The following is a 72,089-nucleotide window of genomic DNA, read 5'->3' as shown; positions in this document are numbered from 1 at the left end:
ATCAGAAACCTGCGGAATGAACAGTTGCGTCTGAGGGGGTGTAATGATCCGGTCTCATTGGCTGAGTTCCAACGTTTGGAGGAGTGCCTATGTCGTATTGAGGCCCAGGAGGACACATACTAGAGGCAGAGAGCCAAGCAGCATTGGCTAAAGAACGCGGATGCTAACACGAAATACTACCACAGGTATGCATCTCATCGCAAGAAAAAGAATACTATTTTAAAAATTATGAATGGTAGTGGGGATTGGGTGGAGGGTGAAGCCATGAGGAACGTTATCTACGACTATTATAAGACTATCTTTACCTCCGACTCCCCAAGAGATAGTGGGGAATTCTTTGGAAATATAGCCTCTCGGGTATCACAAGTACAGAATGAGTTGCTCTTGCGGCCTTTTGATGCTAGTGAGGTAAAGAGTGCTTTATTTTCAATGTCTCCTGACAAAGCACCAGGACCGGATGGAATGAATCCGGGCTTCTACCAGCATTTTTGGGATATAGTGGGTGGTGATGTATCGGCCTATATTATGAATTGTCTTAATACTCGCTCGTTTCCAACTTGCCTGAATGATACAAATATAATATTGATCCCAAAGAAAAAAACCCCTGAGATGGTCTCGGATTATAGACCGATAGCTCTGAGTAACGTGGTGTACAGGATTATGGCTAAGGTTATAACTGCCAGGATGAAACCGCTTATGGGGGATATTATATCTGACACCCAAAGTGCTTTTATTTCTGACAGGCTAATAACGGATAATATTTTGATTGCTGCTGAGGTAGGACATTTTTTGAATAGAAAACAATGTGGAGTCACAGGGTGGGGGGCTTTGAAACTGGATATGGCTAAAGCCTATGACCAAGTGGAGTGGCCCTTCCTGCGTGGTATGATGTTAGCGTTGGGCTTTGATGAAAGGTGGGTGGATTTGATAATGCTGTGTGTGACCTCAATTTCATATAGTATACTGGTTAGTGGAACACGAAGTGACCAGATCGTCCCGACTCGTGGATTAAGGCAGGGTGACCCACTGTCACCTTATCTCTTTATTATTTGTGCTGAGGGACTTTCATTGTTACTACAGCAGGCACAATTGAGAGGAGATCTACACGGGTGCAGAGTAGCTAGGGGAGCCCCCCCTATATCTCACTTATTTTTTGCAGATGATAGCTTGCTCTTTTTTAGAGCAACTGCGCAGGAAGCCAATGTGGTGAAACAGTGTTTATCGGTGTATGAGGAAATGTCTGGGCAAGCAGTGAATTACTATAAGTCAAGTATTTGCTATAGTAAGAATACGCGGGATGAGCATAGAGAGGAGGTTGCCAGTATATTGGGAGTGGTTCAGGCTCCGAATTTTGGGAGGTAATTAGGACTCCCATCGTTTGTGGGCAGGAATAAGAGAGCAGTGTTCTCATATATTGATGATAAGGTAAGACAGCGGATTGGGTCCTGGAATAAGAAATTGCTTTCACAGGCGGGTAAGGAAGTATTGTTGAAAAGTGTGGCACAGTCTATGCCCACCTTTTCTATGAGTGTCTTTTTACTACCTATGAATACTTGCACAGCCATTGAGAGAGCTATGAATCGTTACTGGTGGAGATCTAAGGATGATCAGGGCATCCATTGGAAGGCATGGGATAAATTATGCATCCCTAAGAAGTATGGGGGATTGGGCTTTAAAGAATTGCATGCCTTTAATTTAGCTATGCTGGGGAAACAGGCCTGGCGTTTACTCACCAAACCTGAATCACTGGTTTCCAGAATATATAAAGCCAGGTACTATCCTAAAGGGACATTCTTTGATGCTTGTATAGGAAATAACCCAAGTTACTGCTGGCGTAGTATTATGGCTGCACAGGAATTAATTTGTGGGGGAGTCAGGCGCAGGATTGGGAATGGGAAAGGAACTCTTATCTGGGATCATCCATGGCTTCAGTATGAGAATAATGCGAAAATAATCACTGACAAACCACCATATTTGGCACAGGCAACTGTAATGGGATTAATAAATCAAGAAACGACGGCTTGGGACCAGGATATTTTGACTGATATTTTCATTCCGAAGGATGTGACACGGATATTGAAAATACCAGTGGCACCAGATTATGAGGATATGTGGTATTGGCATGGTGATATAACAGGTGAATATTCAGTTAAAAGCGGTTACAGGCAAATAGTGGGAAATTATGTACAGACGACAGGGATGTTTGATAAATGGCCCAAATTATGGAAGCTCAGAGTACCCCCGAGATGGAAAACATTTTTATGGAGAGCATTGAATAATATATTGCCCACAACAACGAACCTCATTATAAAGAGAGTGGAGATTAGCCCAGCATGTGCTATGTGTGGGATTATGCATGAGAATGTTATGCACTCTTTGGTTGAATGTGATTATACAAGGAACATTTGGGCACAATCTCGCCTTCCAATCCCCAGTACTATCACAGATATTTTCCATGTTTGGTTTAATGACATATTAAATATTCTAGATGATGATGGAATTATTTATGCAGTAGGCCTACTATACTATATATGGCGAGCGAGGAATGGAGCTGTGTGGGATGCATACTTGCCCAGACCACAAAAGATAATTGCAACTGTAACCGCAGCGATCCGGGCATGGCAAATAGCACACCCGGACCGCCCGATGCAGCAACGTGCTCCGCGTGGACTGGCCACGGCAATCCCCGAGCAGCACCAAAGTGCGGCATTGCAGCCTGGTACCGTTCTGCCCACACTCCTTGCGGCTGCCTCCATACGGAAGAGATGTTACTTTGACGCGGCCTTTTTCCAGGCCACAAGTAAGGCCGCTGTTGGGGCAATTTTCCTAGACGAACAGGGATCGTATATCACAGCTCTACAGGCGCCATTGATAGACTGTTTTTCCCCGCTTATGGCAGAAGCAATTGCATGTAAAGAAGTATTATCCTGGCTATGGGATCGTGGAGAGAGATCGGTAGACATACTAACGGACTGTTTGTCACTACAACAGTATTTATCGCAACCGAAGGAAACACCACGTTCGTACCTCGGCTATGCCATTGACACCTGCAGAAACCGGATGGTTTCCTTTGATTATGTTTCAGTTAATTATGTTCCTAGATCAGATAATTGTTTAGCACATATTTTAGCCACTTCGGCCTTTAATTATTCAGCACCTATGTACTCGGACAGTGGTCCGTCACACTCTATTTCAGCATATTTCCAATGAATGCCGCCCAGGCTCTTTTCAAAAAAAAAAAAAAGGAAGTATGAATTTAACATTATTATAATGAATATCTAATAATTTTTCTTAAAGTTTAGAGTTCAAATTTATAGATAAAGATAGATTAGGATAACTCCTATCTACACTAGATCTCAAGATTTTAAGATCTACTAATTTTGTCCTTCTTCACTTGCTAGCAGCAAAATGAAACTTTAATGAAAATGGCAAAAACTTGTGTGATCCTTGAGACAGGTCGCATTATATATAGATAATTGGGTGTGTAAGTATCATAATTTCAATTATAAGTATTGTAATATTTATTATTAGTAACAATCAAGTTGACCTTAAATAGTATCACAATCGCACATATAAGTATTACAATATTTATCATATCATAAGTATTAATTTATTTTTAAATCAAATTGCTATTAAATTTTCTACAACAAGTATTACAATTTCTTTCATAACTAACATTTCACATATAAGTATTACAATATTTATATAAGAATTACACTTTGTAAGTATCACAATTTTAATTATAAGTATTATAATATTTATCATTAGTAACAATCATTTTACCCTAAATAGTATTACAATTTCACATATAAATATTACAATATCTATTACAAGTAACATTTTATTTATTTCAATTTAGTATTAAATTTTTTTGTAATAATAAGTGTTAATGATTCCCATAAGTAACAAACAATTATCCTAGTTTCGACTCATTTCACGAATCACAATCCGTGAGACAGTCTCACACAAGTGTGACTCAATGAAAACAGTAGCACCTCACCATTTTTGTCATAGAAATTGGTGGAAGAGATAAATCACAAGATGTGTCAATTATTAGTGCCACACTCAATTAATTATATTATATTTAACAAAATAAAGTTATGTATGTTATAATACAATATTATAAATATATTATAAGAGTTAATTTCATTTTTTGTCTTAGATTTATAAATGTCAGTCTATTTTAGTCCGTTTTTTCAAAATATTTCTCTTTGGTTCTAGTTATTGTTGCATGACTATTTTTGGTTAACTTTCAACAAAATCTTTTAAATGACGTTAAATACAATGACATTTCAATCTATTTAGTTTTAAGTATTAATTCTTTTTCATTTTTTAGCCTCCTAAATTTATGTGTCATTTCACTTTTAGTTGTCCTTTTTTCAGAACATTCCCGTTTGTCTTAACATTTTTATCGCATGATGATTTTTTGTCCTACATCAATGCATATGTTTAATTGACATTAAATGGTGTTATTAACCACTCAAAGTCCTCTCTTTTTTCTTTTCTTCCTGGTAATAAAACTTTGCAAAGGTTCTACCTCTTCAAAAAATAACATGCATGCATTGTTCACACTTTCATTGATAGCATTAAATAATTCATTATTCATGCATATCATAATTGATCAAAAACTGTTACCTATTCATAAATCTATTGCAAAACTCAAAAAAAAAAAAAAAGTGTAATTAAAAAATCACAAGTCTACTTTATGACCAACTTTAAATCCAGTGTATAAGTCTATTTCATAAAAATCTACAAGATTACTTTACAATAATCCACAACTATATTTCAAAAAAAACATTTTAAATCAATCTATTGTTAGGGGGCTTCAGAGGTGTATGTTACTGGATTTTTATGAAGTAGACTTCAAGTTTGTCATGAAGTAGACTTGTCTTTTTTCAATTGTACTTTTTTGAGTTTTGCGGTAGACTTATGTATTGGTAACAACTTTTGCTTCATTATACTATGAATAAATTATGGATTATTTATGCTACCAATGAATGTATGATCAATGTATATGATTTTTGAAGATGTAGAACCTTTGTATTGTTCTATTACCAAGAAGAAGAAGAAAAAAAAAAAAGATTTTGAGTGGTTAATAACGTCATTTTTTTTCGGTTACAAGTATTATGTATCAAACGTGAAGGGGTATAATCTTTCTAGATATGAGAAGTCCTCTGATTCTCTACTGGAAGTATGCCTATTGGAAGTGTGTTGAACGGGAAGTATGCTAAATTATCTTAGTTCCTTGCTGAAGGGCATCCAGAGTTAAGTAGCTTAGCTTGTTCTTCAAATAAAATAAAATAAAATGTCATTTTTAATGTCATTTAAACATATTTGTTGACTTAAGACAAAAAATAACTACGCCACAATAATGTTAGGACCAACATGGATGTTCTGAAAAAAAAAAAAAAAAAAAGTAAAAGTGAAATGACACGTATAAATTTAGGATTAAAAAAAAATTAACACTTTGAACTGAATAGATCGAAAGGTCATTGCATTTGACGCTATTTAAACAGTTTTTTTGAGGTAAGTCCAAAAAAGATCATCTCATTGTAAACGCGAAAACTTGAATTGTATATATTAAATTCAAAGTGTCGGTTACAAGTATTATGTATCAAACGTGAAGGGGTATAATCTCTAGATATGAGAAGTCCTCTGATTCTCTACTGGAAGCTAAGTATGCCTATTGGAAGTGTGTTGACTGGGAAGTATGCCAAATTATCTTAGTTCCTTTCTGAATGGGATCCGGAGTTAAGTAGCTTAGCTTGTTCTTCAATAAAGAGCTTATATGCAACTTGATTTTTAAAGAATGACTTATATGCAGCTTGATCTTCAAAGAAGGGTTTCCGGTACTCAAATGTCATGATCATCAACACATGTATGTCGGTTCCAGATGATATCTTGGCGAGATTCCGACAGAATTTCGATATGCAGATCTTCGGAGCTCATTTTCTTCTAAAATGAAATTACTATTTATAGTGGTGAGTGTATGAGAAATCTAACAAACTTGATCTTTTTGGATAATTTTCAATTTAATTTAAATATTTGAATTAAATATGAGAAATGTATTTGAACACCATCACGTTCAAGTTCATGATTTCATCCAATTTCAAATAATATCCAATTATCCAAAATTCACCCAAATTATATAATCTACATATAATTGTGATGGGCCCAACCAAATCAAACTCCGTCAATTAAGCAGCCCAATTATCCAAATAGCATGGTCCAAATCCATTAAATATTCCTTCGGCAAATTATTGTATGGACCATGGTCCACATAATGTTATGTGGACCATAATAAAATGTACATTTTTAATATACTAAATGTACATTATTTTTGTACTGAATGTACATTATAAAATATAATGTACACTCATAATAAAAATAATGTACATCCCCTGAATATAATGTACATTATTTTTGTACTGAATGTACATTATTTTTGTACTAAATGTACATTATTTTACAGTAGACAAAATATGGTTCACACAACTTGTGTGGACCATGGTCCATACAATAATGATTGTATTCCTTCAAGTTGGGCTAACAATCCAACAAACAATTTATTGGGCCATTTAATCAACCCAATTAAATACGGAGTAAATATTAGTACAATTAGTCCAATTAAAATAATTAATTTAATAATCAAATATTCACCACGGCCAACAACATCATTTAAATTTTTAATACTCACACTCATAATAATACGATCAAAATATGATGCTTTAAAAAAATTAAAAATATACTGACACCTTTAAAACCAAACAAAAATAAATAAATAAAAATTAACTCATATTCTAAATATTATCATATTTTCCTTTTACTTTGGACTTTCAATGGATTTACCATGCAAAGATGTGTAGTACAATGTACTACATCATATCGTACAAAGCAAACCGTTACGTACTGTTTCATTCAAAACATGCTTGTTTAATTTGTACTAATTTTTATATTAGTTTTATCATCTATACTATAACTAAAAATAAAATTATTTTATTTGATTTTCTGCCCAAATAATAATAAATAGTAAAGGTAAATTAAAAATGAAACGAAAATTAAAAAAATAACAGAAATATTTCAGAACAATATTCTACATCATCAATTAAAAGTGAAACGAAAATGAAGTAAATTGGAAAAAGAAATAAATATTAATAAATGACTGAAATTTTTTTTTTTTAAAAAAGGAACGGAAGTTAGATTAATTGGAAAAGGAAATGAATATTAATAATGACTGAAAATTAAAAATTATCTACAATTGACTAAAATAGAAAAAGAAATGGGCAGATCATTGCATTTTAATTTTTCACAATAATATTACACAGTATAATAAATCAAATCACAATTATATCATAAATCTTTCACAATTTTAAACAATGGAACATAAATTAAAAATTGAACGAAAATTTAAAATGGAACAGAAATATTTCAATAATAATATTCTACATCATCAATAGTAAAGCAAAAGCATAAGACGTAGCAATAAGTATAGTTGGCTTAAGTCGACCAGTCAAGGTCATCTCTAAGAAGTTAAGAAACTCAAACATCATTCTCTTACTCATATCTTCCATCTAAATGGAAAGATCTCTTACTCATATCTTCCATCTAAGAGCATCCACACTTGTGTATATTGTGGGGAGATTTCAGCATTAATTCTTCCCTACATGAGATAATAACCAGTGTGGAGGGGAGATAATTGAAAAAGAATCCTCCTGCAAATGTGAGGAGATTGTCAGAAAAAAAAAAAAAAAAAAAAAAAAAAAAAAAAAAAAAAAAAAAAAGCAAGGCTGTGCGCATTCGCGCACAGCCTTGGGCAAAAGCCGGGCGCGTGCACTGCACGCGTCTGACTACTTTTTTTTTTTTAATTTTTTTTTGTTTTGTTTTTTCTTTTTTTTTTTCTCTCATCTCCCACACTCTCTTTCCTAATCACTCTTACATTATCTCCCCATTCTTCCCAACCAATGTGGATGCTCTAAATGGAAAGAAAATATTTCAAACAACGAGTTTAAGGCAACCTACATCACCAAGTTGCTCCCTCATATGGGAGGTTGTGGGATCGAGACTCAGTGGAGGCGATATTGACTCTTTATATTTTAATAGGTTGAGAAAGTAGTTATGAACAGATACTGCATTGTAATAGAATTAGTAGTATTCAAAAAAAAAATAGTAAAGAAATACCATTGCATATGATATTCTAATTGACTAATTGGCTTAAAATGAATCTGATATTGCTAATTGACGGCAAATATAAAAGGAAAGCAAATTGAAGGAAATGATCAGATCATTGCATTTTAATTAAAAATGTGACGAAAATATTTTAATAATAATATTCTACATTATTTTAAACAATAGTAAATGTAAATTAAAAATGAAACAGAAATATTTCAATAATAATATTCTACATCATCAATTAAAAATGGAACGAAAATTAAGTAAAAATATCACTGCATCTTATATTCTAATTGACTAATTGGTTGAAAATAAGAAAGAATAATTGACTGAAAATGAATCTGATATAACTAATTAACTGAAAATATAAAAGGATCACTAATTGACTGATATTATACCATTATTATATATTTTCTATTTGTTCTCTGCTATTTTTCATATATCTATTTATTGCTTAGTAATGGACTCAAATTACGTCTCTACCCCCGACCTATCCCTCAAGACAAAGAAAAGCTATATAAGCCTCTGGTTGATGCGTTGTTATTTGTCCAAAGAATATCAACGTGCTGCCGTCAACCAACAAACACTGGAGTGCTTATTCTATGACTCCAAGGTACATATTTCATTTATACACTTTTTTTCCGGCACTGAATTTCTGTGGAATTGATTAATACTATAGTTTAAACTTATACTATAATTCAGACTCATAATCAGACTATACTGATTAAATGTTTTATTTTAGAACACTGAATTTATGCTTTATGTTGTACTAGTATTTGTCCCGTGCGATGCACGGAAAATATGTTATAAGAATATACACTATATGAGGTTTATTCATATATAAAATTTTTGTTATTTAATAATTATTATGTGTGAATTCCTATGATAAAATTATATGAACATAAATATATTTACAATTAAAATAATATTTAAAGTGGGTGATTACTACAAATCTTAAACTATATTAAAAATTTAGTACATAGTATTTAATATTATAAATTTTTAAGAACTTAGTAAACTACAATAGTAATTGAATTACAATTTTAGAGTCCTCACGGATCAAAATTTTTAGACCTTTGAGATTTCTAACTCTAGATGTAGCAACATACAATTGACCTTAAAAGACCAAAATCACAATCTTAGTTAGAACATTGATTTTTTTCTTCCAAATACTATCGAATTAAGTGTGTAATCAATAAAAGATGAGAACTAATAATTCGAGAATATCATCTTAATGTTACTAAGCCTACTTCACGTCAATTAAGTTGGAGAGTGTTGTTGGATAGTATCTGATGAATCCACGAATAACGCATCTTTGTCTCCGTAGTCCTCAATATGCACATCAACAATCTTAAATATTAAGCCACACAACTATGCTATATATTAATTTCAAACTTATAAACTTTGGGGTTGCATGCATGCTTCTTAAAGTCATATGGCTTTAAGATGTGAAAATTAAATGTTGCATTTAATTTTCACATTTTAAAGCCCATTTAATTTTCACAAGACTTTCACATCTTAAAGTCATATGATATTGTGAAAATTAAATGCAACATTCAATTTTCACAAGACCATATAGCTTTATTATATATAGGATGTTAGACACTCAAACTTCAATATACATTACAGAATATAATCACATAATAGATTTGTTATTCACAGAATATAATCACATAATGAATTATTACTATTTTTAATATATTCATGATAGAAAATGCTATAAAATTTATAATATTATTTATTAATTAATATTATTATTATTTATGGGTGATTTCCTTAGGGAATTTCCATTCATTTACAAATCCTCAAAGAATTTATCGAAAAATTCAACAAACTCTTGAAGGAAGGGAAAGTCTATGGTATTCACAATTTTGTTGTGCAAACCTCTCGCGTAAGGTTTAAGTCGTACGAGCACAAGTACATTATGAAAGCAAACAATGACACTTTGATTAGCGTTACGGATCAAGATGATTTTAGTTTTTCCAAACACATGTTTAAACTCAAGGATTTTGGGTTGTTGAAGGCTCCGGAATGTGTGGATAACAACCAGCTAATTGGTAATTTTTAATTATAATTTCGTTCTATATTGGGTGTTATTTGCATTCCTTTTTTATTATCTAATAATTCATACATAACTGCAAACTTAAAATGGTTTGGTTGGTTTTCACAGATTTGATTGGCCGTGTAGTTTCCATTACTGAGGCAAAAGTTATTCAAGTCAATCAAAATCCTCAAAGGTTGATTGATTTCGTCATTGAAGATTCTCGGTATGTAATTTTTTAGGATAACTTATTTATTTATATAATTCTACTTCCTTTAGCATGGAATGGATTTGTTTTTACTCAGGGAGAATCGGTTGACAATAACACTGTGAAACGACACTACAAGAAAAATGCACATAGACAACACTAGAAAGACAACAGTTTTTAAGAAAAGTGTTGTCTTTTGTATAAAAGACAACAGTTTGGATTATACCTATTTAAAAACGTTAAATAGGTATCAGCACATGGATTCTGTCTTGCCTTACTATAATGCTCATTTGGTAGATTCACTGATCGTTATACAACAACTTTGTAAAGCCAGGGTCAATGATAGTAAGTAATAATCCAATGGCATGTATAAATTTATTTGTTTCGATTATACCTATTTAAAAACGTTTTTGATATTAGATGGCCTAGTGATGTCAGGATTTACAGTTCCTACACTGCAACGAAGATATTGTTCAACTATAAATACCTCGAGTTCCTCACTTTCAAGGAGAGGTATTGACACAATTCACTTTTTTTTTCCTCACTACATATAATATTTACTTCTCTACATCTGATTGTAGCAAAAATGAGTGATGGTGAGTGTACGGGTGTGAAATGTCGTCCTCAAGGGATTGGGAGTTATGACACGTAATATGCAATCACAAGCAACTATACACTAGCACTAGGAAATCAACAAGAAGCTAAGCAAAAAACGAGTTTAAGGCAACGATAATTAAACGAGATATCACAAACACATATTAACAATATATAAACACAAAACAAAGAAATAAGACTCAAGCTAGGGAGCATTATCATCTAGATACTTCAACAACCTATGGGATTAGGGAGAACAAATAACCAATGAATCAAGTGGGAATGCACGTAGGTATCATAGTCTATGAACCACTCTCGTGATTAATAAACAAGGATTAGAACAAGAAATTGCCCCACTCTCATGACGTATCAATTCTAAGTCCATCAAGCACACAAAGCATCTAAAACCCCCAATTTCCCTTATTTTCGTAGGAAGAAATTGGGTCTATGCAAGGGGTGGCTCGAATTCATCACCCAACTCTCGTTGAGGCAAGGAATCCTCTAAATATATGCCAATGAATGTGTACATGCATCAAACATTAACAAGATATAAACACAACACCCTCATAAACACATGAACCCTAGGTTAGGATTCTACACATTATGCAATAATCACAAACTAAGCATCAAGATAGATAATACAACCCTAACTCAAGCCCAAGAGCTAACTAATCACACATTATAAGCATAAGTAAAGCAAAATCACAAGTAATAAACATAAATCTTGCAAAAGAAAGAGATAAGGGATAGAAAGCTTCTCGATTGAAATTGGATGGTAGAATCTTGAAATGTTGGAATCCAAGCTTCAAATTCAAGATTACTAGTTTCAAAAGTGTTAAGAAACCTAAATCTAAACCTAATCTAACACTAAAATATGAAAGGAATGAGTAGAAAAATACTAGGGTTCGAACATAGGTCAAAACCGTGGAGAAATGAGTGAAAACCCACTTAAATAAGAGCAGGGGCAAGCTGGAAATCTGCAGACCGGGGGGTCTCAACACATCAAGCATTTAAAGGGTGAAAAACGGGGCTTTTTGCCAAGGATCGACGCGTCGAGATCCTATCTACAACGGAACTTCAGTTTGTAGGCTGATTTTGACCCTTTTTTTTTTAGAATTAAGCTTTGAGGTCTTTGTGAAAGTTGTAACCCTTCTAGTCTTCTTTCTAATGGAATAGAAATCACTTCATTTGGACATTCCTAGGCTGAGATATGGTCCAAATACTAAGACGTTGACATGTAGGTCCGGGAATTTCAATGCATTGATCTTTTGCTTCTCTTTTGCTTTGGTTTGCCCAAATAACCAAGACCATTGAAAACACCACCCTTAGGCTCCGTTGGAAGTGTTTTATCCATCTCCATAGCTTCATATTTGGCTCCCATTGACTCCTAATGCATCCAAAACGCATGAAAGTACTTATCTTTGCTTCCAAGGCTCTCCAAACCAAACTCCTTGCAAAATAACACAATTTAATCATAGTCTCATGAAATTTGGAATGATCTATAAGCAAAATGACTTAGTGAAATGGGGAAAAATATAGGCAAATAAGCATTTATCAACTCCCCCACACTTAAGCATCTGTTTGTCATCAAGCAAAGACATGAAATAATTAAATTACCAACCTAGCAATGAAATTGATCATACTCTTACTTTGCACAACCTATCAAATCACAATCCAACTTGCTACAACACAATTTGTTTCAAGAATCATTTTAGCATTCCACACAAGTTCCATTCTCAAGCCAATATAATAACCAAGCACCAAAATTATTAAAATACATGAGGATCAAGTGTGCACAAATACTAAGTTGAGATTATACAAAACTTGGCTTTGAATGAGATCACATAGGCTAGGAGTGTTGTAGTCTAGGTTTTCCAGGATAAAATTCTATGTTTGATCACTAAAGCAAAGAAGCCAGTGAACTAGAGCAAAGGAAAAACACACTTGGCTAAGAAATGAAGAAGAACAGAGATTTTGAGAGCTAAAAGGTAGGTGTAGATGTTGTAAAAATTTTGATGGGTTCGGACCCGCGTACACAAGTCAAGTCTTTTCAAGCTCATTTTGAGATTTGATTTGCATTCCCTTGCGCACAAAAGATAGCATCTATGCTATACAATTCAATAAATCTTAGAAAGACTCTTGTATAAATAGTAATGCAAACCCACCTTCTAAACTAATATGGGACAAAGACTACTTTAAAGCCTTTCCCCTTCATTTTCCAACTTAAATGAGTCTACTTTGAGAATCAATTTCTCATTCACCCATTATCCGTTTTGAGCCTACAATATATCAATCTCTTCATCTCACTTATACGAAGAACCCAAACGAAAGTGGACCCTACATAAATTTAATTTGTACCACAAAATAACATCTTTCCATATCATTTTATGCTATTTTTCCAACAATATATAAACAAATATTAATATTTGTAATCATTCTAATTCCATCATACTACTAAATATACAAAATACTTTCACCAAAATTCATATAATTACCAAATATTTAATTCTTATTCTGATCTCGATTCACATATGCCCAGAGTATTAAATTTTATGCATTTACCAAAAGGGCACACTAACGTCACTTTCAATTTATAATTGTTATATGCACATGGAGGATCACGCTTCACAGTATGAGTAGGCCATTTGCCTCATCAGCCGTTCACAACTTTTCTATATATTATAATATCAATTATATGAAATTAACAATTTTACAAAGAATAACTAACCAATAAAATTATTTTTTAGTGAAACTTGACCTTATGATCTAGAGTTGTAGCCGCTAGCTAACAACATTAATTTAATTATTTTGTTGTATAATGATCTCAATTGTTACTTTAAACAATAGCCTACTAGTCCATTTAGCTGTACTATATTCTTGTCATAGAAGATGACAGATTTCTACCTCATTTAAATACAACTGTCCTATTATCTGCTTAATTTGCAAATTGTTTATTAAAATTTGAGTAAGACTCTTGTGAGAGATATGTCGTGTCAAAATAAAATTATAATATTAATCATGAATAAAGTATTTATTATTTACCAAGACTATGTGGTCTAATGGTATCCGGGTTGGACTTTCATTTGGAAGGTTGTGACTTTGAGCCTTAGTAAAGGCATTATTGGTTCTTTGTGTTTTAATAGGTTGAGAAAGTATATGAACAGATACTACAATGTAATAGAGCCAGTAATATTCAAAAAAATTATTTATTACTTTTAAATTAAAATGTGATATTTGAGGGTTATACGATTACTTATGAGAATATTGTATTGACTATGTAGCAATTATACATTTACGAAAATCTTACAATGTTATAGATAAAATTAGTGTTTTTCTTGTTTTATATATGATTGACAAAATATATGTTTATTAAACATTAAATATACTAGTTATAAACATGCACTATAAAAATATCCAATGAGCAAAAATAATGGTGAAACTATATATCAAAATAAATGAAAATTTACATTACCTTATAACTATTATGAGAAAAAAAAAAATATAAAAGATAAAATAAATGATTAATACATTAAGGGGGTGTATTCAATCATGACTTTTGTAGAGTTTTAAAGACTTTTAAAATGATAGATTTTAATAAACTTTGATTGACTTTCATAGAGTCGTTCAGAACTTTTTAAAACTTTATAGGACTCTAAAGTCTATATAAAAAACATTCATAGACTTTTATTAACTTTTTATTTTAAAAAGTCTATAAAAAGTCATTGAAATTCTAAATTGAATACATGCTTACAAACTTTCAATGATTTTGATTCTTATCATTTATAATTTTCTTACAAAACATTTATAATATATCATAAAATTCTTTTTATTATATAGTTTTTCACCTACATCAGCATTCTCAATATTATTATTTTTATCCATAGTATATTGAGACTTACTAATTACTTATATATATATATATATATATATATATATATATATATATATATATATATATATATTATTAATAAACATTAACAAAAAAAACTATTTCATTAGAAATTCATAACAATACTGAACAATAAAATTTATAATAAAAGAATTGATCAAATAAAGTATTTAAAAATATAATTACAAGTTGCATAAAATAAAAAATATAAATATAAATATAATATTAATAATATATATAAAAAAATTATACTTTTATTGCTAGGCATCACACAAAGAAATATTATTTGCAATAGCAATTTGAGACTGCGAACAACAACAAGGTGCTACTGTTTGCAACCCCAAATTGTTGTTGCGAACAATAGTTCGCTATTCGTAGTAACCTGTTGTTAAAAAAAAAAAGGAAAAATATATATTACGAATATAAACATAAAAAGAATAAAAATTAAAATATATAAGTATTTATATGAATATTATGAAACATTTATTAAAATTTGACGATGAAAATTTTGCTTTGTTCATGTATTTAGGGAGAATTAGAGTTTAGGTATGAGGAAAATAATATTATTTTGAATTTTTAGATGAAGATTTTAAAATGTAGGAGAGAGAGAAAAATTGGTAGAGTTTAGGTATGAGGAAAATATAGGATAATGAAGAAAAAAATAATTTTATTGAATTTAGATAGGCTTATAAAGTTTAAATATGGAGAAAAAATAAAGTTTATATAGAGAGAGAAAACACTCAAAGTTGTTAGAAAGAAAATTTTGAAATCTTGGAGTTGATGGTTGGATTTCAACTATTTATATTTGAGAAGGAAAAGTCTACAAAAGTCTTAAAATTAAAAAGTCTACAAAAGTTCATAACTTTTTGAATACCACATGACTTTTAAAAACTCTTTAAAAGTCTTAATTGAATACCACACGACTTTTAAAGACTCTTTAAAAATTTTGATTGAATGCCGCCTGACTTTTAAAGACTCTCTAAAAGTTTGAATTGAATACCTCCAAACTTTTAAAGTTCATAAAAGTCTTTAAAACTCTACGAAAGTCATGATTGAATACACCCCCCTAAGTATATATGTGTGTGTGTGTGAAAGTATACAAGAGAGAAAGTACAATTTACATATGTGTGTCGTTGAGGCTTGAACTCGCAACCATATAAATGGAAGTCCAACCCGGACACCATTAGACCACATAGTCTTGGTCACTAATATATTTGTTCGACCCTTATTATCATTGATTTTTATTATATTTTACTAGTTTTTTATGCGCATTGCGCGATTGGGATAATGCCCAATGTTTTTTTTTTTTTTTAAATAAGTACTTTAAAGTATATTAAGGCAATATTATATTGAAATTGTTTATGTATAGATAATTGAAGGTTGAATTTGCGTATTTAAATAGGTAATTCTTCTCCCAAAGGTTGAGTCCCCTACCCCAAGGGCCCCCCACACTCTGACCCGACAAAGCATTGTAGGAAGTTGTAAATCACGGTGACTCAATGGTTTAGCAGACAGGACCAAATGCCAGTACGAACAAGGAATCTGCCCACTTTGGACATAATTCCCGCACTGCCGCCGCCGAGGTTCAAACCTTGGTCTCTTCTCCCAAATACTGCCCATTGAGCTAAGCCTGTGCAGGTTAAATAGGTAATTCTAAGTTTACAAATGCAAGATAATATAGTCAAGATTGATTATAATTGTCAATAAAATAATTGTATAGGTATGGTTGAAACCAAATACGGGACATAAGGGAGAACAAATAAAAATTAGGGCATAAAATATTAAATATATACTAATATTGTTTGAGGAGATTTCGACATTAGGATTTGTGGTTAAGTTCTATTAAGACTTTAATATTAGAATAAGATTAATGGTGTAATTATAATTCTATATTAGACGTTAATATTAGAATTAGACTAACGGTGAATTAACGGTATTTAACGGAAAAGTTAAATGGATAATCATATAATTAAGGATAAATTAGAAAAATTTTAAAAAAAAATTAAAACCTGAACAATTTGAACCATTCATTTGATTTAACAATTGGCGGTCATTTTTTCTACCCAATGTTAATAATTAAATAAATTCGTTGCTCAAATCCGCTAATATAATCCGCTAACTGCTGATTGTCAAACAAGGACATTGCAGGATAGTTCTCACTTCAATTTGTTGTGTGATTTGAATACTCTCTTTGTCACAAATCTCTCAAGTAGTTAATATGGTTGGCTTTATTAATTATATATATTTTTTTAATTTTTTCATGGTATTAATAAAATACTTGGTAAATAAATATATAGCATTATTTTGTATTATAACTTTGATATTTAATTAGAAAAATAGTGCACAAAAAAGATAATAGACAATGTAGTGAATATAATCAATTGATGAATTTGAATGTAAAAATTTTTACATTTGAGAAAAATAAAGACAATATAACTAATGAAAATATTTCTCTTAATTAATTTATTGATAATGAATAATTTTTTTTCACTGAATTAAGATATTGTAAAGACAATGTAGGGAATATAATCAATTAATAAATTTGAATATAACTAATACAATTATTTCTCTTATTTAATTTATTGATAATGAATAATTTTTTTTGAATAAAGGCATTGTGGACACATAATTCTAAATTAAAGAAATGCATATCTATAATTTTTTGTTGTAGCTACTAAATTATTATTTATATAATTTAATAAGAGTAAAATAGAGTACTAAATATGCCAACTTTGATTGGGATGAGGTTCGAACCTAAGACCTTTTTTTTTTATTATTGAAATCAATGAGTAAGTTAACGGTGAACTAACGGCAATTCTTAAAATTTTAACGGAATTAGTAACGGTGTGTGGGTATTTTAGGAAATGTTAGTGTAAAATTTAAACCTTATCAATCTTTTAATCAATCTGAGCCATTCATTTGATTAAAATCTGTGACCGCCATTTTTTCTACCCATTATAGGCCTAACTTTCTTGGGCTCTTATTAGTATACTAGTTTTTTACGCGCATTGCGCGATTGAGATAATGCCCAATATTTTTTTAAATAAGTATTTTAAAGTATATCAATGCAAGATTATATTGGAATTGTTCATGCATAGATAATTGAATATTAAATTTGTGTATTTAAATAGGCAATTCTAAGTTTACAAATGCAAGATAATATAGTCAAGATTGATTATAGTTGTCAATAAAATAATTGTATAGGTATGGTTGAAACCAAATACAGGACATAAGGGAGAGAAAATAAAAATTAGGGCATAAATTATTAAATACTCCGTATATACTAATATTGAAGAGCTAACTACTGATTGCCAAACAAGGACATTGCGAGATAGTTCCCACTACTACTACTACCTTAGGTCATTTTACATGTTAATCTAAACAACTAATTTTTTCAAATATCTTTTTACCAACCATTGATATAATTCGCTGGTCAAATTCGCTAATATAATCCACTAACGCTAACTGTTAACGGCTGATTATCAAACAAGGATATTGCGAAGTTGTTCTCACTTCAATTTGTTGTGTGATTTGAATAGTCTCTTTGTCAACAAATCCTTCAAGTAATTAATAAGATTAGCTTTATTAATTATATTTTTTTAATTTTTTCATGGTATTAATAAAATACTTGGTAAATAAATATATAGCATTATTTTGTATTATAACTTTGATATTTAATTTAAAAAAAAATAGTGCACAAAAAAGGTAATAGACAATGTGTGATTATAATCAATTGATGAATTTGAATGTAAAGATTTTTTACATTGGAGAAATATAAAGACAATATAACTAATAAAATTATTTCTCTTAATTAATTTATTAATAATGAATTATTTTTTTAATAAAGACATTGTAGGGACAATGTAGCAAATATAATCAATTGAATTTGAATATAAAGAATTTTTATATTAGAGAAAAATAAATACAATAATTATTTCTCTTATTTAATTTATTGATAATGAATAATTTTTTTTTTTTGAATAAAGACATTGTAGACACATAATTCTAAATTAAAAAATGATATGTATTATTTTTTGTTGTAGCTACTAAATTATTATTTTTAATTAATTTAATAAGAGTAAAATAGAGTACTAATTATGCCAACTTTGATTGGGATAAGGTTCGAACCTAAGACCTTTAAATTCTAATTAAAATCAATGAGTAAGTTAACGGTGAACTAACAAAAATTAACGGAAAAATAATATTTAACGGAAAAGTTAACGAAAAATCACATTCATTAAGGATAAATTAGGAAATCTTAAGGAAAAATTAAAATCTGATCAATCTGAGCCATTCATTTGATTAAAAAATTTAACCGCCATTTTTTCTACCCATTATAGGTCTAACTCTCTTGGGCTTTTATTAGTATAGTAGATATAGTATAGTATAGTAGATAGACTAGTTATAATATTTGAATTGCATGATTAAATTAATGTCCAATATGAAATTTAAAATAAGTAATATAACTTTTAAATATGAAAATTAATTACTCTGTAATATAAAATAAAAATGATTATTTTCAATATAATACAAATTGAGTATTTTCAACTTGTGATAAAAGTAGTAGTAAAGATGAATATTTTTTATAGATAGTTATAATTGAAAAAAAAAATCATGTTCTAACCATTGTCATATCTCTAACTTATAAATTTTCTATATGAACTTTTTTCTCTAAATACCTTAAACTTCTCATTTATCATTGTCAAATTTTACTATTTGTTTCATAATATTCGTATAAATGCTTATATATTTTGATTTTTTTTAACAGTGTACTGCTGCGAACAACACTATGGTGCTTGCAACAACAATCTCCAAATTGCTGTTGCGAATAATAGCTCTATTGCTTGATGTTGCAACAATGTATATGATATATATAATTTTAAATTTAAAATAATTTTATGAAAATCACTAAAAGTTTATTAAAATCATATCATTTTAAAAGTTTACAAAAGTCATGATTGAATACACCCTCATAAATTTTTAATTAAAAGTGACATGATTATAATATGCTTATTGATGTTTGAAGACTAATTAAAGAGTTATGCAATGAAATTATAGCGTACGAATTTATAGGTATTTCTTGTGTATATGATTGACACCTCAATTGTTGTCGTTATATGTGAATTATTAATCTTGCAAACTCATTTTATTTATATTTTTTTTAAAGCAAACCAATGAGGTTTTATTTAGATAGTCGTACCATGCCAAAAGTTGTAGAAGCTAAAGTGTGAGCTAAATAATTCTGTGATCTAGGAATAAAATTAATTGAGCAAAAATCAAATGTAGATATGCAAGCTCTGCAACCATCAATAACATAACCAATATACAATCGAGACGAAGCACCTGCTGAAGATATGTAGCACTGAAGTGTATGACAATCCGTATATAGCTCTATAGACTGTTCTCCACGAGCCATTAGCCATGACAAGGCCTCTTTGCACGCGAATGCCTCGGCCATAAGTGGGGAGAAATAACTCGGGAGGGAAGCGTTGTAGGCCGAAACATAACCACCTTCGGCGTCGAGAAGAATTGCTTCAATCGTGGCCGAGTTCGTCGCATGGTGATACCCAGCGTTGACGTAGCACATTCTCGGTCGTACTGCAGCATCCTGGGCCACAATAGTAGGCAGTGGCGGTGGAGGCAGTGTCAGCTCGGTAGTACTGTTGGCAGCGCCGGCGTCTTCGGCTAGCGCACGGTCGGCAGCCGCGTGGTGTACTCGTTGCCATGCCTGCATGGTGGCAGCGGCTACGACAATCAATTTCTTCGGCATTGGTAGATAGGCGTCCCAAATCGCTCCATTCCGCGCTTTCCAAATATGATATAAAATTGCAACTGCGTATATAATTCCATTAGTGTCTAGAACATTCAAGATTGCATTAAACCATACATGGAAAACATTTTTCACAAATTGGGAAGTGGAAGGTTAGATTGAGCCCATATGGAATTTGCATAGCCACACAATACCAATGAGTGCATAGTGTCCTCATGAATGATTCCACACATGACACAAATCGGATCAACATCTACCCTCTTTATAAGAAAATTGTTGGTAGTGTGAAGGATATCACTTATAGCCCTCCATAGAAAGGTCTTCCACTTGGGTGGGATTTTAAGCTTCCATAGAGTGAGCCATTTATCAAAAGCATCATCATTATTATTCTCGTAGTTCCCAACAATGAGTCTTAGCCATTTTTAACAGAGTAGCAACCGTTAGGGTCCACATGCCAATACCATACATCCTCATGGAGAAATCAGTATCTTTAAAATTCGAGGCACATCATTTGGTAGGAAAATATCAGTGAGAATATGATGGTCCCACGAATCAGTATCCTGATCTATTAAACCCACCACTCTAGCTCCAGCCAGCTAAGGTGGCATCTCAGTTTGAATCATAGGATCTAGGTCATCTTGGAGCTAAGGATGTTCCCAAATTAAGGTAGAATTTTCATTTCCAATACGTCATCTCACACCCCTACATATCAGACCTTTAGCTGCCATAATACTGCGCCAACAAAAGTTGGGGTTATTTCCTAAACATGCTTTAGAGAAGGATTCTTTAGGGTAGTATCTAACCCTATACACACGAGACTCCAAAGAGTCGGTGTTAGTAAGAAATCGTCATGCCTACTTACCCAACATTGCCAAATTAAATGCCCTCAGATCCTTGAATCCCAGACCACCATGCTTCTTAAGGATACATAATCTATCACATGCTTTCCAGAATACCACAGTCAGTTCCTGATTCCCACCAATAACGATTCATTGTTCGGTCAACAGCTATGCAAACAGATATAGGTAGCAAAAAAACACTCATTAAAAAAGTAGGCATAGCTTGGGCCACACTCATCGATCAGTGTTATTTATATATTATTTGGATGCATATATTCCACATCAAATAAGATACAAATGAAAAACATAACTCTTTTACAAAAAAAAAAAAAAAAAAAACATTAAATTTTTAATTAAAAAGAAAAGAAGTTAAAATAAATAGATATTAAATTTTCAAATAAGAAAATCATATTAAAATAGACACATATTATTCATTAATTAAAATTATTATTAAATTAAACAATATTTATTGAAACTACATATACAAATATAGAATATGTATGCATATGTTTGTATTTTACATAGTCAGGGTAGAACTGACAAAAGAAAAAAAAAATTATGAATGGTAAACTTAGTAAGAACGTATAGACGTACAACACAAAGAACACACAAAAAAAAAAAAAAAACATTTAATACCACTTATTTTACTAACAAATTTCTAATTTTATTTAAGGACTAATGTCAAAATAAAGTTTAATAGAAAAACTATGGAGGGTAAAATTATTTTTTTTTTAAATTATAAAGGAACGACACAAATTACACAAATAACAAACGTTTGATACAACTTATACTACTAATACAATTTTCATTCTACTTAGAGGAACATTATCATGAGTTATTTTGGGGAGAATGCCAGATCAAATAGCTTTTGTTTAAGATAATTGTTAATGTGGGGATGAATTAATTGAAAAAGAATTGACCTGAAAGACCCAAAATAATGTCAATTTTTTTTTTTTAAAAGGAAGGGAGGTGCGCGCTTGGTGCGCACCTTGCCGCTAGGCTAGTCAGATGGCGACCACTCTGACTTTTTTAATTTTTTATTATTTTTTTTTTTAAATGTCAATTTTTTAAAAAATTTTACTTTTTCTTTTTTCACCCACATTTGTTTATCTTTCCTAATGACAGTTACAAAAACCCTCAAATATCACACCGAGATTAAACTAATGTAGATGTTCTTAAGGACTAATATTATTGACACTTATTATATTTTTATTTTATACTATATATTATTATATTAGATATATATTTTTTAAAGATAAGGTAAACATTGTTACATGGGCCATGTAGGTATTTTCATAAAGATAAGTTAGAGTACGAATAGGATAGCAAATCTAAAGGACAAATATAAATAGTTCACATCTTGTACTCATAGGACCAGCAACTCTCTATTGTGAACGGTCAGGTAATTTTTTAAATCTCTCTTGTTTATGTCAAAATTATATCATATTGCTTTGAAAATAAAATATACACCAAAACTTGTATATGATATTGTTATCAATAATAAAATAATTATATTTGGGGCCACTTACAACTATGTTTGTTAAGTTAGTTTAATAATCACAAAGTTTCAAGTTTGACTTCAATGAAGCAGTCTATTTGTCTCGATTCGAGTCAATTAGTTATGGATAACCTAAATTGATTTATTTTTTTGTGATCCTTTTATCAGTTCGCTCTTATTTATAATTATTACAAGTTTTTTTTGTCACTTAAAAGTGACTTACTTTCCTTTTTATTTCATGAATTAATCGATCTCGCTTGTGATACAATTTGCCAAGAAAATACAAAAGAGTTTATGTCATTTAAGGTTCTTCGAGTATAGTGATTTTTACACGTATAATCCTAAACTCTTAAATTGACCACCTGTGGTCCTTCAATTTTTAAAATTTAACCAATCGTGATCTTTCATGATTAAAATTTGATAATTGAAAGACTATTGGTGGTTAACTTAGGCTACAGATGATAACAATTTGAAATTCAAAGGACTACATATGATCAATTTGAAAACTTAAAACTAAACTCAGCAAAATCATTGTACTCGGAGGATCCATGTATTAACTCAAATAAGAAAAATGTTTGGTCATTTTGAGTGGCCAAGGATTCCTTTACATGTTGTGGTCTCAAAACGAGAAAAAAAGGAAAAGAATGTCAAAGCTTGAAAAAGGAGAGAGAGAGAGAGAGAGAGAGAGAGAGCTGAGATAGAAAAACACAATTAAGACTCGAGGGAAGAGGAAAAACGAAATTAAACCCTCTCGCCACAATCCTCGAAGAAGAAGAAGAAGAAGAAGAAGAAGAAGAAGAGGAAGGAAATGAACAACAACGAGAATTCAATCTCTTTTTCTGTGCTAATTAGTGAATAGGATATACTCCCACTCTCTCTCTCTCTCTCTCTCTCTCTAACTCTTTTTTTTTTCTCTGTATTTTATCACTTCCTCTTTCTATTCTATCGCTTTCTCTCTCTACAACTGTTTCTCGTAATCGCTAATGGAACCTTTGGATATGGCGCTCTCGATTATAGAGCTTCGTAAAGGTATAAGCTGAAGCACTCAGATCTCGGAGCTTCGCTTTGACTTTTATATTATTTTATTTTGTGCAAGTTTACTTCGAATTTTGGTTGAGATTCTTGGAGATCTGTGGAGATTGTGTTGCTATAAAGTTACAGATTTTTATTCTGGGTTGTTTCTCATTTGTTGGGTAGTTTTAAATGCAAATTTGGAAAAAAAGTTGCTATTTTAATGACGAGGTTAGGGTTTAATTAATTGCTTAATTCTTATGTTTAGGAATTATGCATAGTTTGTTATAGATATTTAGTTATTTATTGAATATAATTGGGATGAAGGTTTTTATTTAAACTGTTGCTTTTTGACTATCATCGACCGTATGTTGAATTCATGGAATACATGAATACATGATGTTGGTTATTGATTGTTTTGATTAAGTAACTGATGAATTTTGCTTGAAAGTAAACTACTTCTTCTTCTCCCAAAGAAGAAGTTTACTTTCAAGCAAAATTCATCAGTTGCTTGAAAGTCATTTGCTTGAAAGTAAACTTATCTAGTATTGGTCGTTGCTATAAAACTTTAATTAATGATTTTTTTTTTTTTTTTTTTTTGGTGGTTGAATTATGCCCCTAGTGTAATTAATTTTAGAGTAATTGCTTAGTTATCAATTTATTGTATGCAATGCCATTACTAGTGCAACTTTTTTGATCGAATAGTGGTGTAATGTTAATGCTGATTGATTTGTTTGGGAACTACTTTGAGAGTTTATGATGTTGCACTTTGGACTAAAGCTTTTGTCTCTAAACTTCGTTGCAGGTTTTGGCTGATATGCTCTGCAATATTGCTACTTTGTAACCATTAGAAGTTATTTTGTGCTAGTAGAAACTGTTTTTTCTTATCTATCTACTATTTGAACAAGGAAGAGAAAAAGAATGAGCTTTTTGGGAAAAGGGATTCCTACCGGTGACAGAGATCACAGTTCAGCCAAGGCAACAACTTTGAATCCAAATGCAGCAGAATTTATTCCTTTTGCACTAAGATCACCCTCTGGCAATACTAGCAATACGGATGCATCAAAGTTTGCTGATGTGAACACAAGCACACTAGGGAAATCTGTATTAGATAGATCGGAATCATCTGTTTCAAATAACTCCGATGATGAAGTGCGCCGCTACTGGCGTTGCCGGCTCCCTGATGACATTACAACTGATTTTGAGGTCATGGGAGAAGATGATGACCATGGGATCAGTAGTCTTCCTTTTTCCAATTTGTCATTAACTGATATCACTAATACTTCAAGGTTCCCTACCTCAACAGGCAGTGCTTTTATGTTGAAAGAACAGCAGCGGTTATCCCCAAACCAAATTAATGGTACTAGCTTTGATGAAAAGACAAGCTATCTTGCTTCACGCTTTGCTGAAGATGCATCCTCAACGAGTTTCCATCTTTTGCCTGGTAATCATTGGGAGAAGCAACATCTGAACAATAACGAGTTTCTTGCTAATGTTAGAGAGGCACCTCCTTATGATGTGAACTCGAGACATGAATTCCTTACTGATGTAATAAATGAACAACAGTTTGTAGAGGATATAGGCATAAACCCTGTTGAGTTTTTGGCTTCAAAATTCCCTGGTTTTGCAGCTGAAAGTCTTGCTGAGGTGTACTATGCCAATGGAGGTGACTTGAATCTGACTGTTGAGATGCTTTCTCAACTTGAGGTATTTTCATTCATTTTTTTCCCCTAAAATTTAAACAGTCAGAGTTGCATAATAGGTGTTAGGTTTGTAATTGCATCATTTAAATCCTATCAAGAATTGCTCTAGATCTATTTGTATGCTGCTTAGTCATAATTACAATGTTGTCTTATGTAGCAAAGCTGATTAAGGAAGTACTACAATTAGGCGACAACTTGGTAATGTGCCTTAGTTAAACTTAAGAATACCTTTCGGCAAGGTTGCAAAATACGTTAGGCGCCCCCTAGGCGCCACCGATTTTTAAAATTTTTTTTAGTTTAAAAAAAATAAAATTAAAACTAAAAATTGTAAAAGTTCACTAATGAAACATAAAGATCCCATAGTTTTTTCTTAGAAACTATTTATTTAAGTGGCTATAAAATTGTTCAAAATATTGTTGAAACCATCTAAATACATTAAAAAAACTAAAATTAAGAGCAAAAGAAGCATTTTTTGAGAAATTGATGGGGCAAACCGCCTAAACGGCAGTTTCTTTCACATAGATCTCGAAAAACTACGCGATTTCAATTTTTTTTTTGTCCAAAACGGATAACCCAGTCAAAAGTTATGCCTTGACAAAGTTTCTACACTTTACAAAAAGTAGAAACTTCAACAAGTCAACACTCATATCTAGTAAATGGGTTATTTTGGTCGTTTGATGCTTAACCGCAAATTATCAACCCTAAAAAAATAAAATAAAAAAATAAAATAAAATAAAATAAAATAAACGGCCGGTTCAGCCGGCTAGGCGGCCGCCTAGCCGCCCGTCCGCGGAGGAGGCCGATTCCGGCCTTCCTCGCCGCGGCCGGGCGGCGCCTAGCGCCTAGGCGCGATTTTTGCAACACTGCCTTTTGGCTGTCAGCTTGTTTAGGTATATTTGAGAAACCATGATTGCACACTACAGTTGAACTGTGTGAGTGCTAATCCTGTGATTTTTGGTAATTGAATGTGTTTTTGTGCAATTTTTGTAATATATCAGGACTTTTGTGGCATTTCATTGTAAATTAGATTCACCTTTGTGAAATATTCTGTTCTTGATTAAGTGGAAGTATAAACAAGGTATCTTATAACATCATTATATGCTTTTATAATGGATAAATGTGTTTGGTATTTTAATGGAAACTGATATTTTTTGTTAGTATGTACTTTGTTATTTACCCAGTTGGACATCTAAAATTTGCATCAGGGGTCTGTATCTGTATTCTGCAAATATCTTTGATTTAACTTAGCACATTAGTCTGGACTTATCATGTACCCTTTTTCAAGTTGTTAGATACTTGCATTTGGTGGACTGTTTTCAGCAGTTCCATTTTTAATGTTTTCACCTTTAAATACTCATCTTGAATACGTCCATCTTCCTTGAAGGTTATAATTATATTGTGAATTCTTTGCTTCACCATAACTTATTGGAAAGCTCATCATTGAAGATATGGCCTTGTAATATCATTGCTGATTAGTGTGGAGATGATCTTCTACAATTCTTGCTAATATTCTAAGGAGTTGTGCACAATTTTTTGCTCTTTTGATCCATTTCCCCTCTCATTTCTGTGGCTCTAAAATTTGAAGTTAAAACTTGGTATTTCCTATGTGTTAATTGTGGTGTCTGTATTAGCTAGTTTAAGTCTCTAATTTCACAAGACATGTCCTTATTTTAACAGCCAGTCTGCCACTAAGTAGATGACACTAGTAAGATGTTAATTTATTTAGGAAAAGGCACCCTTGAAATATGCTTGAAACCATTATTCGACAGACTTTAATATATGTTTATTTTAACTGCAGCAACAAGTTGATTCTGAGTTGAACCAGAATCTGAATTCCAAGGCTGTGCCTGCTCCAAATCTTAGTGCACTGGATTTCCCAGCTCTTTCTGTAGCAGATAATGAAAACAGCCTACTGACCTACTCTGGAGATGATCTCCAACAGGAGTTTAGTCCCTACAGGGAATCTGGAAAGGATAGCACCCTTGCATTCAAATCTGGCTCTTCCTTACCCTACAGAGGTACTCTGGATTTTGCATCTGCTGTCAAAAAGATGGCATCTCAAGACTCTAGCATGTGGAAGTATGACAAACATGGATCCAATGATGCCAGAGTTGGATCAAGTAGAAATTCACATGTGCTGGCTAGTCCTTACAATGGTAGCCAAAGTAGGGCAGTCTATGGTGATAGGTTGCACAGCCGGGGGTCAACTCGTGCAGCTCCTGCCTGGCTTGAAACTGGAGAGGCAGTTGGTAATATTTTTCATGAAATTTTAGTTGTGGACAATATTTTAGAATGTATCTTCTTTAACGTTCTTTATATTGCAGCAAATATGTATTCTGAAATGCGGGAAGAAGCTCGTGACCATGCACGTCTGCGCAATGCATACTTTGAACAGGTGCTTTTTTAAAATAATAATAAAAATAAAATAAATGGTGTGGTGACAAAAGGCTGATTATCTTTGGTTCAAATGGCAAATGTGAGGTTTGGTTTTTGGGGGGTGGTTTCCATGGGGAGAAATCTTGTGTGGGGTGTTTTAGTCCCTGCATATAGAGGCTACTCTATCCCAGTATATTTATGGGTATCGTAATTGTTAATTGTAGTTTGTTTATTTGTTGACAGGAACATGTGGTAAAAGCTATTTATGGCTAACATGTTTCTTTTATTTCACTGCTTAAAGATGAGATGCATATTCTTCTATGTGCCAAATCTGGATATAGCTTCACCAGATACTGTTACTTTTGGGTTTTTTTATATGGTGTATTTACACTTTAACCACTGGGATTTTATATGCAAGAGCAGGCTCGTCAGGCATACCTTAGTGGTCAGAAGGCTTTAGCTAAAGAATTGAGTGAAAAAGGGCAGCTGCACAATATGAAAATGAAGGATGCTCACGGCAGAGCTCAGGAATCTATATTCCGCGTAAGGTTTGTGTTCTTGATTCATGCTCTAATTTGTTGCAATACACTTCAAATTTGTTTGACAATGGCCTCAGCCTCTTTACAAAGACTGTGTTTGGTATCTTTTAGTATATAATATTCATTCTTCCCAATGCTCCCCTTGACTCGAGCTCCTAGACTCTAGGAGTCCATACTCCACCCATCTGGTGTGCCTAACTATAAGCCATGTTTGGTAAAATGGCTGTTAGCTATTAGCTGATTGTGTTAATTAGAGGGTATAAATAGTTGATAACATTAGCTGATTGTAGAAAAATGTTTGGTTAATTAGCTGTTAGCTGATAGCTGTTTGGTATAATTTCTTTTCTCAAAAAGCTAATTGAAAAAGTTGGTTGGAGTAACCTTTTGAATTTTAGCCTTTTGGAGTTGCAAAAAACTAATTAGCCAAACATTTATATTGATATTTTAACTAAATCAAACAATTAATAGTAGTCAAATAAACCAAAATTGGCCTATAGGCCAATTTTTTACCAAACAGGGCCAAACTAATTTTCAATTTCTCAGCTTCGATCTGGTCACATCTTACCCTTTAGTCTGCACTTTCAGGCCTGAAGCCAGGCTGCTTACAGATTTTTACACATCAATTAATATGATGATATATGTTTTGGTAGTTTGGTACTAAGAACATTAAAATTTACGCCCTGCTGGTATTGAATTTCTTATTCTCAGGAATCAAGAGGTGTCAACCAATGGCAGAGGACAGGAAAGAATTATTGACCTGCATGGACTTCATGTTTCAGAAGGTATTCAAGTCCTTAAGCGCGAGCTAGCTGTTTTGAGAAACGCAGCAAGATCAGCAGATCAGCGGCTGCAGGTATTCATTTGTGTCGGGACAGGGCATCACACCAAGGGTTCAAGGACTCCAGCTAGACTTCCAACTGCCATCCAACGCTACCTCCTCGAGGAGGAAGGCCTTGACTACTCCGAACCACAACCAGGGCTTCTCCGAGTTGTGGTATACTAAGTCAAGAAGGTATAGAAGTTTTTAACACAGTACACCCTTGAAATGTGTTATATTTGTGGTATCTGTATATGGAAAAGTGTAGTGCAACTTCACGGAGTAGGGAGGAAAAGAAAAAGAAAAAAAAAATCTGCGACAAGGGGCAGAGATTTGTATCAGTAAGGTTTAGTTGTTTGATAGTGGGATATGGGAGGAGGGTGTATCAGTCCCATGCTAGTTTTGTTACGTTAATTTTGTCTAAATTGCCCAATGTAACTGATAAAATTCATTTATTTGATAGATCAGTAAAACTAAGTGTATCTGTTGTTTGAAATGTGGAAGTTAGATCTTCATCTTCTAGTCCTTACCATTTTGGCTTTTCTATGTGCTTTACTGCTTACATCCCTGAAATTACATGTGCATTTCTCTTGATAAAAAATGAAACACATATCTTTCAAGCATTAAAGCATTTCAGCAAGGTCTAACCATTAAAGCATACAAACAAAAAAAAAAAAAAAAAAAAAAAAAGTCGTCTGGGCAAAAAATACTGAGGCTTTATGCGTATTTATAGATATATAATTTTGTGAAAATAAAATATCACATTTGTGCATAGAAGATGAAAATTTAAACTCTTTGGACAAAAGAATTAAAATAAAACTTTTTGAACATGATATATGTTGATGGTGTTAACGTAACATAACCATTATAACATAAATATGAACTCTTATATTACATACATTAATTTTAACCAAACACAAAAATCTAACATTACCAAGAATCTAAACACAAAAATAAAATCTAACATTACCAAAAATCAAAACACAAAAATAAAATCTAACATTACCAAGAATCTAAACACAAAAATAAAATCTAACATTACCAAGAATCTAAACACAAAAATAAAATCTTACATTACCAAGAATCTATACACAAAAATTTAACCAATATACCGCAACCCTCAAATATCTTTTTGAATCTTTTCCAAAAAAAAAAAAAAAAAAGACAATTGAAGTTAAAAAAAAAAAAAAAAAAAAAAAAAAGTAGTACAGTACTACTCAAAAAATGGCTCAACAGACAAACAATAAAAAATAGGGAAAATCTCAAACGTCAGTCCATAACTGGACATGAAATAACAAGTACTACTCAAAAAATGGCTCAACAGACAAACAATAAAAAATAGGGAAAATCTCAAACGTCAGTCCATAACTGGACATGAAATAACAAAAGTTGAACTGGAATTGGTTGGGTCCTCTGTTACAAGGAACCCTCCAAAAAATGGCGTATGCCACTATTTGCGACGAACACACGGTATTCTTTAGTAAAAGGCGAAAGAATAATTCGCTATGTGTTCATCGCGTGGCTGCGTGGTTTCAAAAGACTTAGAATTGCCAAATATATAGAAGCCCATAGCTGAGAGTTGTTTATGTTTGTTCGATGTGGGATGGGTTACCCCCACATTTCTATTTTTACTATTCAAGGCGATGATAACTTCGTTTTCTTGGTACGCCACACCGGACCCAAATCCCATCTCCAAATCTGTTATAATAATAATAATAATAATAATAATAATAATAATAATATTATTATTATTATTATTATTATTATTATTATTATTAGTAATATTAAACCAAGTAGTTAGTTAATTGGTTAAAAATAATGGGAGTAATTATAGGTGCAGTACATGGCCATGATGTTAGCTTTACATGGAGCATTAACTCCTTTATTTTAGCATTTGAATTATCTTATCTAGTATAAATAGATTTGTTATTCAAGCATTTCTAATCATCAATAAAATTATCTATTCCATCTCTCTCTCTCTCTCCTCAATATATATAAATATAATATATATACATATTATATTTAATATATATTATAGATATATTATATTATATTTAATATATATTATATTAAATATATTATATTTAATATATCTAACATTTGGTATCAGAGCCAGTCAACCTTTCAACCCCGAGATATTTTTCGTAGTGAAATATGACTGCAAATTTCAATATTGTATGGTCGGGTCCCAAATTGGACGGGAAACTCGATTACAATTATTGGCAAATTATGATGTCCACACATTTGCAAGCTCAAAATCTTTGGAGCTTTGTTGATCCCGGTCTACAAGAAGGAGCTGAAGCAGGCGCTATACGGCGAGATAAATTGGCCTTGGGTCAGATTCACCAAGGTGTTCATTATTCCATTTTTGGGCAATTAGCTCGTGCTCAAACAGCAAAACAAGCCTGGGACATCTTAAAGGTATCACACAAAGGAGTCGATCGGGCGCAGAAGTCTAAGTTGCAGTCGTTGAGAAGGTTGTACGATAATTGTGAGATGACCTCTACAGAAACAGTAGATGCGTATTTCACTCGTCTTATTGATATGGTGAATAAGATGATGCTATATGGAGATACGATTGAAGATGGTGCAGTGGTTGAAAAAGTTCTTCGAACTATGCCGATGAAGTATGACCATGTGGTGGCTTCAATAACAGAGTCACACAAAACCGAGCTCTTATCAATTGCAGAGCTGAAAGGTATGGTAGAAAGTCATATTGACAGGATTGCGTCAAAATCGGAACCACTAGCAGAAGAAGCTTTGAAGAGTCAAGTCACCCTTAATGTGACTGGCACTAATCAAAGAGGTGGAGGATCTGGTAGAGGTCGTGGAAGAGGAAGAGGAGGTTCTAGTGGAAGAGGTCGTGGTAACTTCAACCAAGGAGGAGGACGTGGTAACTCCAACCAAGGAAGAGGTGGAGGTAATACCAAACAAGGTAAATTTCCATTTCATTGCTACAATTGTGGCAAGTATGGGCACAAGATTGCAGATTGTTGGTATAAAGAGGACAACAATCGTGGAAATCAAGCAAACATTGCTGAAAAGTCTGGTGAGAGTTCTGAAACTTTACTTTTAGCCAGCGATAGTTTTTCTGCAGATAAGAACATATGGTTCTTGGATACTGGGTGTAGTAACCATATGTGTGGGAAGAAAGAATTGTTTTCTGAACTGGATGAATCAGTCCGGTCTGAAGTGACATTTGGCAATAAGTCAAAGGTGCCAATTTTGGGAAAAGGTAAAATCTCTATTCAGTTGAAGGATGGTACTCACAATTTTATATCTGATGTGTTCTATGTTCCTGAACTACACCAAAACTTGTTGAGTATGGGACAGTTGTCAGAAAAAGGATATAAGATGGATATTGCTCAGGGGTGTTGTACCATTGCAGATGCTAAAGGAGTTTTGATTGCAAAGGTAAATATGTCTCAAAATCGACTATTTCCTTTGAAAATTAAGCATACTCTCCTTGCTTGCTTTAATTCTGAAGTTTGTGATGATAATTGGTTATGGCATATGCGGTTTGGGCATTTTCATTTTTCTGGATTACACTATCTTGCGAGAAAGGAACTTGTTTCTGATTTACCTGTTGTGAATGTCCCTGATCGTATATGTGAGATTTGTGTGATTGGAAAGAAGCATAGAGATCCCTTTCCCGTGGGCAAGTCAAGAAGAGCCACAAAACAGTTGGAGATTATTCACTCAGACCTATGTTCGTTGGAGGTTCCCTCACATGGAGGTTGTAAGTACTTTATTACTTTCATTGATGATTTCAGTAGAAAAACATGGGTTTACTTTCTGAAGCAAAAGTCTGAAGCATGTGATGTTTTCAAAAAATTTAAGGTTTTTGTTGAAAAGCAAAGTGGTTATGAAGTTAAAATCTTGAGAACTGATAGAGGTACAGAATATATTGCTTGTGATAATTTTCTGAAAGAAAAGGGTATTCAGCACCAAATGACAACTAGATACACTCCACAACAAAACGGAGTGGCTGAGAGGAAGAATAGGTCAATCATGGATATGGTGAGGTGCATGTTGAAATCCAAGGATCTGCCTAAACCTTTTTGGGCAGAAGCTGTTGCTTGTGCTGTCTATGTGTTGAATAGGTGTCCAACTAAGAGTGTCCGTGATAAGACGCCCGAAGAAGCTTGGAGTGGGAGAAAACCCTCTATCAAATATCTCAAGGTTTTTGGATTTTTGGCATATGCACATGTGCCGGATCCATTGAGAAAGAAGTTGGATGATAAAGGTGAGAAGTGCATATTCATTGGTTATAGTGACGCTTCAAAGGCTTATAAACTATACAATCCTGAAACTAAGAAGGTTGTTATAAGTCGTGATGTCACTTTTGATGAATATGGTGTTTGGGATTGGTTAGCTAAAGATGAAAGTTCAGTTGTTATTCCTGCTGTTGAAAATATTGTTGAAGAGCAACTGATTCCAGATAATGTTCAGTCTCCTTCACAGCCAGAGTCGTCAGTTCGACGATCTCAGCGCGAGCGCCACTTACCAGCTCGCTTGCAGGATTATGTTTTGGGTCATGATAATGACCTGTCTGATGAAGAGATTGTTCAATTTGATCTCTTTGCAGATTGTGATCCTTTAACTTTTGAGGAGGCTGCTACAGAAACTCATTGGCTTAAGGCGATGGATGAGGAGATACGTGCCATTGAAAAGAATGGTACCTGGGAGTTAACAGATTTACCTCCTGGAAAGAAGCCGATTGGAGTAAAGTGGGTTTACAGAACGAAGTACAAATCAAATGGAGAAATTAACCGTTTTAAGGCACGGTTGGTAGCAAAGGGTTACAAGCAGAAACCAGGTATTGATTATTTTGAGGTTTTTGCTCCTGTAAGTAGACTTGATACAGTTCGAATGGTTATTTCTCTTGCTGCTCAAAATGATTGGAAATTGCATCAAATGGATGTCAAGTCTGCTTTTCTGAATGGTTTTCTTGATGAAGAAATATATGTTGAGCAACCTGCAGGATTTCTGAAGAAAGGGGAGGAAAATAAAGTGTACAGGTTGAGAAAAGCCTTGTATGGCTTAAAGCAAGCGCCTAATAAAGGAAGGCTAGATAAGATAATTCAAATGCTAAAATAAAGGAGTTAATGCTCCATGTAAAGCTAACATCATGGCCATGTACTACACCTATAATTACTCCCATTATTTTTAACCAATTAACTAACTATTTGGTTTAATATTACTAATAATAATAATAATAATATTATTATTATTATAACATTGCCTCATTTAAACCAAGTTGAATATATTGGTCATCCCAATATCCTTCTTCAATTTAAGAAATGTCCCTGTCTTCAACGAAATTGCTGACTTGGTCATCCCAATATCCTTTATATGGGCCTTATGTCTTACTTTCTTGGCCTTGAGGTTATTCAAATGGATGGTGGAATCTTTATTTCACAGAAGAAGTATGCTGCTGATATTTTGAAAAAGTTCAAAATGGAAAACTCCAAACCAGTTTCGACTCCGTTAGCTGAAAAGTTAAAGGTGTCCAAAGATGAGTGTGGTAAGAATGTGAATGTTACATCTTATAAAAGCTTAATTGTGAGTCTGAGGTATCTGGTGGCAACAAGGCCAGATATTTCTTTTGGAGTTGGGATACTTAGCAGATTCATGGAGGAGCCAAAAGAATCACATTGGGCTGCAGCAAAGCGAATTCTGAGATATGTCAAAGGTACGAGTAATGATGGAATTTTTTACTCTACTAATGAAGCTGTGGAACTTGTTGGGTACACAGACAGTGATTGGGCTGGAGATATTGAGACCAGAAAAAGCACATCAGGATATGCCTTCTATCTTGGTTCAGCCATATTTTCTTGGTCTTCAAAGAAGCAGCAGATTGTAGCACTTTCAACCGCAGAAGCAGAATATATTGCAGCAGCAAACTGTGCAACTCAAGCAGTTTGGTTGAGGAGAATTTTGGAGTTCTTACAACACAAGCAGGAAGCACCAACAACTATTTTTTGTGACAACAAGTCAGCAATTTCGTTGTCCAAGAATCCTGTCTTTCATGGTCGCAGTAAACACATTGATATCAAGTATCACAAAATCAGAGAACTGGTTGCTGAAAAACAAATCAACATTGAGTATTGTTCGAGTGAATGTCAAGTTGCAGATATTTTTACGAAGCCGTTGAAGACAGAGACATTTCTTAAATTGAAGAAGGATATTGGGATGACCAATATATTCAACTTGGTTTAAAGGAGGCAATGTTATAATAATAATAATAATAATAATAATAATAATAATAATAATATTATTATTATTATTATTATTATTATTATTAGTAATATTAAACCAAGTAGTTAGTTAATTGGTTAAAAATAATGGGAGTAATTATAGGTGCAGTACATGGCCATGATGTTAGCTTTACATGGAGCATTAACTCCTTTATTTTAGCATTTGAATTATCTTATCTAGTATAAATAGATTTGTTATTCAAGCATTTCTAATCATCAATAAAATTATCTATTCCATCTCTCTCTCTCTCCTCAATATATATAAATATAATATATATACATATTATATTTAATATATATTATAGATATATTATATTATATTTAATATATATTATATTAAATATATTATATTTAATATATATTATATTAAATATATTATATTTAATATATCTAACAAAATCGCTTAACCTTGCTCGTCGCCGGACCAGAGACCAGTTCTCCATCTCCTGCCTCGCCGGCTGCCGGCTGCCCGGCTCTGCGCCTCGCCGTTCAAGTAAGTTGCTAATTAAGCTTAATGGAAAATATGGTTTTAGCTCCCAGGTTAGAATTGAATAGCCAAATCAATAACAACAAATTAATTTTTGTGTTGTTAACTGCTATGAAGGATTGAATCTTTGCTCTTAATAATGTTGTTAATTATCAAAAACTAATTAGGGTTGTTTTCTTCTCTAGTTAAGTAGTTTACACTATGGTTCATTTTACCAACAGGCAGCAGCCCAGAATATTGCATTTAAAAGAATTGACTAAAAAAATTGTTGTTGTTTCTAGAGATAACTCAATGAACTGAAATGAAATAATTTTTTCCCAATTGAAAAAAAAAAAAAAAAAAAACTCTGCAACGAGGGGCAGAAATTTGAATTAGTAAGGTTTAGTTGTTTGATAGGTGGGATATGGGAGGGTGTATCAGTCCCATGCTAGTTTTGTTACGTTAATTTTGTCTAAAATGTCCAATGTAACTGATAAAATTCATTTATTTGATAGATCAGTAAACTAAGTGTATCAGTTGTTTGAAATGTGGAAGTTAGATCTTCATCTTCTAGTCCTTTACCATTTTGGCTTTTCTATGTGCTTTACTGCTTTTTACATCCCTGAAATTACATGTGCATTTCTCTTGAAACACATAAAGGAGCAATTTAGGTGGGAAATGAGTATTTTGGGTCACAGCTAAGATTAGATTATCTGAATTTCAAATGGCTTTATTTTTTTTTTTTTTTTTTTTTTTTTGGGTTCAAAACAGTTGAGTATTTGCGATTACAAATTACAATAATTAAACACCAATTGTTATACAATGGTTCAATTGTCTGCAAGCAACACATCCGAAATATTCAGTATATAAATTGCAGAGGTAATAACTCCAATGGTCTTCTGAGTATTAGCGATTTACCAGCTATGATCATTCGAGTTTTAAATGACCTCCAATGATCTTTCATGTTTTAAAAAATAATCACCCATGGTCCTAAAAACTCACCCGAGTTTAAAATGACCACAGGACGTCCACTAGTTATTACTATTGGAGGTCATTTAAAACTCGAATGACCACACCTCGAAAACCATTAGAGGTATTAACTCTAAATTGTTGTATATAATTGTTGTATATTTTGACAGTTCACCTGGACCCAGGTCTATGACATAACTCTATTTGATCCTTTTCTCCAAAAAAAAAAAAAAAAAAAAAAAAATCAAACTGAAATGGAAAAATGACTACCAAAAGGCATTACTATTAACAAAACTAAAATCAAAGAATGGCTCAATAGAGTTACAATGAAAATAGGGAAAAACTCAAATGATAGTTTAATTAGCCCAAAAGATGACCACAATTAACAAAAGTTGCACTGAAATTGGTTGGGTCCTCTGTTACAAGGAACCCTCCAAAAAATGGCGTATGCCACTATTTTGCAACGTACACACGGTATTCTTTAGTAAAAGGCGAAAGAATAGTTCGCTATGTGTCCATCGCGTGGCTGCGTGATTTCAAAAGGCTTAGAATTGCCAAATATATAGAAGCCCAAAGCTGAGAGTTCTTTATGATTCTTCGATGTGGGATGGGTTACCCCCACATTTCTATTTTTACTATTCAAGGTGATAATGACTTCGTCTTCTTGGTACGCGACGCCTCGCCTGCTCCAAGCGACAAACGGACTCCTCTCCTCCTTCAGTCTCCTCTCTTTGATTTCTCGGTTGAAATTTTCTTCGAGTCTAGAAATTTTTTGATTGCTGGTTGAACCTTGATTTTTCTGTCTTCGAGTCTGGAAATTTTCTGCCTTGGAACTTGATTTTTGGTTTTTGATTCTTAATTTCTGATTGCTTGAGTGTCGAAGAAGACTGGAAATTTTCTAGTCTTCGAATAGGCTGTGTCTAGGCTGTAATTTTTGGCATTGAAGGCTGGAAAATCCGGCCTTCAAGGCCGGAAATCAAACACTGGAAATTCCAGCCAGTTCTTTTGGTGCAGAGAGAAGTAATCGGCGAAGTGTGTGATTAGAGCTATAGATTAATAATAGCATTGTAATTGTAATGTAATGATACTTAAAAATTAAAATGGAGCTATACACTATTCTTCAAAAAATATATATATAAAAAAAATGGAGCTATAGACTAAAAGAGAAGATTATCAATTGTACATCAGATCAAAATCCCCCTAGATTTTACTTGCATTCTCTAGATTTTAGATAGTGCTCACAATTATATTGCTTTCTACTCAATTGAATTTAAGCTTTCTATTTGATAGAACAAAAATATTCTGCAATGGTATTGATATGATGTGGCTTTCATTGAAATCCAATCACATTGTATGTATTGTTAATAATATGATTTAGACTCATTTCATGTTGGCAAACATTATTTCATGAATTGCAATTTCTTGTTATCAAGTATCTTGTTATAACACATTCTTTAAGTACCTTAATATTGGTTTCTTGCTCTCAATTATCTTCTTCTAAATAATCTTTGTTTATTGCAGCCAAATTGGTCTCATATCAAGGTCAAGCAAAAGTTACATGCAAGAGGTTTTGTTCATAAGATTCTCTACTTTAGTGAATAAATATATGTATGAAAATTGTAAAGCCAATGAATTACATATTCATCAATCTATTGGAGTGTTTGTGTGTGTATATATCATTCTTCCAAAAGGTTGAACCTCAACCCTAAAGGCCCCACATTCCGACCCGACAGAGCATATGGGAGGATGTAAATTATGGTAACTCAACTGAACATGAACCACAGAGGCTAGACATTTGTTTACTACGCGCAAGGAGCCCCTCACTTTGAGAGGTTACTCCCACACTGTCGTGAAACTCGATCCCTGGTCATTCTTCCAAACTTTCGTGTGTGTGTATATATCATAGTTTACTGCATTGATTAGTATTTGGATTTTCCTCAATTTTCTTCCGACATTTCTTCTTTGACAGGTGGTTTAACCTTTTCCACCTTCAGACAAAATTGGAATAAACTTTGTGGGGGTAAACCACTTATTGAGCAGATCGTTCATTGAATTTGAAGTAAACCAATTACAAGAAGAAATATCTTGAAAGTACAAGGATCAAGTACTACTTGTTGACTTGTAATTAACGTAGAGTTGTAATGAATGTTTTGAGCCTTTATATATTGAAGTTTGGAATTTTTTGAATTTTTTAAAAGTTTTATTATTTATGTATCGATAAAATAATATTTATTATTAATTGAAATATGAATTCAAATAGGTCAAACTCGAAATTAAAATTGAGCCTGAATTCGAGCTCAAATCAAGCCCGAGCTCGAACAATCGAGTGGCTTGAAAAATTGCCGAGCCAAGATCGAACATTATTTTTCGAGCTCGATCGAACTTGAGTCGAATCATGCTTAGCGAGCTCGAGCTCGAGCTCAAGCCAACCCATGCACGAGCTCGGCTCGGCTCGTTTACACCCCTAATTGTACTGATATACTTTGAAGATACTATTTCTAAAGGTGAACTCATCAAAATGAAACACATAAAGGAGCAATTTAGGTGGGAAATGAGTATTTTGGGTTACAGCTGAGATTAAATTGTCTGATTTTCAAATGGCTTTTTATTCTTTTTTTTTTTTTTTTGTTCAAAACAGTGAGTATATTTGCGATTACAAATTACAATAATTAAACACCAATTTCAAAAAATTGTTTGCAATTAACACATTCTATACTTGCCGTTAACAATTTTTATACCTGTAAATAAAGAAAGCACAAAACATGGTAATTATATACACACAAATTGTTAACTATAAATACAAAATATGTTAACACAAACACATAAGATGTTGGTTAACATGTTTCGTACCATTTATTTTTCTACTCATTAAATATAGGTACATAATGTGTCAATTTTTGAACCAAGATTATTAAACACAACACCAAACAATAAAATTGTAATATTATATGCCACATATGCAGGGAGGAGAGTGAGAGTGCGCATCATTTATTTGTTGCCTGTCGTGAGGCTCTTATGGCGCGGAGGAAACTGGGGCTTCTGATCGCTGGAGATACTCATGTGGGTGAGTGGCTCTTTAATTTTTTTTGAGTACGAAAGATTAATTCATTAACATATCCGAAATAAGTGAGTTACAAATGATAGAAGGAGGGTTCGTGAACCACTCCGAGCAACCAGTCAAAGAAACAGACTGCCTAGCTAACAAATGGGCCGTCTGGTTCGCAGATCGCCTAGAGAACACTAAACTGCTATGAGCAAACAAGCTCATTAAGTTTTTAATATCATCCAAAATAACATGAAAGTAAGAATCTCCTAAAGATGAATTATAGTTCTGGACTACTTGAAGTGAATCAGTCTCAACAATGCTCGTGTTAACAGCATAGGATTTGAGCCATGATAGAGATTCTCGGATTGCCATCGCTTCGGCCTCATTAGCCTTGTACAGACCCCTCCAGTTAGTGCCTCTTGCGGCCACAAAATTCCCTTGGTCATCTCTTAACACACAACCGAAACCCATACATCCATTATCTTTGTTTATGGCAGCATCGACATTGAGCTTCAAGAAGCCCAGCTGTGGTTTTGTCCAGCGCTCGATGTTTGTGGTGTTTCTCATGGAACTCGGTTTGTCTGACGTAGCTGCATGCCAAGACGCATAATAATCCTTTGTTCTGAATATCAAGCTGCTTGCCGAAACCAAAGTCTGATTATTCCAAATAATATCATTCCTCAATTTCCAGATATTCCAGCATACCATTGATAAAGTGCAGATCTGATCCGACGAGAGAACTTTCATAGCATCACTCATCCAAGCCTGGAAAGAAGAAGAGTTGCTGGGTAGAGTATTAAAATGCATATCGTTCCAGCAGGCCTTAGCAAAATCACACTCCACAAAAATGTGTTGTATGGATTCCTTGCCATCTTTACACAAGTGGCACTTCTCATCACAGTTAATGTGCTTCTGCCTGAGTGAATCTTTGGTGGGTAAACAACCATTACATGTTTGCCACAAAAAGCTCTTGACCTTGGGAGGAATATTAAAATGCCAAATGCTTTTTCAACCAACAACATCCTCCTCGCTCAACTCACCATATAGAACTTTATAGCAGCTCTTAACTGAGAATTTTCCATCTTCATTAGGACCCCAAATGATTCTATCTTGAACCTGATGGTTTGGTAGTGGAATTTGCATAATAAGATCAGCGTCTCTGGAGATGAAGATGTTCCTAATAGTGGACTCGTCCCAGTTTTTAGAGTTGGGATCGATTAGGTCCTCCACCTTAGAATTCTCCATAAACGGGTAAGGGAAAGACATGATTCTTGGGTTTGTGTTGTCCGGCAGCCAATTATCTTTCCATATTCGAGTTTGAGAACCGTTCCCTATCCTCCATCTTGTATGTCTGCGGATAATGTCCTGTGTGGCCATCATGCTACTCCAAATAAATGATGGATTGGCCCCTACTTTGGCATCAAGGAAAGATGAATTTGGGTAGTATCTCGCCTTGTAAACTCTAGAGACCAAAGAATCTGTGTTCTGGAAGAGCCTCCAAGCTTGTTTTGATAGGAGAGCAAGATTGAAAAGATCAAGATCTCGAAAACCAAGCCCACCCCAATTCCTTGGTTTACACAGTTTGTTCCAAGATCTCCAAACAATACCCTTTTTATCATTGCCTCCACCTTTCCACCAATATTGATTCATAATTGTTTCAACCTCTTTGACAAGACCCTTAGGCAAAAGAAATACCCCCATTGCATAAGTTGGAAGGGCTTGGAGGACTGTTTTCAGAAGAATCTCCCTCCCCGCTTTGGAAATAAAACGGTGATTCCACCCTTGGATGCGGTTGGCAATGCGGTTCTTAATGAAGCCTAAAATCTCTTTTCTGTTCCTCCCAACCATCATTGGAAGCCCAAGATAATTACCATTGTTGTTGCTATGATGAATCCCCAGGATGTCGCTGAGATGAGCCCTCATTGTAACCGGAGTGTTGCTGCTAAAAGCCAAACAGGACTTGCTCAGGTTTATACTTTGGCCTGAGGCCCTTTCATAATCAAATAGAAGAGTTTTCAGATTGGTAGCTTCCTCCTTATTAGCCTTGAAGAAAATGAAACTATCGTCGGCGAAAAAAAGATGGCTAATAGAGGGAGCATTCTTGGCGACAGTAATACCATGTAAATTACCTCTTCTCTCCTGGTCACTTATCATAGCACTGAAGCCTTCCGCAACAAGAATAAAGAGGTAAGGGGATATGGGATCACCCTGCCTTAAGCCTCGATTAGGTAAAATTGGACCAATTTCATGACCTTTGTTCAGCACAAAATAGCTTACAGATGAAACACATTCCATAATAAGATCAACCCACTTGGTATTGAAACCCATCTTTATCATGATATTACGCAAGAGAGTCCATTCAAGTCTGTCATATGCCTTGCTTATGTCAAGCTTGAGGGCTGCCAACCCTTTCTGGCCTTGTGTTTTTCTTTTCATATAATGTTGCATTTCATATGCAAGCATTATATTGTCTGTGATCAATCTCCTTGGTACGAAAGCACCCTGATTCTCAGAAACTAAGTCATTCAATAAAATCTTCAGCCTATTTGCCAGTGATTTAGCAAGGATCTTGTAAGCAACAGAGCACAGGGCAATAGGCCTAAGGTCTGCCATAGTTTCCGGAATTGTTTTTTTTTTGTATCAACACTATCTGGGTGGTGTTGATTTCCTTTGGGAGTTTACCGGTGGATAAAAACTCATTGCAGAAATTAACAAGGCTATCTCCCAGAATATCCCAGAATGATTGAAAAAAGCCCGGATTAAAACCATCAAATCCCGGACTCTTGTCTGGGTGCATACTAAACAGAGCAATCCTGATCTCAGAAGAAGTAAATTTACGCAGCAACAAAGTATTTTGGGAATTGGTAATACAAGCATTTATACAATTAAGAACAGGAGAGCAACTCCCAGCAGTACTAGAAAAAATGTTTGTGAAGTAGTCTCTTACCAGAGAATCAAGCTCTGGACCTTGTTCGACCCAATTTCCAGCCTGGTTTCGTAGCTTTAAAATCTCATTATTTCTCCTCCTCTGCTTCACCGCATTGTGAAAGAATTTGGTGTTGTTATCACCACCCTTGAACCAAAAAAACTTTGCTCTTTGCTTCCAAAATTGGTTCTGTTTGTTCAAGAGGAAAAGAAACTGCTTCTGGCCATCGGAGAACTCCCTTATGCTCTGGGTGTCTGTTTTCAATCTGAGGGTGCCCAAAAGTCTTCTAAGATCGTTAATTTGGGGTTGCATGTTTCTATTAAGATTTTTTCCCCATTTCCAGATTTCAGTGCTGCACAACTCAAATCTGGAACACAGATGAAGGCCTTCCGATCCACTCCAACTACGATGGACAATCTCGCGGCAATGAGATTCTTTCAGCCAATAATTTTCGAACTTGAAGCTTCTTCTCTTCCTAGTACTTGCCGCAGGAGACGGCCAAATCGCGAGTGGAATGTGGTCGCTGGACGGGGCTTCGAAGGACTCAGCTCTTGCACCTTCGAAAATATCAAGCCACCCGCTATTGACAAGAATCCGGTCAAGTTTTTCCTTTAGCCAGTTGGATGTGCCTCTACCTTTTTCCCAGGTGAACTGATAACCTCTGAATTGGAAATCCTTCAAACCACTGAAATCCAAAGCGTCTTTGAATCCCTGCATGAGCCACCGCGGTTGACAAGCTCCTCCGATTTTCTCCTCCGGGAGGAGAATGTCGTTGAAATCTCCCATGAGCATCCAAGGGAGAGAGTTGGCGAGGGAGAGTTGCTTGAGAAGATTCCACGAGAGCTTTCTCCGGTGTCTCTCTGGGTTCCCGTAGAAACCCGTAAAACGCCAAGTGACTGGTGAGGAAAGAATCTTGACTGTGGCGTCAATGTGGTTACTCGAACTGTCTAAAATATTTACAGCAACTTCTTTTTTCCAGATTAGTGCTAGGCCCCCACTAGAGCCCACACTATCAACAATAAACATTGAATCAAAACCCATGACTTTCTTTATATCTTCTAACTTGTCAGAACCAAGCTTAGTCTCCAATAAAAATAAAAGAACCGGCCTCTTCGAGTGGACCATATCCACAAGGACTTGAACTGTCGTATGGTTGCCAAGCCCCCGACAGTTCCACGAGATAAAACTCATTGATCTAGGCGGGCCTGCGTCGCAGGTCCCGCCTCTAGCAAGTTTTTTGAGAGACTCGGGCTAGTGTCCACACTGACCATTTCGAGATCCTGGTCTTGACCGTAACAAACTGGGCCTTTACGTTTCTTTCTTTGCTCAAGTCCACCAGATTCTCCAATTTGGGGTCCCCTTAGTAATGAGCCTTGTGGGTTGGGCTGAAAATTTGAAGGGTAGTTGACCAAAACTCCACTAGGGATGTGCATTAAAGGACACGGGGCAAGAGGCATTGATCCATTGGATAAAAGCTGAGTTCCAAGACCTAAATGCTCATTAAATGCAGCTGTGTAATGTAACGTTGAACTGTCCAGAGCATTGATGTTCACAGCATTCCCATTGGCTTGCATTAAATGACCTCCACATGCCGACAAACTCTCATTAATATCATGCACAACTCGAGGTCGTAAGTCTGAACCTTGAGCTACATTCTGCATTCTCTGACCCCCTGTTTCCTCGTATGGAATATCTGCTTGTTTGTCTTTGCTGCCAGGAGTAAAAGTATGCTTTGTAGTATCCTCTTTAGGCTTCCGGCGAGGCAATTCTGCTAGCATCCATTGTTGGCCGGTATTTGGTTGGGTTCGCCGGCCGGTGGCTCTGAGCTCCGGTAGTTTCTTGCCGAAAGTTCCACACTCCCTTCAAAAAGCTTATCGCAGGATCTGTCATTATGGCCGATCAACCCACAGAGAAAGCAAAATGTTGGTAATCTTTCGTATTTGAACTCAATGTATAATGAATCTCCTGAGGCGGGTTTCACTTTCATCTTCCTTTTGAGGGGCTTGGTAATATCCAACTGGACTCTGATACGCATGAAGCCTCTCCACAGACCATCAAGATTAACAGCATCAGCTTTTATAAAAGAGCCAATGAAAGAACCAATCATTACCACAGTCTTCTCCGTTTGCATGCCTGGTGGTATGTTGTACGCTTGGACCCAGAAGTCTGCAGTAGACATTTGGATGGTATGAGGAGGAACATTAGCATCAATCTGTTTGAGGAGAAGAAGGTTCTATTCGTATGACCATGGGCCGTCCTCTAACACCTTTTTGATATCAAGCTCGTGGACAAAATAAAAGAGGAACAGATTAGTTGAAACCTCCCTTGCCAACATTCCTCTCTTTGGTCTCCAAATGGTAGCCATGGTGTCCTTCAAGAAGTTGAATCGTGAAGGTTTTTCAGACAAAAGTTTACCGACCAGGATAAAGGGGGTATCAAACTCCGACTCGGAAGCAGTTCCATCTTCGATAGTGAACTCAAACTCCTCGTCATCCTGTAAGGAGAGAGACGAGTATTCGTCTGCCAGATCCATTGGCTGTTTGCTACTGGAGGCCATGACTAAGGAAAAAAACGAAGGGAAAGATGGTAGAAAATGATATGGGATAGAGACTGGGTTACTGGAAGAAGAACACAGTCTTTAAGGAAACAAGTTGGTGGCTCTTTAATTGCATTGCAGTGTTGTCACATGACCAAATGTCCAAGTTATTGATGTTGTGTTGGGGTTTGTGGACGGCCAGGAATGACGTGGTTTGGAATGCTCAACCTTGGGACCTGGAGTTGATGTTGCGGCACAGTGTGTAGATGGCGGACAACAGACTAGGGGGACATTGGGGCGGCGGGAGAGGCCGAGAAGGGGAAGGCTCAAGTTGAATACGGATGCTTCAGTTGATAAGCAGCATGGTAGGGCGGGGTTCGGATGGGTGTTAAGAGATGATGATGGTAGATTTCTGGCTGCCAAGAATGGAAGGATGATGGGATTTTTCGAGCCTAGAGAGACCGAGGCCATGTGTATGCGAGACGCACTGAGTTGGCTGAAGGACATAGGTATGGGTAATGTGGAGGCCGAAACAAATTCACAACTACTTTGTAATGCTATTCATAGTGAATCTTTTTTCTCTTCGTTTGGATTTTTGGTAGGAGATATTAAAGAATTGGCATCTTCCATTAATGATGTCGAATTCCGGTTTGTAAAACGATCTGCGAATCAGGTAGCCCATACTCTAGCCAGGGCGGCTGTTTCTATGCCAGATTGTGGGGAGTGGTTTGATGTGCCACCGTTTTTTCTTGTAACTTATCTTGGAGATGATATAATGAATTAAGTTGTTTGTACCAAAAAAAAAAAATCAATACAAAAAATGCATTGTTAATTTGTTATTGTAGAACTAATAAATATATTGAATCAACCTTGGCTCCCGGATCCTCTAAACCCATCTATTTCATCTGACCTTGGTAATTTGCAGGGCATTGAGAAGGTAGCTGATATCATTAATAACGCCAGTGGAAACTGGACTTATCATTGGATTATCTCATCCAAACTTTATTGACTCTTTGTTTCATAAAAAAAAAAAAAAAAAAAAAAAAAAAAAAAAAAAAAAAAAAAAGAAGAGAAAATTGTAAGTTTGGTCTCTGAGTTATAATTGTAGTGACGACTCAGTCCATATATTATTACCGTATCTATTTTTAGTTCCTCAGTTATTAGAGAAGTGACGAGTTTGGTCGTTGACACTAGTGGTGTGTTGACAAAGTTAATTCCAGGGGTAAAGAAGTAAATTTCTAATAGAACTTGTAAACTTAGCCAAAATACTTTCTCCCAAATCGACAAAAGCTCTAAGTTGCTTATGTTATAGGCGAAAAACCATACTCCTATTTTTCTAAAAAATCAAATTTCAATATTTCAATTCTATTTATAAAAAAAACAACTTAAATTACAATTTTTTGACAAATATAAAAATTTACACCATAACATGGACAAACTTGGTATCTTTTCTCCTCGATTAGCATATAACTCCATGACATTTTGATGGGTAATAAATCATCTCATCTACATAAAAAATTATCCCCAAATTGAGGAAAAGATAAAGTATCACAACTAAGAGATGACATCCTATAATTAATGACTAAATTAATTCATCAATACGGGGGGAATATTAATTATTTATATAAAACAGAGAAACAACTTACCTGTGAATTTTGCTGCTTGGAAGTGGACGTATTTGAAATTTCAGAACTTAAAGAAGAAAAAGACCTTTGATTGTAGGTATAAGAAAAAAAGAATGAATGTTGGGCATTGAGTTTCAACATAAGAAGGGATTATAATTTGAAATTCTTATTTTATCCTTCTATTATTAAATTGTTAGAAGAGATTATAATTTGAAATTCTTATTTAAACTCTCTATTATTAAAATTATTATTTTACCCTTGGAACAAACTCGAACTTGAGTTACAGATTAAAAATACAATTTTCCCAAAAAATAACAAAACTTTGAAATGAAAATAAGACTAACAAAAGTGAGTAGAATAGACAAAACTAGCTGTAATCAAAGAATGGCTAAACAGAAGTACAATGAAAATATGAAACAACTTAAATGTTAGTTTAACTAGCCGGAACTAAACCAGAAACAGCAAAAGTTGGACTGAAATTTGTTGGGTCCTTTGTTACAAAAGGACCCAACAAATATTCCCAAAAAATAACAAAACTGAAATGAAAATAAGACTAACAAAAGTGAGTAGAATAGACAAAACTAGCTGTAATCAAAGAATGGCTAAACAGAAGTACAATGAAAATATGAAACAACTCAAATGTTAGTTTAACTAGCCGGAACTAAACCAGAAACAGCAAAAGTTGGACTGAAATTTGTTGGGTCCTTTGTCACAAGGAACCCTCCAAAAAATGGCGTATGCCACTATTTGCGACGAACACACGGTATTCTTTAGTAAAAGGCGAAAGAATAGTTCGCTATGTGTTCATCGCGTGGCTGCGTGGTTTCCAAAGGCTTAGAATTGCTTAATATATAGAAGCCCAAGGCTGAGGTTTCTTTATGATTCTCCGATGTGGGACGGGTTACCCCCACATTTCTATTTTTACTATTCAAGGTGATGATACTTCGTCTTCTTGGTACGCTACGCGGGACCCAAATCCCATCTCCAAATCGCTTAACCTTGCTCGTTGCCGGGCCAGGGACCAGAGACCAGTTCTCCGTCTCCTGCCTCGCCGGCTGCCCTACTCCAAGCGACGAACGGACTCCTCTCCTGTCGACGAAGGTACTCCTCCGGTCTCCTCTCCTTGATTTCTCAGTTAAAATTTTCTTCGAGTCTGGAAATTTTTTTATTGCTGGTTGAACCTTGATTTTTCTGTCCTCGAGTTTGGAAATTTTCTGCCTTGAACTTGTTTGTTTTTGGTTTTTGATTCTTGATTTCTGATTGCTTGAGTGTCGAGGAAGACTGGAAATTTTCCAGTCTTTGATTAGACCGTGCCTAGGCTGTAATTTCTGGCATTGAGGGCTGGAAATTCCAAGCCTTGTTGTTCCATACAAGCTCATTACGGAATTTCCATACAGACCAACAAATAGCAATGCAATGCTTCACTACCAAACTATCAGAACCCGCAAGCCACTTTGAGAACCATGAAATGAAGCTATCATCATTGGCTGGGGGAGAACAAAACACTTCGTTCCAAAGTAGCCTGACATGAATACACTCAAAAAGCAAGTGAAGCAACGATTCTGGGTGTTGTCTGCAAAGATGACATTTTGTTTCCACATCTACTCGTCTCGACGCTAAAGCCTCCATTGTTGGCAAAACACCATGCACACACCTCCACAAGAAATTCAAACCCTTTGTTCAAAAGGGTGAGTATATTTGCGATTACAAATTACAATAATTAAACACCAATTTCACAAAGAGTTAATTACAGCAATGGTCCCCCGAGTATGTTGATTTTCAATATTTAGTCCCGTCTTTTAATTTGGACAATTTAATCATCCGACTATTAAATTTTTTCCAATTGAGGTCCTTCCGTTAAGTATTGGTTGGGTGGGTGTCAATTCGAGGGATAAAGTCGTCTTTTCCTTACTCAACCAATATTTCATATTTTCATATTTTTTCATCGCGATTTCTATTGTGGTTCTCACACCACAACTTACCTACGCACGCCGTTCAACCACACCGCCGGGGAGGATCCAGCCACCACTACCCGCCGAAGGTCCAGTCGCCATTGCCGAACACCACGCACCGCTACTGCCTCGCCATCAGCTCTGTCGCCGGAAAGCAGGGGAACCGTCGTCGAGGAGGGCCAACACATGGGTGCCGGAGCCTGGGGACGAAGCATACGGCGTCCCGTCATTTTCCTCTCCGCTCTCGTGTGGAATTTCGGCGTGCTCGTCAATAACTGACTGCCGGCACTCCCACGATTATATCCGACTGGGGGACGATCGCCACCGGCGACGAGTGCCAGTTCGCGATGGCGCAAAGAACCCCGAGATATTCCCCAATTCTTGCGGCTCCAACACCCCGGTCACGCCGGCGAACAGTGTCGGCATGGTGAGCTCCTACTTCAGAAGCATCGACAACTTCCCTAACTACATGGCCGAGTGTGAGTGGGGGGAGAATGAGAATCTCATGCTCACAAGCTCAAGAAGTGATGAACTTCAAGAATGCAGCGATGGGTAGGCTGGATAGATCTGTAGAGTTTAGTGAAGAATTGAAGAAGATGCTGTTATGAGAAAGACAAAATAAAGCCTAGGGAAAGAAGATGATTATATGTTGTATTTTTTTTTTCAGTAATTATTTTGCTGGAAATGATTTTCGAATACAGTTTCAGAGCACAACAAAGGTAGAAGAAACTAGAGTCGAAACTGAAGTACTCAAGCCAAGCCAAGCATTTCTAATGATTTAAGCAAAAACAAGCCATTTCCATCTACCTTGTTCAACACCAGCTTAAGCTTTTGCATATCCAAGTTCAGAGAGCTTCAAATAAGCCTCTGCATAGTCAGCAAAGAAGGCATCTTAATCTGCAACATATTTTTCAACCAGTCAGACAATAGGGAATTGCTCCTTGAATGACTCCAACAACCTAACTGCAATGTCAAGACCATTATTGGCACCATGAGCTTGCTCAGCCTTGAGCCTCATGGTTCCGATCGAATGGACCTCCAGTCTTGATCGAGACATCAAAAGTTCCAGCAGAGTGCCATGCAAGACGAAGCATAAGAGGAGCACAGTTCTTGTCGGCAATGAATCCTCTAAGCTTTCTCCTCAATTTTTCAATAGCCTTCTGGTACTCCTCACTAACAGTGGGATAGCACTTCCCCACTGCAACTATTATTTGGTAAGCAGAGAGAAAGGCGACAACGGCACGAGCAGACCACAAGCAGAGAGTGAGGAATTATTATATGTTGTATTTTTTCACGTATACAGGGGTAATGAAGATGAAATATACGCTGAGTAATGAAAATGCCGATTTTAGCCCTCAAATAGACGCCCACTTAACCAGCACTTAACGGAAGGACCTCAATTGGAAAAAATTTAACAGTCGGATGGTTAAATTGTCCAAATTAAAAGACGAGGACTAAATGTGGAAAATCAGCATACTCGAGGGACCATTGCTGGAATTAACTCTTTCACAAATTTTCTGCAATTAACGCATTCTATACTTGCCGAGTTGTTGTTAACAATTTCTATACATGTAAACAAAGAAAGCACAAAACATGGTAATTAACTAATTACACACACATAAAGGGGGGATTTTAGGTCATTTGACCTAGTGTGACTGTTTGACCCACCAATAAGCTGTTTTGAAGTGTTTGGTAAATAGCTGATTGACCTTGACTGATTGGGCCAATCAACCAAAAATTGAAAAGCTAATGGATGTAGCTTTTTTGATCAGCTGGTTGGAATCAATAGTATATTGACTATTTTATCATTTGGAATCAATGAGATTTGCTTTTAAATAGGTGGTGGGTGCCAAACAACTTGTGCACCGATGGCATGCAGTGACTTCTCTCTTTGTGCTTCATTAGGGTGAGAAAAGTATGTTTGAACAGATACTACAATGTAATAGAGTCTGTAGCATAATAATAATAATAATAATAATAATAATAATAATAATAATAATAATAATAATAATAATAATAAAATGGGTTGTGACTTTATACATTTGACAACAACAACAATAATAATAATAATAATAATAATAATAATAATAATAATAATAATAATAATAATAATAATAATAATAAAATAATAATAATAATAATAATAATAATAATAATAATAATAATAATAATAATAATAATAATAATAATAATAATAATAATAATAATAATAATAATAATAATAATAATAAGGGTCAAATAGGTCATCCAACTACACACCAAAATATAATAGGTAAACAAGTCATTTTTGGTGAAATTGCATGAATTTGTGTAGTTCAGGGACCTAATTGTAGCTTTTTTGAGTTGGGTGGCCTAATTGCATGTTGGTGTAATTTGACCCTTATTCCTAATAATAATAATAAAGTTTTGATGAGATAATCCAATTTATTATTATTATTATTATTATTATTATTATTATTATTATTATTATTATTATTATTATTATTATTATTATTATAGTAAATCATTTTAAATTGTTAAAATTGAAAATAATTAATAAAAATTGTTTTAGAATATAATTTAATATAAAAGTTAAATAAATAAAAATAATTAACTTATGTCCTTAAAAAAGTATAGATGATGCTCAAATTTTATAATTATTTATCAATAAAAATTTATCATCTTGTTATATTTAAAGGTTAAAATAACACAATATACTCATACCCTTAAGGGTGCGTTTGGTTCATGGAATCTTTGATTACCCCAGGTAATAGGATTACCTGGGGGTAAGTAATGTGAGATTTTGGGAATGTAAGATTACCTGATGTGTTTGGTTAAAGTTGCAGGAATGTAACATTAACTTGTTTGGTTGAAGGGTATATTACAACAATTACTTAAATGCCCTCATATAAATTGAAAGGTGTAAATTGCAAGTCTTTTTTTTTTTTCATAATTCAAAATTTAACAAGATAATAATAATAATAATTATTATTATTATTATTATTATTTTTGACAGTATAATTATTATTATTATTATTATTATTATTATTATAATTATTCTTATTATTATTATTATTATTATTATTATTATTATTATTATTATTATTTTACATTCAATCACCTACTAATAAACAATTAATTTATCAAATAATTTTTTTTTTTAACTAGCTAATACAATTAACTGGTCAAACCAACTAACACAATTAGCCATCAACTACTAGTTAAATCAATCAGCTATCAATCGTTCGTCAAACACTCCCAAATTGTTAACTATAAATACAAAATATGTTAACGCAGACATATAAGATGTTGGTTAACATGTTTCATACCCTTTACTTTTCTACTCGTTAAACATAGGTATATAATGTGTCAAATTTTGAACCAATATTATTAAACACAACACCAAAGAATAAAAATCAATACAAAGAATGCATTGTTAATTTATTATTGTAGAACTAAAAAATATATTGAATCAACCTTGGCTCCCGGATCCTCTAAAGTCTAAACCCATCTATTTCATCTGACTTTGGTAATTTGCAAGGCATTGAGAAGGTAGCTGATATCGAGACTGGACTTATATTGGATTATCTCATCCAAACTTTATTGACTCTTTGATTAATTAAATTTGTTTCATAAAAAAATAAATAAAACTGAAATGAAATTAAGACTAACAAAAGAGAGTATAATAGTATAGCCAAAACTGAAATCAAAGAATGGCTCAACAGAAGTACAATGAAAATAGGAAACAACTAAAATGTTGGTTTAACTAGCCGGAGCTGGAGCAGAAACACCAAAAGTTGGACTGACATTGGTTGGGTCCTTGGTTACAAGGAACCCTCCAAAAAAATGGCGTATGCCACTATTTGCGACAAACACACGGTATTCTTTAGTAAAAGGCGAAAGAATAGTTCGCTATGTGTTCATCGCGTGGCTGCGTGGTTTACAAAGGCTTAGAATTATCAAATATATAGAAGCCCAAAGCTGAGAGTTCTTTATGATTCTTCGATGTGGGATGGGTTACCCCCACATTTCTATTTTACTATTCAAGGTGACAAGGTGATGATGAGTTCGTCTTTTTGGTACACCACGCCGGACCCAAATCCCATCTCCAAATCGCTTAACCTTGCTCGTCGCCGGACCAGAGACCAGTCCTCCATCTCCTGCCTCGCCGGCTGCCGGCTGCCCTGCTCCAAGCGACGAGCAGACTCCTCTCCTGTCGACGAAGGTACTCCTCCGGTCTCTTCTCCTTGATTCTCGGTTGAAATTTTCTTCGAGTGTGGAAATTTTTTTATTGCTGGTTTAACCTTGATTTTTCTGTCTTCGAGTCTGGAAATTTTCTGCCTTGGAACTTGATTTTTGGTTTTTGATTCTTCATTTCTGATTGCTTGAGTGTCGAGGAATACTGGAAATTTTTCAGTCTTTGATTAGGTCGTGTCTAGGCAGTAATTTTTGGCACTGGGGGCTGGAAAATCGAAGATGGAAGTTCCAGGCAGTTCTTTTGGGTGAGGGAATTTGTATTTGTACTTACTAGGTTTCAGTGTTAGGCTTCAGGGTGCAGAGAGAAGTAATCGGCAAAGTGTGTGATTAGAGGTATAGATTAATAATAGCATTGTAATTGTAATGTAATGATGCTTAAAATGGAGCTATACACTAAAACACAAGATTATCTATTGTACTTTGAAGATACTATTTCTCAAGGTGAAAGTATAATTCTCCTCGGCATTTTGGCTTTCAGAGAACTCCTTTGGTTATGGGAGCAGCAGTTGGAACTGTTACACTGGGAGCAAGGTTCCTAATAAGAGCATGGCAAGCATTCAAAGTAGCCCTCGGAGGTTTTATCCTGGTGGATTTGAACGGGTAATGACAAGGCAAGAAGCAGCATTGATTCTTGGAGTCAGGTGAATGTTCTTAATCATGATGTGTTCCAATTATGCTTGAGTGTGGTAGTATTAACAAAAGCAATCTCAAACACAGGAGCCAGCTCTTTCCTCTCTCTTCCCTATGTTATTTTACCACTTTCTTCCCACGTAAAGTCCCCATTTTTTCTGAGAATAAAGACCTAAACAATATGGCATGCATTCTGCCCTACTTATGCAATCAGTTTGTTCATTCTCTTTTTAAACCTGGATATCCCCTAATACATTGGATTGCTAGCAAGTTTGAAAATGCAGTAATTTAACTATGGCTAGAATACTAGATGCTGTGCCATTTGGGCTGTTTCCTTTTCTTTCTTTTGCTAAAGCCTTACATCAATCAGTACTCAACTCCCCTAAAGTCTTTTTCTTTCTTTTTAGCTCTTTCAAGTTTCATCATGTTTATGTTATCTTCTTGTGAATTAATCATTAAATGTTGGGAATTGGGGTTCCCAAAGTCCCAAACCAAAACTGAACTTTTTCAAACCAAACCGAATACCGAAGCACAGTAATGTATCTAATCCAAGTTGGTTGTGGGTAGAGGAATTCAAGTTCTTGAGAATGGCGAAATCACAGTAATGTATCTAATCCAGTGTTGGCAAGGATGGAATTGTGCGTGTTTGGAGGGTGATTGAATTTGAATTCCCAAATAAACTAAACAATCAGGATTTTGATCTTTCATGTTTATATTTCTCACTAAATCTCTTCTCGTGATTAGCTTCCCTTAACCTTCATGAAGAGAAGATACGTCAGATGAAAAGAATGAGAAAGTCATCAGAATCAGCTTGTGTCATCCTCCCGCCAAAGTCCTTCTAGATTCCAGAGAAACCCGTACACGAGTTCTATGGACACAAGGGTGAAGTCCCAGATCTTTCTTGGTCAAAAAATGAGGTTAGTATTCTGTATACATTCTGATCAGGAAAAAGTTCTTTTTTTCTACTAGATTTTAACTTCATCTCTTATTTGCCTTACTTAATTCTTTAAATCCGCATTATATTCTCCAGTATCTATCATCCTCTGTTGATAATACAACTCGCGTGTGGCAAGTAGGACATGGTCAATGTTTTGGCGTTTATTCACATAATAATTATGGCGAGTCTATTTCTATTCTATTTTTGTGAGGTTTCTCTCTATAGGATTTTCTGTATACATATGTAGTACATTTGTTAGCGGTTCAGAAGATGGAAAAGTACGTCTTTGGGACGTGTACCGCCATCGAGTTATTGATTGGACTGATGTAAAAGAAATAGTTATTGATGTGTTATTCCCCTGATGAAAAGGTTTGATTAAGGCATATTCTTTATTTTGAAATAAGAGCCTGTTTGTATCAAAAAGCATGCCATATGTTTTTTTTTTTTTCTCGAAAGTTGGAAAAAAGCATTGGCCCTGATAATTTTAGTAAATTTATGTTACCTTTTAATCAACGCAGGATGGTGTTGTGGGCTTCATGGATGGCAGTTGCCGTTTTTATGATGTAGTAGGTATGTATAATGTCGTAATTGTTTCTTCTACTTGAACCTATCCTTCCCGGCATGCTTTATCGTGCTACTACTACCTTTACATATTAGATTAGTAGTCTCTATTGAAGTTTTCTGAGACTGCTCATATAATTTATGCTTGTACTCTACATGATGCCTTTATTTCTTTCATTTCTTTGATTTAGGTAATTGCTTGCAAACGGGCTCTCGAGTATGCCTACAAGGGAAGAAAAAGCTTTCTCACAACAGAATAGTTGGATTTCAGGTAATCTGAAAGTTTCTAAAAAAGTTATAGTAATTGTGGACTCTTTGAACGCATGTGTATAAACTTCTATTTGATAGATAAATCACAATCTTAAGCGAATAAATATATGTATTCTAAAGCATATGCTTTCAAATTCCATTCCTCATATATGATTCATTTTGCAATTGAGTTAGCCTTTGACTGAAAGTTTTGAGCCTCCTGCTGGTTTTGTTGGGTAAATAGGTGGAAGAGCTTCTTTGTAAGGCATGATCAAACAACTTCAAATGCATGCATGTAGTCCTCTGCAGAATCTAAAAACTTAGGAGCTTCCTAATAACGATTTTGGTTCATTTATGCTTAACTTATTTTTGGTCTTTTTGTTATAAGTATTATATATTTATGTGCACAGCAAAAGTTATCTATTGTCTTATAATATTAGTGTGTAGAGATTGAAACATGAGGTGAAAGTATATTGGCATTTAGATGGCAACTTTAGTATAATACTTTGGACTTGGACAACAGAAACACATGTTAGAGTTTGTGTTGTTATTTCTATATATTCTAAACTCCTAAAAACTTTCGAGTTCGAAGACTTTGCAAACCACAATGCTTTTGATCTGCTGGCAAAGTATAATACTACACATCTTGTGTTTAATGATGATACACAAGTAATATTTCCCTGTATGATTCAAGAGCTTTCTTATTCTACTGGCATTGATGTTGCATTGTGTTCAATGATATAAGAGCTTTCTTGTTGAAACATTTCCCTCAGTTCTAAATGTTACATAATTATATATTTATATCACAGGGAACATTTGTGCCATTCTGTGTTCACAGGGAACCCCAATCTGTAAACCTTTGTGCCATTCTGTGTTCACATATTTTGTTGGTGGAGTACCCGTGTAGTTGAAAGGAATTCGAGGCTTCCCAAGAAAATCATCTGTGAAAACACCAATTATAGTAATAATGAGCTTGAAGGAGAGTTGTAGTAGGCATGACTGAGCTGTAGTAAATTTACATTAGGGTCAAGTATGAATTTTTTTTTTAATTTTTTTTTTTAATGTAAAAGTACTTTTTAGTTATGGATGCAATTCAAATAATATGTAGACTTTTGTACTTGAATATTGTTTGATGTTATTATTTGATAAATATTTGTTTCAATTGATTTTCTTATAAATTGAATGTGTATACAGAGTTTGTATGTGGTTGCAATGTAAATTTGAATGTAGAGAATTATAATAAAAATTATATAATATATAATTTAATGAGGATTGTAAAAATAAAATGAAAATTTTAGTAGCAATTTGAAAATATCACAATTATTAAATAAAAAATAATTTAACAATTAAAAATATATTTTAGCGGCAGTTTTATAACCGTCGCTAATATTGATGGTAAAAATTAAATAAAATAGGTGCCGGTGGTTATGTAAGTGTGGCTAACTCCTACATAAAAATTATTAATTTTTCGCGACGGTTGTGAACCGCTGGGAAATGATTGACCGACTAATTTCCGCGGTTGTAAAAAATCGCCGCTAAAATCTTCGCGACACACTATTTAGTCACGGTTGAATAACCGCCGGGAAACACCATTGCGGTGGTTTGGAACCGCAGCTAAATGATGTATTTGGTGTAGCGATATTGTCTTTAATATTTACGCTTTTCCATCAATTCAGCAGGTAACTGTTAATTGTGCCCCTTTTCCACCAACTCCTCTCTTTCTCCTAGATAATGAACTAATGCTCTTCGTCTTAAAATCATCTCATTTCCGTACTCAGTAGTGAATGTGTAATTGTAACAATTTGTCCGTCTTGATCGGTATGTGATTTTAAATTTTTAATATCTCATTTTCATAACAACTCATGGGCTATTTGTCCACTCTTCCTAGCCGTATAATAAAATGCCTTTTAGAAAATCTAATAAAATAACCAGACTTATTCTGTAGTGAGCAGTGCTTCAGTTTGTTGGCTGAAGACTTTGCTTCAATAACTGATGCATATAATAAGTTTCCGTTCTAGTAAGTTGCTAATTAAGTCTAATGGAAAATATGGTTTAGCTCCCATGTTAGAATTGAATAGCCAAATCAATAACAACAAATTAATTTTTGTTGTGCTGTTAACTGCTGTGAAGGATTGAATCTTTGCTCTTAATGTTGTTAATTGCTGTTAATTATCAAACCTAATTAAGTAGTTTACACTATGGTTGATTTTACCAGCAGCCCAGAATATTGCATTTAAAAGAATTGACTAAAAAAAGTGTTGTTGTTTCTAGTCATAACGATGCCGTTTTCGGCGGTATATATATTGGAGTAAATACCCAAAATGGTCCCTCGACTATAGTTAAATTCACAAATTGGTCCTTGACTTTCAATTTCAACCAATTAAGTCCTTAACTTTGCAATTTTAACACGATTTAATCCTCCGTCTATTTGACCGTTTGTTGACTGTGATCTTTGAAGACATATATGTAATTTCAAGATTCTGCATCATCGCCCGCGGCTGCGCCGTCATCGACGATCTCCAAATGAACCTGCAGCTCTCGTCGGAGCACATGGAGGCCTTCAGGATGATGTTGCACCGTTTCGGAAACACGTCATCTTTTTCGCTCTGGTACGAACTCAACTACATTGAATCCAAAGGGAGGATGAAGAAAGACGACCGGATTTGGTAGATTGCTTTTGGCAATGGATTCAAATGTAACAGTGCGGTCTGAAAATGCAACCGGAACCTTAAAAAATCGACGATGGATCATGAAATTACATATATATCCTCAAAAATTACGGTCAATAAACGGAGGATCAAATCGTGTTAAAATTGCAAAGTTAAGGACTTAATTGGTTGAAATTGAAAGTCGAAAACCAATTTGTAAATTTAACTATAATCGATGGACCATTTTGGGTATTTACTCTTTTTTAAAATAAAATTCCTTTCTTGTTTCTTCTGGAGGACCAGCAGAGCAGACACTCTACTCCTCTTTCGCCTACTGCCTCCACGCCCCAGCCACCACTCCATCACTCCATTAGAACTCTTCATCGAATATTTGGAGATTCGCGGCCCATTACTCCACACGCGCCTCCACCGACCACCGTTGTCCGGCTACTCTCCTCCATGGCTCCGTCCGTTCACGGTTCACCATTCGTCCATTCGTCCACCATTATAGATTTATAGCCTCCGGTAGTCAGGTTCGAACCAATCTTCATTATTCTTCAACTTGATTCTTTTAATTAGTTTGCCACTTTGCCCTAATGGCTAATTCCATAAAAATGATGATTGATAAATCCCTAATTCCCTAAATTTTCAATTAGTTTGCCCTACTAATGTCTCCGTCCGTTCACCGTGAATGTGATGATCGAGGGTGCCATATGGTTGGCTATTTTTCTAAGGTAAATCACTCATTCCCAAGATTTCTCTCTTCTGTTGCATTGCATCTTGTGACTGTTGAAATTTGTGTCCTTTGAAGGTCATGTTAAGCTAATCCTAGGTTTGCTGCTTGTGAGTTGATTAAAAAGGGAAATCTTTTATTGTGAATTGAAACTAGTTATAATTACTTTATGCAAATATGATCTGTGTTTCCTTGTGGCACATTGATCATATAATTTTCTGTGGAGACAAGTTGGAGTAGAAGGTGCTCAAAGTATGCAGAATAGCATCACAAAATAGTGAGATTGTGCCACATATGGAACTTTGGAAATTTGAGTCCTATTCTGAGTGCAAGTCTAGTATTGGTGAGCAAGAGCAGTCCCTGGGTGAACAAACCACATTCATGGGCTTTATGTGTCTGTGGTTCTGAGTCTTCTAACTGGGCATCCCAATTTCATATTCTATTCTATCCTTTAGTAAAAACGATAATCATCCATGCTTTTACACTTGCACACTGCAATACCTTATGTGAAACATTCTCATACATTGTAACTGATTATAACATTAACCTATCAAGAGGTGGAGTGCATTATGTAAGACTGTAACTCTGTGTTAGTGTATTCTGTAACACCTGTTTGATATCCGTATGTATTATAACCAATTATTCATAACAATAGGGATTAGCAGAATAGCAGATGACAATTTTCTGAAAAATTGTAAGCTTTGCTGTTGAGGGTATGATATTTTGTGGTGCTATCTGCAGCACCACTTTTGCTTATTGAATCTTGATTATGTAAAGAACAGTATGATTTGTGTACTTCTTCAATCAAAACCTTAAGCAAATTGATTGAAAAAGTAACTCTGTGTGGAAAGAAAAAATAACTGGTGGAAAGAAAATATCTAATTTGCTTTATTTTTTCTCCCCAGCTCAACATTCCGCCACTGATAATGTGGATTGTAAAACGAAGAGCCCAGTTTCTGGAATTTGTTAACAGTGTAGTACTGCAGTGGTTTGGTTGCTCAAAGTGGATTTTCTTGCAATGTTGTTAGTTTGAAGTTTAGTTCCATAATGGCCTTGAGAGGTGTGAAAAACTTCCTTTGCGGATCACGGGTTCTGACTGTCAAGCAGAATGGTGTGATGAGATTGAGTTTGGTTTGGTACCACTGCTCAGAGGAATCAGAAAGGGAGTCTTTGCCTTCTGAATGGTATGAAAAAGCCTTCTTAAAGCTAACCAAGTTATCTAGCTTTTTGAAGACTGTGGACTTGATTAATGGAAGGCCTGTTAATGTTATTGATGAATCTAGGGTTCATGATGACATTTTGCTAGAAAACTTACATCTTTTCAAGTCCCTAGCTAGAGACTTCATTGGGTGTCCTTCAGTTCAAGAAACAATGAAGAAGAACATGATAGTTGCTTTAGGGAGCAATGCAGAATGCAAAGAGCCTCTTTGTTTTAGTAAAGCTAGTGAGAGAGAATCAATCAGGGTGGATTCACTCACAAAGGTGGCTAGTTTCTTGGACATTTCAGCTCAACAGAGGAAGGTAGTCAGGGCAGCAATATGCCCTCAGGTCACTCGACACCAGATATTGACTGGTGCACTTGAAGAGATACTAGATGGATTGAAATCTGAGATAGAGTATTTCGATTCTAGGTGCCCAAGTAACCAAGTTAAAATGGCAAAGCAGATTGTTGTGAGTTGTCTTAAGGTTTTAGATATTGCCACTTCTTACAACCCAGAGTCCACTTCATGGATGCGAGTTGCACCCGTAAAAGATGCAGATTCACCTACTACTTCACATAAATGGGAAGATATTCTGGAGAGGTTCATTGATCTTGTTGACTGCTTGAGTGAAGAAACAAAATTAGCTCTAGATGTTAAGAAGGCAGAGGTCATGAAAGAGGCGCTTTATCAGATAAGGGATGTTAGGATAGATAAAAACATTGGATACAGGGAGACTCGCCATCAGGAAAGCTTAGTACAAAAGATATTATCTAAGACACTGGGTCACTCATCTCGGTGCTTATTTACACTTCTCACGTATTATCTTTATGGCAACATGCAAGATATTGAAGTAGAAGTTCGTGGGGGGCTTTATGAAATTGGTCAAGGGAATAAGTTCCGCTTGTGCATGGGGAAGATCTTGACATCAGATGAGGAGAAGATGTTGTGGAGTGGAGTGAAGCAGCTGGACAAGGCTTTGGGGCTCTTCAAGTTTATTTGGGAAGCAGCCGGAATGAAAGGAGATCTTGAATTGCAAGGCCATTTGTGGTGCATTGGCACTGATAGCAGATCACTCGCATATAGAGGGAATACATTCTTATTGCACGGGATTGATCATTTCCGTTAATTGTGCCTTAACTCGAGCCAACGTCCTGTCATCCTTCATGTGAGCTAAAACAAATCTAGTGAGTAACTTTCTTTTACTCACACACCGATTATTAGCTTTTTCTCCCTTTATCCAAAATAGGAATAATGTTATATGCATGTCAGAATAGGTGTATGTGTCCTGTGATTCAGAATTTTAGTTACTCTAGCTATTAGAGTTTGCGTATTATTCATTGTTAGCCATGATCAAATACATTCATCAATACTATATCCTTTCATGGCATCAATAGCAAGTATAATCTTATTTAGATGAACTGCACTTTGCTTTGCGGGCATGTGGCAATAGCAATGTGTTGTTGGCAGTGCATAGCTCTTTAGTTATTGTATTAGTTATTGGATGACGAGGGAAACCTGTAGCCACTGTCCGAGGGTGTGCACGGGGTAAATCTAGCCTGGTGACCCTAACCGGCGAAGGACTACAAGGAGGTAAACCAGCGCAGATTGTCCATAGCTGATCGGCTCAAACCAAGAGGGTTGGGATTCAAACTCGTGACCCTGTGGTTACAAGTTTGTATCCTTAACCATCTTGGCTGGGTTACCCCGGTGGCATGCTTTTTTCATTGGCTGATTCATGGATCTATCATCATTAGGGATGTAGTTGAATTTGGGGTTCCCCTAATGTTATTACCACTAAACTAGACCATACAGTATTTTTTTTTTTTTTTTTGAGTTCGACCATACAGTATTTTATTTGTGATGTTTTGAATATGCTCTGCATCTTCATTCTTTAAAATTGCAGATTCCATAAGATACACCAGCTTTGAATGTGGGGCTACAAGTTCAATTCTCCAAATCTTGGCCTTATATGGGCAATGGCTGCACCCACCCACCCCAGTCACAATATCAAGGAACTATATTGTAAATTGTTGATACAGAAATAAATATGATAATGATGTTGTAGCTAACTGGTTGAAAGGTAATGTTTATGGAACAGATCTTGACAAATAATTGTAGATTAGAATCAAGAAAATATATATTCTAAATTTGTCAGACAGCTTAGCAGTTTCTATCTACATTTGTGAGACAGCTTAACAGTTTTCTATACTAATGAAGATGATCTACCACCTACCACCATAATTTAAGTTGAATAAATTTTATTGTATCCCAACTAAAGTATTAGGGAAAGTCGTTAAATATATCTTTCAACTTTATATTTAAAGTCAATTTAGATTTAGGAATTTTTAAAAGTTGTAATTAAGCATATCAACATGTTATTTTTGTTCATTGGATCTCAAAAATTAATAACCTGAAATAGTTGATCATTAGAGTCTTGATGATGTTTTGACTAGCTCTAGAGACAAAAATTGACGATCGGCAATCAATGAATGATTGCATGTCACCTCACTGAAAGAAAGCGTACAGGTGGTCAGGGATGAAGACAATCGTAGTCACCATAGTAGTTGATGGAGTTACTCAAAATATCACTAGATATTAATGACTCGTCATTAATTGATTTTTAAGCATTGATGTATAAAATGACATGTTAATATGTTTAATTGCGACTATTAAAAGTTAATGGGTCTAACTAAGTTTCGTATAAAGTTCATGCGCTTGTTTGATCTTTTTTTTAAGTATTATTTTAAGTTCAAATTTATGTGTTGAAAGGGTTTTTCCATCTAAAATATAACTAGTATTACTCAATCTCAAATTAATTATAGTTTGGTCAAAATGAAGACTGGCTAGTTGATATAAAGAATTAATTAATTACATTATTCTTGTAGAGTTGTAGATTAATGAAGCCGGGAGTAGATGTTTGATGGTAATGCATCATCCTCCAGTTTCTGTTAATAGTGTCAATGGCACATTATTCACAAACTAATATAAAAACCTGAATGGGCACTAATTGACACTTCATTCCATTTACTTTCATCACAAAGAGGGAAATTCTAATTGTATAATATTTTTTTTGAATTAAAACACATTTTGGTCCTTCAATTATTAAGTATTGCGTAATTTAGTTCTAGACGTTGTAAATTACTCAATTTAGTTCTCTAACTTGTAAAGTCAACTTAATTTGGTCTTTTGTTACAAAAATCATTCAATTACCGTTAATGAGAGTGGCAAAAATGTCATTCGACATTCTAAGAACTCTTCCTCATACTTTTGTCGCGTAAACACCCCCTTTCTCAGTTAACCCTTCAAAGTTCAAACCTCATGGAGTTCTGATAATCCTAGTCGAAAAAATAACTAAAAACATTGGATAGTTTAGAGACCCTAGTCTGCCCAGATTTTGCACGATGCAATTCAACTATGGAGGAATCCTATACGAATAGGAAAATTTGATCTACGTTGCATGTAATGGAGCATTCACATGGGGTTTGAAAATTTTATACGTCAATAGATTTGAGCCGCGGCTTGAGAAAGACGCTATACTGGGCGCCGACGGCGAGGTTTCGATTACTGTTCCCCTAAATACAATTGCGACAATTGGTGACGGCCTGACGGCTCCGCGCAACTTGATATATTCAAAGATTTTTGCCCCTTTAATGTAATTGGATGACTTTTGTAACGAATGATCAAATTGAGTCGATTTTATAAGTTAGATGACTAAATTGAATAATTTATAAAGTCTGAAACTAGAACTAAATTACGCAATACTTAATAGTCAAGGGACCAAAATGGGTATTAACTTTATTTTTTTAATACAAAATTACTTCTATATAGTATGCAATTTTATTTGTGACAAAAAATGCTCTCTTTCCCTCCTGATTTTTACCTCCAAATTTTCCCCTCATAATATGACTTTTATTCATTGGGTGTAAATGAAACCATTAATCCAATTTCTAAGTTAACTATTAGATGTTTGTACAAGATTTGATAAGATTTAATTGTCAACTATTTGTTAATGCAAAAACAACATATAAGAATAAAAAATATACTATTATTTTGTTTCAGTACCAATTTATATTGGTATATATGTTTGTTACATGTGCGTACACATGCACATTTTTTAAAATATGTTTGTTATTTGAGTTGAAATCTTTTAAATTATCACCAAATAAGTATGCTTGTCAACTTCTTCTTCTTCTTCTTCTTTTTTTTCAATATTATAAAACTAATTTCTGAATTTTCTTCTACATATAATTATTAATTTTTTGAACTAAACCAAAGAATTAAAAAGTTCAAGATTTTTTTTAAAAATGTTTTTCTTTATGAACACATTTACTTTTAGAAGATATGGATTTTGGGCAAGTTGAAAGGAAGTAAATACCCATCATGCCAAAATGTTTTTTTTTTTCTTTTTCTAAGATAGTATATATTCTATACTTTCTCTATCAATTGCAGTTCAAAGAGTCACTGGGGTTCAACCCTGTTACCTTCAATCAGCTCAAAGGTATATATTCTATACTTTTTCTATCAATTGCAACTCAAAGAGTCAAGACCCACCATTGAGGTTCAATCCTGTGACCTTCAATTAGGGAAGTCCAAAGAGTCAAGATCCATCATTGGGGTTTGATCCTGTAACCTTCCTTCAAGAAATGCCACAGAGATGACATCTAAACCCAAGGTGCTTGGCATGCCAAAATGCTTTAATAATTAACCAAAGCTAAATGTACATAAATGAAGAAGATAAAATCTACTTGCCTAACATAGAAAGATTGGAACAAGATTTACAGTAAAGATAAGGCTAAGATTTCTAATTCCTGTGTATACAATAATATTCTTAAGGAAAGTATTTCCAAATGGGCAATAATGCGTTTGTCTTGTCAAATACCAATATTAATATTAGTATAGACTACCAAAAAAAAAAAAAATAACAAGGGTGTATTCAATTAATACTTTTTCAAACTTTCAAAATTTTTACAATAATGATGAATTTTCAAATGACTTTTATGAAATCCTTCCAAACTTCCATAAAATTTTTTAACTTTCATAAACTTTGTACAAATCAATAAAAGTCTATATAAGAAATATTTACAAACTTTTTAAAAAGTTTTCATACTAAAAGTCTAAAAAGTCTAAATTGAGTACACCTTTACAAACATTATATTGTATAATTTCTATTAATGCATTATTTATAATTTTTTATAATTTTTTTATACTCCATCTGTCTCATTTTAACGAGAATTGACTGAAATTATTATATATTTAGAAACTACATTAAAAGTATTATTAAACACACACAAAAAAAAAACAAATTTAAAAATAAAAATTATTAAAGAAAACAAGTAAGAAAGAAAGAATTAGTTCGACCAATTAATAGTAAACATGACATGTAAAATGTGATAGATGGTGTAATATATAATACATTTTTATAAATCATAAATAAATTAATGCATTGTCAAAAAAATAAAAAATAATAAATATTATTTTCCACAGTATATTATGCATAAAGACAATATCAATCAATTTTCACTAAATGATTAATGATATATCCAATAAAAATATTTCTTGAACTAATGAAACAACTAGTGTGACCTACAAAATGTTTCATTAGTATGACAATATCTAGAGTTCTGGCTAATCATTAGTAAAAATGTTGCAACCATTTCTTCAACAGTAATGCATCTTGTATCCTTTAAAAGTGTTTTCTCTTTAATAATATGACATAATTTTAAAAAACAACATTTGGCGATATATTGTATACATGCCAAAAGTTATTAGAATTGAATCTTTAGTCAATACATTTTGTATGTAAATGTATCCACATAAAGTAATTGGTCATTGAATTAGTAGATGTTCAATTTGTTCACCATTATTATCAATATAATAAGTTTCTTCCGTACTTGTATGATAGAATCACTCCTTTAGATCATAGTGGAGTGAAGATGAAGTGATGGAGTGAGCTTGATCATCAAGAAGCAACAGGTAGCTGACAGTTGAAGTGTTCCAAGCAGTTGAAGGCTGTTAGTAAGAAGGGCACTCTTGTCATTTCCTTTACTTGGCAGTTATAACTGCCATTTCTTGTATCCTGCATTGTGTATTAAGCCTAGGTCTTGTCTCCTTCCTTGAATATATAGTTCTTCTTTTACTGCTTCACTATAAGATTGTGGCTCTTGTATGGATGAAATGGCTGAGGCACACATCCTATGGCTGGAAGATAAGCAGTCATAGGATATGACTTTACTCAGTGAATGAGGAGAAGTCCTTCTGTGTGGCAGTGTTCCATTGATGGATTGGCAGTAATAATCATGTAGCCTGGTGGGAACTTGCTTTGCCCTCCTAGACCTCCTAGGCTCCAAATGTGGTGCCTCCTCAGTGGACAATTCATTCTCCTCAGCTAATAAAACTTCCTCACATACTGCATCACTGTTTGGTTCTGCTGCTAACTCATTCCCACTTTCACTTTCAGCAATAGTGTCAATTTGACCACTTTCATGAACTTCTGGAATATAGATGGTGTCATCATGCCTTTCTGTATCATCAGTTCATCACACCCTCCTGTGGCCTTAGGAAGGTTCTTATGCACTTCAGTAGACACAGATATGGAAGGTAAGCAAGGATTAATCGTCCAATGCCAGCTGAGTCAGAATTAGCTTCAACTGCCTTGTCCTTGAGAGGGTAGATGTGTTCATAGAAATGTACATCTCTAGAAACAAAGATAGTACCATCTCCCATGTCATATAATATGTAGCCCTTTACATTAGCTGGGAACCCTAAGAAGATGCACTTCCTGGCTCTTGGCTCCATTTTGTTTCTCCCTTGAGATGCAGTGGCACCAAAACACAAGCATCCAAAAGCTTTAAGCTGCTCATAGTTTGCTGTCTCACCAAACAAGATTTCAAATGGTGTGCTTCCATTGACCACTGCAGTAAGCAACCTATTGATGAGATAGGAGGCATGTAGAACACAATGCCCCCAGAATTCCATAGACAATCCAGATTGGAACCTGAGGGATCTGGCCACATTCATGATGTGCTGGTGTTTTCTTTCTGCAATGCCATTCTGCTGGGGAGTGTTTACACAAGATTTCTGGTGGATGATTCCTTTTTCACTGAAGAATTCCTTCATAAAGAATTCAGTCCCATTATCTGTTCTCACCATTTTGATTCCAGGTGAGAATTGATTACACACATACTGATGAAAGCCCTTAAAAAGACTCTTAACCTCTGACTTAGACTTCATGAGATGCAGCCATGTGAACCTACTGTGGTCATCAACAATAGTCAGAAAGTAGTGTTCCCCTTTTAGGGATGCAACAGGAAAGGGACCCCATACATCCATGTGGATCAAGTCAAAGCACTTTAAAGCTCTAGAACTGCTAGTAGGAAAGGAAGATCTCTTATGTTTAGAAAAATGACAGATATCACATGCAAGATCAGAATGCTTATGAAACTTTGCATGTTTTATTCCATGTAACAAATGTATTTTATCCATGGGATAGTGCCCTAGTCTATTATGCCACACCTCTAAGGACACAGTATTACATTGAATGTCAGAATTCTCAACAATACAATTGGTTTTCTTTCTAATAGGTGGATGACTAAGCAAATACAGCCCATCCTTTTCTTTAGCAAAACCATCCACTACTCCATGTAGGCCCTGTATATTACAATAATCAGCATTCATCACCAGTTTGCAGCTCATTTGTTTAGTCAGTCTACTAGCAGATATAATGTTGAATGTGAAAGAAGGAATAAACAACACACTTCTCAACAGAACATTAGAGTGAAGCCTGATTTCTCCCATATGTGTGACTGCTACAGTTTCTCTAATAGGCAACTTAACAAAAACATCATGAATTCTATAATATTTCTCAAAGAATTCCAAAGAGCAGGTAATATGATCTGTGGCCCCTGAATCTAGAATCCATGTAGTGGGAGAATTCAAAACAGCATTAACATATAGTTTAGAATTGCACCTGCCTTCATTGGAATCTGTTGAGTTCTTAAAGCTTGGCTTCATCCCATGGTTACTGATGGTAACTGCTGCATTGCTTGATGGTGGATTCCCTTGATTCTGATTCTGCAATAAGGACACCAATCTCTGAAATTGATCAGCAGATAGGCCTATATCATCCCCATGGTTCACAGATGAAACATTTGAATAGACATTCAAATTTTGTTGATTGTCTTGCTTATTCTTGGACTTGTATCCTGCTACCCAGCCTGGAGGGAAGCCATGTTTCTTATAACACTTTTCCACTGTATGCCCAACCATGCCACAATAAGTGCACTTAGGCACATTCTTGCCATTATTGCCAAACTTCTTTCTGTTGTTTGAGGCTGAGAAGGCCACAACATTCTGCTCATCTGTAGTATTCTGCATAGCATTGGCCTGACTTACTTCAGTGTTCTTATAGCTAAGAGAGCTATTAAACTTTCTCTCCAACTTCAAGGCCATATTCAACACCTTTTCTGCACTTGGAATGGGATCCATTACCAACACACCTGATTTTATTGTCTCAAAATCATCATTCAGCCCTTCCAAGAACCTGATGACCTGATCATCTCCTCTTTCTTTCTGTATCTTACTCAGCAGGGTACATGAGCATCTAGGCACGCATTCACAAGCTGGTAATGGCCTCATGACATTCAGCTGTTCCCATAGGCCATTGGATTTGGTGAAGTACTCATTAATTGTCATGTTTCCCTGCACACACTTAAAGATTTGATTATGAATCTCTGCGATCCTATGTGGATCTGCCTGTGCGTATCTCTTTTTGAGAGCACTCCAGATGTCTGCAGCCTTCTCAAAATACAGCACACTTTCAGCAATCGTGGAGTTGAGGGATCTCAAAATCCACGAGCAGACTATATTATTGCACCGTTTCCACACTGCATACTTCGGATGAGCTACTCCTGGATCTGGAATCGCGCCACTTGTAAAACCGAACTTGTTTTTTACCTCCAAGGCCATTTGCATCGATCTGCTCCAGGACGCATAGTTGATTTCAAACAGGGGAGGAGAAACGAGAATCAAGTTGGGATTCGCTGTGATGTGTAAATATAACGGATCATCAAACTCGTCTGTCCGTTGAGCTGCTGCTGGATTTTGCTCGTTCGGATTCGCATTCTGATGAGTGGAAGTTTGTCCGATCGAAGTTCCTTCTCCAGCTTGATTGTTCATCGTAACAGCTGCTGCGTAGCTTCTATGCCGCTCTGATACCATGATAGAATCACTCCTTTAGATCATAGTGGAGTGAAGAATTGATGAAGAAGAAGAACTATATTTGTGAAATCATCTCTCTTGTTACAAAATGAAGAAGAACTATATATTCAAGGAAGGAGACAAGACCTAGGCTTAATACACAAGTGCAGGATACAAGAAATGGCAGTTATAACTGCCAAGTAAAGGAAATGACAAGAGTGCCCTTCTTACTAACAGCCTTCAACTGCTTGGAACACTTCAACTGTCAGCTGCCTGTTGCTTCTTGATGATCAAGCTCACTCCATCACTTCATCATTGTATAATCATATATAGCAATTGTTGCCAATAAATGTTCAATGATTTCATTAAACTCTACTTCTTCAAATTCTTCATCTACTTGTTCCTATGACAAGAGTACTGCCAAATACAAATGCTAAATTTTCATAATCTGCAACAATAGCTGTTTGTAGGTTTTTATGCGTAGGATGGAATTATAAAAGAAAAAGAAAGTAGTTAGTGAATTATTTGAATTATAAAATTTAAGCAACATCTATGTTAACAGATATGAGAAGCTCACCTTGAAATAGTCTTCCCACATTTCATCGCTAGCCATAAACCTCTTTGTGATTGCATCCCAACCAAATCTAGAATTATGACACATGCTCAAAAAATGAGTTAATTCCAGTGCATGACCTTTGTATTTGGTGGCTGATGCGTAGTATATTTGCAAACAAATAATTCTCGGAGTACGAGTTATCGATCCACAGGGAAGTGGTTGTATCAAGCACTAGTTACTAACTTATTCATTAGAGCTAATCCTAACAATTACTTAGATGATTGATTGACATAAAATAAATAAAATAAAACAGAGGTTCAGGATTTTGAAAACAATTAGAGAGAAGTTGAGATTCATGGGATTCAAGTATTTAATCACCTAGTGCCAATTATCGTTTGCAATATTTAGTTTGGAATTAAGATTTGTGTGGGAATGCAAAGTGGAATCGAATTACTCCCGTAATCTCTATTCCTAGTGAATTTCCACTCCCATGGCTTAAACACCCAATAAGATCAAAGATCAGCATTCAATTATTCCTAATTACTACCATCTCCCATTGGCAACAATCTAGAATAAACTTCCCCTAATAAGTTCCCCTTTCCCAAGGACCAACCATTAGGTGCAATCGTGTGTGCCCTAATTTATGCCCCAACTCCCATTGGTGACACAAACATGGCTATGAAGCTAGTAACTATGGCCATTAATTACAAGCATCAAACAATATTATCACGATTGCAACACAAGTATTAAACCCAAATAATAATATATTAAAGAAACTGAGAGCTCAGGCACATAGGTTCATAAACACTTTTACCCAAGAATCTCTAAAGAATTTAGCCAAGCATGACTAAATTATACATAGCAAATATAAATAAAGAATTACAAATCATCAAAAGAGTACAAGAATTAACCAGACGATTTTCCCAAATCTCCCTAGTCTTCTTCTTGCTTTCCAAGACAACTTGTGGCTCTTGATTTCTCTCCTTCTTGTCTCCAATAATCTCTGAATTCTCTCGGTCCCCGTCCTCCCATTAGGGTTGAGGAAGGAGGGATTTTATAGTGGGTACAAAGTTGAGATGAAATAGGAATCTTGTACCAAATTGGACTCAAATTCTAATTCCTATATTTAAATAAAGAAATTGTTGTCTTTAATGATATTTAGAATTTGGAAGATTCCTTGAATTGCTAACTTTTAATATGGAGATATGAGCCTTGAAATCCGCGCAATTGATATTAGAAAAAGAGATCTCGCGCTTGTATTGAATTTTGCCCAGCTGCGCCACTTTAAGCGTCTGTTTTTTTTATCCGCGCCACTTTAGGCGTCTGTTTTTATCCCAGAAACAGACGCATATTCGACGCGTCGAGACTTCCTGTGCGCGAATTAATTAGCTACTGGAAAATTTCGACGTGTCGAGCCCTTGGCTCGACGCGTCGAGTTCACTGGGTCCCGAACTCATCCAAAATTGCTCCAAACTCATCCTTGAACTCCCCTTGGTCATATCTTTGACCTAAAATGGTTCAAAAACACTAACAAACACCGTAAAATATTCAAAACAAGTGCGAACCATAATTAAATGATAATAGCAAGGAAAACATGTATTAAATAAGCAAAATTAAAGAGCTTAATTACTGTGATGATTCAAAATAACCATAAAAACAAGCACAAATGTGATAACATCAGTGGCAATTTTAAATTTAGTCTCAGACTATCATTTTTATCATTTAAGTATTTTAACACCCTAGACTATCATATTTTGGACACTTTTGGTCTAATCTTTCCGATGACTTTTTCAGGTGAAATCTTATTTTAGGCAAGAACATTTGTGTTTCTTCATTTTTTTTTCCAATTTTTTTGCCCTAGTTTTTTTTTTTTTTTTTCAATTTTCGTTTCTTCAGCCGTGGATGGCA

At 34.6% G+C, this 72,089-nt stretch overlaps 3 protein-coding genes and 1 long non-coding RNA gene across 9 annotated transcripts in view; 3 read left to right on the top strand and 1 right to left on the bottom strand.

The window, feature by feature from the left end:
* The window catches only part of LOC109183144, a 501-nt gene extending 378 nt beyond the window's left edge, over positions 1-123 (top strand). Inside the window, exon 1 of the mRNA XM_019333328.1 lies at positions 1-123. This exon is cut by the window's left edge and continues 378 nt beyond it. Within this exon, the coding sequence (XP_019188873.1) occupies positions 1-123 (123 nt within the window).
* Positions 124-23,654: 23,531 nt separating this feature from the next.
* On the top strand, positions 23,655-29,927 carry LOC109183172 (polyadenylate-binding protein-interacting protein 7-like). The gene is made up of 6 exons (XM_019333360.1): positions 23,655-24,037; positions 24,825-25,726; positions 27,521-27,971; positions 28,047-28,117; positions 28,522-28,646; positions 29,346-29,927. Exons 2-6 carry the CDS (start codon positions 24,941-24,943, stop codon positions 29,638-29,640), a joined length of 1,728 nt encoding a protein of 575 aa, XP_019188905.1. The 5' UTR covers positions 23,655-24,037; positions 24,825-24,940; the 3' UTR covers positions 29,641-29,927.
* Positions 29,928-46,011: 16,084 nt separating this feature from the next.
* LOC109183176 lies at positions 46,012-62,584 on the top strand. Of its 6 annotated transcripts, XR_002054505.1 has the most exons (5): positions 53,358-53,438; positions 53,949-54,111; positions 54,845-55,017; positions 55,556-55,607; positions 55,790-56,966. XR_002054505.1 is itself a non-coding variant. In XM_019333374.1 (4 exons), the coding sequence occupies exon 3, from the start codon at positions 60,276-60,278 to the stop codon at positions 61,554-61,556; it is 1,281 nt and encodes a 426-aa protein (XP_019188919.1). In that variant the 5' UTR covers positions 46,012-46,022; positions 56,956-56,961; positions 60,134-60,275; the 3' UTR covers positions 61,557-62,020; positions 62,334-62,564. The 6 variants fall into 6 exon arrangements, 5 of the variants coding, with proteins under 5 accessions (XP_019188919.1, XP_019188917.1, XP_019188916.1 ...); XM_019333374.1 differs by lacking the exons at positions 53,358-53,438; positions 53,949-54,111; positions 54,845-55,017; positions 55,556-55,607 and adding exons at positions 46,012-46,022; positions 60,134-62,020; positions 62,334-62,564 and having other exon boundaries at positions 56,956-56,961; XM_019333372.1 differs by lacking the exons at positions 53,358-53,438; positions 54,845-55,017; positions 55,556-55,607; positions 55,790-56,966 and adding exons at positions 48,275-48,383; positions 60,134-62,020; positions 62,334-62,542.
* LOC109183178 lies at positions 48,230-48,440 on the bottom strand. Its single transcript, XR_002054506.1, has 2 exons — positions 48,347-48,440; positions 48,230-48,280 (listed from the first exon to the last, which is right to left on the bottom strand). It is a non-coding gene; the product is annotated as an uncharacterized LOC109183178 (long non-coding RNA).
* Positions 62,585-72,089: the final 9,505 nt, after the last annotated feature.

The sequence above is a fragment of the Ipomoea nil genome, unplaced genomic scaffold (assembly GCF_001879475.1).
Source record: "Ipomoea nil cultivar Tokyo-kokei standard unplaced genomic scaffold, Asagao_1.1 scaffold1101, whole genome shotgun sequence".
NCBI lineage: Eukaryota > Viridiplantae > Streptophyta > Magnoliopsida > Solanales > Convolvulaceae > Ipomoea > Ipomoea nil.
Note: the sequence above shows the minus strand (reverse complement) of the source record. Positions and strands in the feature narration are given on the sequence as shown.

Excerpts from the sequence above, each read along its gene's own strand:
- LOC109183172 (XM_019333360.1), top strand. The coding sequence starts at position 24,941 with ATGAGCTTTTTGGGAAAAGGGATTCCTACCGGTGACAGAGATCACAGT. Across the intron at positions 25,727-27,520 it reads AGATGCTTTCTCAACTTGAG|CAACAAGTTGATTCTGAGTT; the intron begins GTATTTTCATTC and ends TTTTAACTGCAG. Across the intron at positions 27,972-28,046 it reads TGAAACTGGAGAGGCAGTTG|CAAATATGTATTCTGAAATG; the intron begins GTAATATTTTTC and ends TTTATATTGCAG.
- LOC109183176 (XM_019333371.1), top strand. The coding sequence starts at position 60,276 with ATGGCCTTGAGAGGTGTGAAAAACTTCCTTTGCGGATCACGGGTTCTG.